The sequence below is a fragment of the Sarcophilus harrisii genome, chromosome 4 (genome assembly GCF_902635505.1).
Source record: "Sarcophilus harrisii chromosome 4, mSarHar1.11, whole genome shotgun sequence".
In the NCBI taxonomy this organism is placed as follows: domain Eukaryota; kingdom Metazoa; phylum Chordata; class Mammalia; order Dasyuromorphia; family Dasyuridae; genus Sarcophilus; species Sarcophilus harrisii.
The window spans coordinates 155608936-155681024 of NC_045429.1; positions in this window are offsets into that span (position 1 = coordinate 155608936).

Sequence of the window (72089 nt, forward strand, 5' to 3'; positions counted from 1 at the left end):
ACTTCTTTCAAGATTCTGTTCAAGAGATCTTTTTATATAATTTTTCTGGTTATACATGTATATAAATTTTAACACATATTTATAAATCATGTTAGGAGAGAAAAATCAGAACAAAAGGGAAAAACCATGAGAGAAAGAAAAAAAAAAAAAAACAAGAAAAAGGAAAAAAAGTGAACATAGTATATGTTGATTATATTTGGAAAAGACATCTTTTATAAAAAGCCTTTCCTGACCTTCACTTTAACTGTCTTTCCAGTTACTGGTGCCTTTCTTCCTTCTATTTAGTATCTATTCTATATGTGAACACAAACACACTCACACACACGTATTTGTCAGCTTCTTGACAGACTCTAAGTCCCTTGAGGACAGGGAATATTTAACTTCATCATTGTATCCTAAATACTTAGCACAGTGTCTGGCACATAGTATATACTTAATAAATGATTGTTTGTTTGATTACAGTCTTATTTCAATAATGGAGTCTTTGTTAACATAGCTTTTAGATAGTCCAAGTCTCATTCACTCAATCATTCATTCATTTGTTCAAAAACCACTAATTCCAAACTACAAAACACTACAAAAGGTTGTATAATTTGTATTTATTTTGTGTATATTCTGTTTCCTCAAATTGCAGAATGTTGGAATGTACTCAGATCACTTAACATGGAGGCACCTGCTACTGGGAAAAGACATTCTGTGTTCCTCTATCACATAAGTGGCAATAGCTTCTTTATATTGACTACCTAGCTGGAACAGGCTGTCTTTTAAAACTACCAGAAAAGGACACTGATGAGCAGAGAAAGGACTACCTTCCTGAGAAATGGACCTAGGACTTTTGTTGAGGATGAGTCCCCACTGGAACTAAAATCATCAAGCCAAGGTAACTTGGGAGCCAGGATTCCAAGCTGGATGTATTATTAAGCCAACTTGGCAGAGAAGCCCTGAGATGCCAGAGTGCCTGGGACTCAAGCCCAAGGCAGGCTTTAGACTTATGACTTGAGACTGTGATATATAGGAACTGAATCAAACTATGAACTTAATTCCCTTCTCAGATTATGTTTGCATATTTATTATTAAACCTTTGAAATATTTTCTTGTGGGTCAAAGCTTCATTCAACCAATTGAATGGAAGTGGGGTAAAGAGGACCTCCTACAATTGAAAGAACACAATTCCTAGGGATTGGAACCAATGGTAGAGAACCTAGACACCTCCAATTCCTTTAAAGATACTAGAGATTTCCAAAAGAGAGGTGAAATATAATATACCTAAACATCAGGCACTGAAGATCAGAGTAATCCCTGTCCTATTTATACATGTACACTCTGTCTCCATTAACAGGATATCAGTTGTTTGGGATTAAAAAAAAGAGAGAGAGAGAGAGAGGAGGGGTCATCTTTGTATCTCTGATTAATAAGTGCTTGTTGGTTAATTGTACACTTCAAATTGATGTAAAAGGATTATAGAGGGAGAAAATCAGCATTTATATGGCACTACTATTTGCCAAAGCAAAATATCTTTTATTTAGATAAGTGCTAAATACATTTTACAAATAATATCTTATTTGATCCTTACAACAACCCTATGAGGTAGATGTTATTATGATCCCTACTTTACAGTTGAAGAAGGTGACACAGCTAGTTAAGTGTTTGAGATCAGATTTGAATTTAGGTCTTCCTGATTCCAGGCCTAGCACTATATGTTCACTATGCTACTATGCTCTAAATAGAGCACACTCAGATTTCCCTTCCTGGCAGGTTACACAGAGCATGTACAGGTAATCCCTGCCGGGTTCCAGTTTATGGTATGGAACTTTGGTGGAAAATGGAAAGCGGAAGTGCATGCATCAGGAGTAGAGAAATACATGGAGTATATGGAGAAACCAAAGGATAGTGGCAACTTCCAGGAGTTTCAAGGAAGAGAAAAGTGTCTACTATTCTTTGCTCGGATCCTCAGAATCTAGCTCAGCAGCCTGTCCACTAGGGAAACAACACCAAGGATCTTTGGCCTGGAAAAAGTGAGTTATCCCTTCATCCTAAATATATACTTTATACTTTGAATTCTTTACTAGTGTCTAAATAAAATCATTATTAGAATAATTCATTTAGTTCCAATAATTGTTTACACAAAAGCAGGTTTCTATTTGGGGGAAAAATGTATTTTTCACCTCAATATAATCTTTATTTTCATTTCGAAGGCCCTTGAGAGACCTGACTAAACCCACATGAATACCTGAGAATCATCAGCTGCCCTCCAGGGATAATCCCAAACCAAGGGAGTTTGAGGTGGAGAATGCCCTTGGGTGGGAGTGGGAAGAGGAGAGATTGCTACATAGACTATGGATTAGCTTTGAGAGAAGGTAAGTGGACTGGATCACCTTTGGGGCATTTCAAAGTTCCTTTGAGGAGTTCTTGAAACAAAGATCCACCTTTTTAACAGGTATATTCTTCCAGAACCATTGCATTGCTGTCAACCATAGAACACTACAATGCCTAAAAAATGAAAATTGAAGATCACCCAAAGGAAAAAGGAAAGTCAGGTGGTGAATATGGGGGGCATGAACAGGTTACAACACATTATAAACAAAGAATTACATAAGAGAAGTAGTATAAAGGATATCATAAAGGAAATGTATAAGATGGGCTGGTCAAGTGCAGGGATGGTAATCCATGTGTTCCCCTGGTATCCTCAAAATGTTAAGGGAAAGTAATGAAGTTTCTCAGCATATTGGATGGACTCACAAAATGAATAGGCATGGATGAATTGCTACCAGCATTACTGGAGATCATAGATTTATTTGAGTACTAATTTAGAATATATGACTACCTTTATCTCATACACCTTTGGTTTGGGATCATCCCTGGAGGGCAGCTGACAACTCTCAAGTATCCATTCAGGCTTAATTCGTCTCTCTTAATGGTCCTCACATGTAAATAAAGGTTATGCTGTGGTGAAAAATGTATTTTAGCATTAAATAGAATCCTACTTTTTGGGTAAACTATTGGTGAAGCTGAATGAATTATTTCTAGTAATGATCACATTTAGATGTTAGTAAAGACTACAAACTAATATAATATTATATTATATATATATATATATCCAAAATAATATATATGCGGGTGAGCCCTCAAACTTTTAGGGGGGCTAAGCAATTGGAGTTAAAGGACTTGCCCCGGGTACACAGCTAGAATGTTTAGTGACTGAAACCAGATTTAAACCCAGGTCCTCATGTCTCCAGGGCTAGTGTTCTATCCACTGTACCACCTATCTGCCCTTGGAGCCCTTAAACTTGAAGACCTTCACCAATAATTCTCCCAACCCAGCGCAGCCAAGACCAATTGAAATATCATTTGAAAATGTTTAACAAAAAAATAACATAGATAATGTTAATTTGTGCAATTCTTAAGTCAATAAATCTCAGGAATGTATTTCTATTTGAGTTTGACACCACTGCTGTAGTTAACACAGAGATACAAAACACTGAAGTGATTTATTCAGAGTCATACAGAAATTAGTGAGTTAAGGAGGGATGGGTGGGGGAAATTATATACATATACATGTATATATGTATATATACAAATATATATACCCACATTTATATATATGTATATATAAATATATATTTATACACATATTTATGTATACATACAAATATCTATTTTATCACTAAGATTTCAGTATTGCTTTATAAAATTGCAAAGAAAATTTAGATTAATTTAAATTTTATTTTTTATATTTTTATTTATACAAGTAAAGAATTATTTAAAAATTGATTAGTTACTATAGATAACAATAGTATTGAGCTAATTGTATTATAAACAAGCTCCAGTTACTTACAATTTCTTTGATGTTATTTGTATTTGACTGTAAGCCCCTTCAGAACAGTCTGTGTCACATCTGTCTTCATATCCCCAGTGCTTTGCACAAAGCAGGTCTTAACAAATGTTTGTTAAATTAAAGTTTGCTAAATGAATCATCATAACTTTATAACAGAATATATATTAGAATGTGAAAAAGATGGAGGAGGGAAAAGAAAACTATAAATTTGTAAGTCTGAGGAATCAGGTACTGTTTCCTAAAAGGCAGTACCCAGGAAAAAATGATTGTAGAGAGAAGATGAATTTGAGAGGCAATATGTCACAGTTGATAGACTGCCAGGCTTGCCACTGAGAAGACCTGGTCTGAATACTGCCTCTGACATTTTCTAGCTATTTGTTTAGTATTCCTAAACAAATCACTTAACCTTTCTCAGCCTTAGATTTTTCATCTGTAAAAATGGGGGAGGTAATACCCACCTTATGGACTTGGATTGGGCCTTAAAAGAAATATTGTATATAAAGTATTGTGTAGCTGTGGGCAACTAAGTGGCACAGTGGAAAGAGCACTGTACTTGGAATCAGGAAGCAGCATCTTGATGAGTTCAAATCTGGCCTCAGACACTAGTAGTGTGTGACTCTGGGCAAGTTCTGTTTGCCTCAGTTCTTCCCTTGTAAAATGAGCTAGAGAAGAAAATGGCAAACTACTCTAAAATCTTTGTCAAGAAAACACCAAAATGGGTTCACAGAGTCAGATATGACTGAACAATGGATGTCAACTGGTATTATGACATTCAGATCAAAAATGTGCACGTTTCCCCTTAGAGTCTATTCTTGAGAAAAGACCTACTATTTAATGAAGCAAAATTCAGCAGATTATTCACATGACAACATGAGTTCTATAGAACATGTTACAACCGGGTTTCTAAAATCTCTCTATTCTCTTTAAAAACCATCTTACATGTTTTTTAATTTTAAAACTTTAATTTAATTTAAAATTTTTATTTTAAACTTGGTTAATACTTCTGTGTTGCTTTACAGTTTTTCAAGTTATCTTCCTTGAAACAACCCTGTGATGTATATGGTGCATATCTAATTATTCCTATTTTACAGATGAAGAAACTAAGGCTCAGAGAATTTTCGTGGCTTGTCTGAGATCAAACAGTAAATGGCATTATTGGGGTTAGAACTCAAATCTTCTGAAATATATATCTCTCCATATAATCTCACATCTAAGATGATTTCATGAAGTGTACAAAAGTTCAAGAAAAATAACTCAGAGTATCATCTAGAAAGACCACTTGTGTTTAAAATTTTCTTTCACGGATACAATGCTAGTGATTAATTCTAGGGTATGAAGTTAGGCTCATCTATCACTCAAGGATAGTAAAGATTGTCTTGTTTGGTTAAAGAAATTCTAATACATATCCTCTCAAAGGTTTAGGCAAGACATATTTACAAAAATTAAATTAACTAATTAAAGTATCATAGTTCAGATATGTAATTCTAGAGAGGTTTGTTCTAAGAGAAAGCAGAAAGAAATTTCTTCTTTGTTTTTTATTATCATTAAAATGCAGGTTCTATTAGATGCTTATCATAACACTCTTGTTCCTTGACCTAGTAAATATTATTTTTTTGTTTTACTTTTTGCTGAGGCAATTGAGGTTAAGTGACTTGCCCAGAGTCACACAACTAGGACATATTAAGTATCTGAGGACTAATTTGAACTCAGGTTCTCTTGACTTCAGGGCTGGCACTCTATCCACTGTGCCATCTACCTGCCCTGTAGTTATTATTTCTTAACTGGTGAAGCCTGAAACAATGCAAAGACAATGAATGATAACTTTCATTGGTAAAAGGAAATATGAAAATTCACCAAATTTCACCAAAATGTGAAAGACAAATCATTTTTTAAAAATGGATTATTAATATTACATGAGCAGTCAAAGCCTCTGCTAAATAATAGCTAACATTTATAGTTTAAAGATTGCAAATCATTTTATAAGTATTTTATCCTAAAATCTCTTAAAGATAACTCTTATCATCCCCACTTTGCTGATGAGGAAACTGAGGCAGACAGAGGTTAAATGACTTTTTTAGACAGAGCAATAAATGACAAGGGCAGCATTTGAACTCAAGTCTTCTTGATTCAAAGTCCAGCGCTATACTAGCTGCCCTTAAAAATTCAACCCAAGATGATACTATAAGTCCCCTTTTAAAAGAAACAGGAAAAGGGAGACACAGTGACCTAAGCAACTTCATAAATCTTTCATCAAAGGTAAATTTAACACCTTCTAAAGATTCTCAAAGAGAGAAGTGAAAAAGTCACTAAATGAAGCTGGGTGGGGCATAGAGCAGTCTTAGTGGGGATTAGAGCATTCTGTTGGCACTGAATAGCTGAGAACTGCGCAATAGTAGCCTTGAAAGAGTTAAAAGAGTTCACTGAGCAAAAGAAAAACTTAAAGGGTCATCACATAATGGGTGGGGAGCAAGCATCATCATTGTTACCAATGACAATTTATGGCCTAGATGTGGCAGATTATCATCTATGTATGATAAGAAAAAGAAATGGATTGGTCACATAATGAGAAAGATATATAATCTATGGGATTTATATAGTAATATATAGTCCAAGGGATGCATTAGAGACAGACATAGAGACATTCTTTTAAAAGAAGAAGGTCCCTTTAGTTTTAGCTCTATGGAACAATTCATAGAAAAGTATACAACAGCATGAGAGGGGTTCAAAGTAGCATGATGTCTATCTATAGAAGGAGTACCCATGACTATGGTCTATGAAACCCACAACCAACAGGATATTCCTAAAGGGTAAGATAAATTTGGACAGATTGTTTCAGTTTTCATTTCATGGTTTAGGGGAAAAAAAAAAAAAAAGACCCTAAGTTGGATAGAACTGAGGGTATCATTGCTTCTAGATTGTTACCACCAATATATCCTGAAGCCACATGACACAGTTTTCATTCCCCATCTCTTTTCCGCTCCTAACAATATAGTTAGCCTTGAGAGTGTCAGGAAGAACACAAATACCCAGGGGGCTAAACAAACCAGGTCCAAATTCAGAGTCATATTGAATTCCTATTGTGTCCCATGAGGCAGCCAGGTCTCCAGGGACTGAGACTGTGCTGTAAAAACATGGATGAAAAACTTTTCTCCAAAGCCATACTAAACACCATTACCCAGACTCCTCCAGCATCTTTCTCTTCTTTCTGCTTTCTTGATATTTTTGTATAAAAGCAAGTAAGTATTCTGATTTGCCATTACATATTAACGAATAAGAGAGTCCCTTGCACAACAGGCTTTTATAGTATGAACCATGTTTTTGTCATAGTGTGGGTTTACTTTCATGTCTAAATTTATTTTGAGCTTATTCTTGTTTAAAAATTACATCCCGAGGCTACCCACTTGGCATAGACAGAAGTGTGAAATTATAAACCTAAGGGGAGAGGGGCAGGAATCAAGCTTTCTACTTGCTTTGTACCACAAGCACAAGATTCTGAACATCAACCCAGAGCAATAAGAATGGGTACTACTTATTCTTTTCCATTCTCCCTTAAGCATTGAATATATCCCCTCCCCCTTACCTCTATCGCATAAAAGTCCTACCTATATTTGAGATTCTGCTCAGGTCTCACTTCCTACACAAGTTCTCTCTTTTCTTTCTTTTTTTTTTTGGGGGGGGGTCCAGAAGAGGGGTTGAGGTAATTGGGGTTAAGTGACTTGCCCAGGATCATAAGTGTATGAGGTCCAATTTGAATTCAGAGTCTTCTATTTCAGTGCCAGGACTCTAAATACTTTACCATCTAGCTTTTTCTATCAATCTCTAGCTGCCCTCTCAATCTCTTTAGTTGCTTGTGCCATCTCTTCATTCCTCCCCCCCCCCCCCCCGCCAAAGAGTATATATTTTATATTTCCTTATGTCTGTATGTTCTTTCTACCTAATAGAATGTAAGTTCCTTGAGGGTAGGAGCTGAACACTTAGAATTGTATGTGACACACAATAGGCATTTAATAAATACTTAGTAGAAATACTTTCTTAGAAGTGATAGCTTAGGAGGAAGGAAAGGAGGGGAGATGCAAAGAGAAATTTAGGTTATATAAAAAAAATTTCAATAAAATGAATGGTTAAAAATGAGTAATGAATTGGCCTGATTGACCATTCCTGATTGTGGTCACCCTAAATAAGGAGTGAGGAACAGTGTTATTTTATCCAAGAGAATTATTAAGGGGACAACTAGATGGTACAGTGGATAAAGCACCAATCCTAGAATCAAGAGAAACTGAATTCAAATCCAACTTCAGATATTTAATACTTACTAATTTAATACTTGGCAAGTCACTTGACTCCAATTGCCTAGGGGAAAAAAATTATTAAGCAAACTAGGAGGGAGGGAGGCTGAAGGGAGAGAGAAAAAAGGTTTTTGTTGTTGGCTTTTTGGGTAGTTTTTGTTTTGTTTTAATATTGCAATAGAAGACAATAAATTCACAGCAAGAAGAGCAGATTGGGGAGGCATTATTGAGAAAATACAAGCTTCTCATTAATAACAAAGAAAAGGGAGCTGAGCAAGGGGACAGGGGACAGAATCTTGGAAAGCATTATACTTGCTTTATCGAAATATGGTAAACTGTAAGATCTAAAAATGAGCAAGAGCCTCGCCTACAAACAGTTATCATTACTGCCCAATGGTAAGCTTCCTCAGCTACTGAGAAAGAACAGCCAAGTCACATTCCAAGCCCTAGTCAGCAACACATCTGTTTCATAATGTACCACTTTGTTATGAATTTTCTATTCTATTTCTAGTTCCTAAGAAGCTTTTATTATGAGGTTCTCTTTTCTACGGTTATTTATTTTACCAGTGCAAACTGAGGAAGAAATTGGGGGTTCAATTTGAGTCTACTTCCCTCCCACTAATTTCTGGTATCTATTACTCTTGGCAAATAGTGTGCTGTGGTAGACTAAATTCATAGGCATTTGTAAAGTGCCTACTATATCCTAGTTTGCCAGGCTCCCAAGATTCTTAACAAGGGGGTCTGTGAGATTTTTTTTTAAGTTGTGATGACTATATTTCAGTGCAATTGATATCCTTTGTAATCCTATGTATTTTATTTTTTGTATTAAAAAAAGCATTATTCTGAGACAAGGTCCAAAGGCCTCCTTCACACACACACACACACACACACACACACACACACACACACACACCTAAAAATCTAAGACACAAAAACAACAATAAGACAATGATATGATCCCTACTCTCAAAATAAAGTTTATATGCTCACTGAGAAATATAATACCAGACTTAAAATAGAGGATAACAGAAACATACCAAACCAAGTTTTCTAGGCAAATTTAAAGGAGAAAACATTTTTTCAAGAGATCAGGAACTTCAATAATACAGTCACCATTTTACTGGTGAGAATATTTAATAAGGACTAATATGAATGTAAAGTTTCAGGAAATGTTTTAGTTCAATATACCCATATAAATCCATTTAAAATAAATTGCACTAATTGAAATTCTAATTCTCAACAATAATAGACATGTAATAAAGAGGAGGCAATTAAGCATACCACTCTTACCATCATTTAACATGAGATAACCTATATTCCCTCCTCCATTCCAAATAAAAGACAAAAAGAAGTAAAGGAAAAAAGAAAGAAAAATTATGATGAGAAAATTATGAGAGAAAAAGAGACCTCAGAGGCCTTCAAGTCCAAATCCCTCATTTAGCCCATTATCCTTCAGGAAACTGAGGCTCAAGGAGCTAAGTGTCCAATCACACAGGTAATATTCTGTTATATTTTTATTTTGAAATGTTCACTCTTATTTGTGTTCCTCTTATCTTCTCAGATAGATCTTAATGTTCTTGAAGGCAGGAACCATGTTTATATCCCCTCTGCAATGCCTAACAAATGGCACTCAAAGAATTCTTGTTGATTGAATGCATTTCATGTGGGTGTGCTTTTTCTCCACACACCCATACTTCCCTCCCTACCCTAGAAATAGAGTAATGTTAAAAACACACAAAGTCCTATCCAGAGCTGACACCCCACCCTTCCCTGATGCAAGGAGGGATGGGGGAGGGAAGAAAGAGGAGAGGAATTGGCCTTTGCTCACTAAGAATAAGAAGAGTTCACTAATACCCTAAGGGCTAAAATCCCTTATTGCAATGCTCATTGGACTCTACCACTAAACTGGGTGTCATCAAATATTGCAGGGGAGAACTAGGAGCAGGACCTGGGAGGTGGGGGAGGTTTGGCAGGAAGGATTGTTCTTCAATGTTCTCTTTTAAAATGTAAATGTATTGAAAAGCTGAAGCCTCCACATATATTCTGTTAATAATTTACCATCTGAAACCATTAAAGATGTTGACAAAAGCTTTTCCATTTGTCGTCTATGGGTGATTTGAAACCACTCATTACCTTTATTAGCTACTGGATTATTTCAGTGGAGCTGCAGAAGCAGTCTGACTAAGTGTTGGACAGAGGCTTTGGCCTGAATGTGTAACTGAGCTGATTCCAACTCCATTCTGAAACCAATTCCCAGGATGATCTTTGGCCCCTGCACCTCTATAAAGTAGGAATGAATGATACTTGCCAACAGATAATGTTTATAAAATCAACCTGGGAGTCCTGTATGAGAAGGGGCATATTACAAATAAAATATTGTTCCTCAAAGACCCACACAGCAAGACGGTACAAGTGCCTGACCTACACCCACTGAAAATTACAAAGAAGCAGTCTCAAAAGCCACATACTCTTATACCTACAGATGATTCAAGACATGCTGCATCTGATATTGTTGCTAAGAAAGGAGCAAGCAGCTCACATGACCATGAAGCATGCGCACATTACCTCCTTGGTAAGTGTAAGGGCCCTCCTTGGGGCCATTATTGGCAGCAGTAATAATCCCTTACACTTAGAGGATGGTTTTAATTTTTAAAAGAGAAATTGGACTAGAAATTCAAAGATCTAGGTTCTAGACCTTACTTAGTTTCAAATTTGATATATAACCTCACACAGATTACATGGCCCACTTGGTACCTCAGTTTCCTCATTTAATTAGATAAAAGATCAGACTAGATGGCTTCAAAGGTCCCTTTCCAACTTTCAGTCTCTGTTGTTCTCAGAGGGGAATCATAATAGCCACCCTCCCTACATCACAGGGTTGTGGAGAGGATCAAATGGAATAAAGAAATTGTATCCAAATCCAGTAATGGTCAGGAGGAATTAATGCACTTCCATGAAGTAGAATACTCTCAGGATCAAGTCCTTCGTCTCATTAATTCTGACAACATTTCTGTGAGGTGGGCAAAGGCAGATGGGATTATCACTTTTCTGTCTTACAGAAAGATAAATGGAAGCAAAGGGCTTTAATGATGTACCTAAGGTCATAGAGCCAACCACTGGCACAGGCAGGACTAACTTTGGCCAGGAATTCATAAGCTCCATGCACTCAACCACACCTGCAATTTTCTTTCTTACTCAGTAGCCTAACAACAAACACCCTTAGATTCTCCAGGAGGCTCAGACTATTTTGATAGTTTCACTTCTCCCAACCAAACCATAGAGTGACAGGATACCAGTAAACCTATTATGAGAGGGAGATAAGAAAAGCAGAAATTTTATTGTGTCATTTTGAACATAGAGAAACTCAGCTAAAGATGGGATTAGAGACTTGTCCTGTTAGCTAAGTATCTGCCCCTCTTCCCGCCCCTCCCCTCAGGCCTGGAAATTACCTGTTCTCATTTTCTCCATATTTTGTACATAGAGTACTCATAGGTGTATATGTTTGCCATGATAGAATATGTGGCTTTCATTTTTGTTTTCATAATCCTCAGCTCTTAGCACTCTGCACAGCACATAGTAGGTGCTTCATAAATAGGTATTGATTGACTGACTAATTTAAGACTGAATCTTCCTGGCTCCAACCCTAGCCAAAACTGCCATCAGGTCAAAACACATATGTAGACACAACTATCTCAACGAGGCCATCGTAAGTCATGCTTTAATTCTCAAGACAGCAGTAGCTCTCAATTTTTCAAAGCTGATCCTTTAAGTAGGTCCTCTCATTTGTCAAATCAACAATCTTTTCATTGTCCTTTTTTCTTTCTCAACCTCAAAATTACCACCTCCTTATCACCCACCCCCACATATATACTCTCTACCTTTCCCCTAACACCAACCATCGAGAGAGAAAAGGCGAGGGGGGGGAGAGAGAGAAAGAGAGATGGAGGGAGGGAGAGAGGGAAGGAGGAAGAGAGAGAGAAAGGGAAGGAGGAGAGGGGGAGAAGAAGGGGGAGGGGGGAAGGAAGAGGGAGGGAAAGGAAGAAGGGAGGAGAGGGACAGGGAGGGGAAGGAAGGGAAGGGAAGGAGAGGAGAGGAAAGGGGAGGAGGGGAGGAGAGGAACAGGGAGAGGAGGGAAGGAAAGGGGAGAAGAAGGGAGGGGAGGGGAAAGATATGGGGGGTAGAGCATGAGAATTAAGAGAACTGAGTGAAGGGAAGTTTTGTGTCTGTATTTGTGTTTCTATCTCAGTGTCTCGCTGTCTCCATCTTGTTTTTTTCTGTGTCTCTGTGTCTGTCTCTTTTACTGTGTCTCTGTCTCTCTCTGTCTCTCTGTCTCTGTCTCTTCTCTCTGTCTCTATGTGTCTGTATGTCTCTAACAATCCTTATCTCCCTTCAGTTCATTTGTGGCTCCTGAGGTTGTATTGGGAGTGGCTCCTGAACACATGGAATGTAGCTTCCCCTGAACTAAGTTTAACAGCCTATCTCCTTTAGTACATTTAAGTGTGCCAGAATATATTGTCCAAGAAGTCCCTGAATTGCTTGGGGATCCAGGGTAAACTGGGGGGCTGAGGTGGTGATATGGGCCAAGAGGGAATCCTTTGCAAAATGTTGCTAATAGGCCCAGAATTTAATTTTAAACCACTGAATGTCCAGACAAACTTGAGAAAGTGTTCAAACCAAGCTTTAGGAAAGTAGTGACCTGCAGCTGAAATTCATTAAATGAGTCAGCATTTTTAAACCATATCCTAGGAGAAAAGGCTGTATTTTCTACCGAAGAGAAGGGGCTGGTGCCTTTTGTTCTCCTTCCCTCCTTCACTTTTTCTTTTATAAACTCTTTCCTTGTTATTCAGAAAGAGTTCTGGATTTGGACTCAAAAGACCTAAATTCAAATTAATTCTGACTGTCACAACCTATATGACCTTGGATATATTGCTGCTCCTCTCTGGGCCTGTATAATGAACAAGGAAGAGTTGGACTAAATGTCCTCTACTATACCTACCAGCTCTGGATCCATAATCCCACCTTCCCAGAATTCAGTTCAACAACAACACACTGAGCACCTTGCAGAGAGCACTCCCACTGGACATTTTGTCAGATTTCCTCCCCAGGCCAAGCCTGTATGCCATGTTAGCATAAAAGTGTTATTTTTTTTTTTTCTTGCTGTTTAAAAGGAAAAATAATCAGTTTACCACAATGTTCCTACAAGAACTGGGGAGAGACAGAAAGGGTTAGAGCTAGGGTTAAAATATTTTCTTTAGTCTGTCTCTCTCTCTCTCTCTCTCTCTCTCTCTCTCTTTGCAAAGAATACAAAATAAAAAACTAGATACTAGAAAGTCTCTTAGCACTTGCAGTTCTCACTCCCAAGCAGGTGAAAGAGTAATAAATATTGAGAAAAACAAGTTAATCTGTATCCAAAGCTTTTTCAAGGGAAGGTTATTAAAAAAAAAAAAAAAAAAAAAAAAAAAAAAAAAAAACACCTTCCTGTCAACTGTTGTTTTGTTGTCAAGTTAAGCAAGAAAAGCTGGAATTTGAACTTAAAATTGTACAAAAAATACCATTGGGAAAGACAGTGCCACTTTTCACTAGCTTCCTTGGGGAGAATCAGTAGACAGAAAACTACTAAAGCCACAGTGACTACTGTATTAAACATTAACAAATTTATCTGTGAATCCATAACAGACATTCAATTTAAGAAGTATTAAATATAAAAAGAAGAAAAGCTATCACATAACTTGGCTTGCAGATATTTCTTCCTGAAACATATGACCTATATCATTCATAAAAGTAAAGACTGTCAGAATCCCTGAACACAAGGCTTTCTTTCTTTCATTCTTTCTTTTTATTCATTTTCCCCTCTTCCACTGGTTAGTAAATCATGTGGATTCAGGAGATAGCCCCCCCAAAAAAAGACAAAAGGTGAAAAGAAGGATGATGGGAAGAGGATCTTAGCTATTTCTAATTAATCTGTGAAAAATATGAAGACATACTAGATATATGCATGTATGTTTTATATCACAAAGAGGTGATAATTGAATAATATAATGTAAATTTATACACATGTACATATTTATAAATATGCACAGCAGTACATATAAATTTAATGGAATTATGTTAGGTTCAATCATTGTTTTTTCCAAATATACTTTAATTTGTAATTGAAATTCTCTGTGATTTATTTACCTAATTGATTGTATATGTATATGTACATACACACACACACACACACACACACACAATCTAAAGCAAACATTTATGCTAACTGAATTTCAGTGATTCCAGTCCCAAGGACCATTGTTTGTAGGCCATGCAGAAGCATGGGCCAGTGGGAATTCTATATATGGTACAAGGGCTACTAGTTAGATACCATCAAAAAAGGTTTTAAAGATTAAACTAGAGTATGTTGTTTTCATTGACCTTTCATTCCTTTATTATGACTGTAGCCAGAAGATTGGAGGCAGAGGGGGAAAGGGGAGGAGGGGAGAAAGTATGATAAATGTGCTCCTAATTCTGAGTATTTTCCAAAACTACAGCTTTTAAGGTAAGATTTTTTAAAATAATAATAATAAATAAGAATATAAATAAATAAATAGAAAAAAGCCTCCTATTATAATCACCAATTTATTTCCTTTCTGATGTTTTGTAGGTTGTTTGCTAGTAAATAAGTGTAAAGGAAATAAAAACCCATAAATCATCAGCCCCATGGACCTTTTCTCTCTTGACTATTCTTTTCTTTTATGGCAACCTTTCTCCTGCCCTCTGCTATTGTCTGCTTGCCAAGCAGAACAAGGGGGGGAAGATTTAAGTGCTATTGGGCAGAAAAGTGAATGTTGTTGAAATTTGGGGATAAAAATTCCCTAAGTTATAACTCTCTTTGGTTGCTGCAACAGCCACTTTTCCCTGGGAATAGCTCTCAAGGTTTGACCACTGACCTTGTTTCAGCAAAATGTACGTCAGCGTCAAAACAAGGCCCTTGTGGTCAGGTCACCTGACATCTTTCATCGAAACAAACCCATAGGAGCTGTGATGTCACAGGCAAAATTTCAGCCAAAACAAAGGCATCCTATTTGTCTTTTATTAATCTTGTCATTTCCATTGGAAATGGCATTTTGGAGGCAGTGTATTATCATTATTTATTATTTGCAAAGGCCATAGTCCCTGACCTCAAGAAGTTTATAGTCAAAGAGATAAGAAATACCATACAGAGGGATACACATTCACAGGGGAAAGAATAAACACACAATCGCCTTCATTTTATTTTTCCACAAATGGAAAGATTTGATCATAAAGAAGCTACAGATCCATACAATGTGTCCCAAAGTTTTAATCTTTCATAGCTTCAATGCACTAGACTTTGGGGACATGCTGTGTTCTCTAGTTCTTGGGAAATTCAGCAGAGCTCAGGTGTGTGAAATCATGATCCATTTGTGCCCCATTAAAAACAAGATGTTTTTCTTTACTTTTTGAAGAGATCCATGAGCATGGGGACTTTTTTCCTGGATTATTGCCAGAGTTATCTAAAAAAAAGTCCATAAAGTCTCTTTCCACCCAATGCCCTGGAGGTTTTCTTCTAGCTCTTTAAGTATATTGGAAGTTCAGAGGGGAAGAGGAGGCAGTATGACTATACCATTTAGGTTATACATCTTTTTTGTCTTTTATTCATGCTATATGACCAGTCAACCTCCTTTTTTAGACTCATTTGGGCTAACAATCTTATCAACTTTTCTGGTCACTTAACATCTTTTATGCATTTTCCCATAAATCATTATTGGTGATATGTTACAATCTTATTATTCTTTCCATGAATCTTTCTATTGTCCTTTGACTTATCATTTTGATCCTACTGACAGTGTGCTGTGATTTGTAGTCATATGACAGAACTGGTGGAATATTGTTATTACAGAAATGGGCTTTTGTCAATGGTAAACAGTTTAGGGTCTTCAAAAGTACTAGATTTCCCTATATATTCTAGCTTAATGTGTTAGTCTTCAATTCTAGACCCAGATCATTGTTCACCTGTGATGCTTGTTCAAGATATAAACGTTAAAGAATTAATTTGACAGGTTGCATCATTTCATCATCCAGTCAACATGTAGTTTTCGTCCACCTTGTTTATCTAATTTGGATGGTTAGTCTAAGCTCTTTTTCATTGCTATGGATTTCTCCATAAATATTTTATAGTATTCCAGGCCCTGAAGCAATTAATGTCCTATATAAATAGGAGCCTTTTTGTAAAGCTTCAAGTGCCCATACAGGAAGTTTTGATTGATGCAGATGAATTTCTTTGGGAAACATGTTAAACACCTCAATTCAAGTCAGTGTTTGAATTGGTGAGGAAAAAAAAAATTATCTTGATAGTCATATCAACTACATAGTTTTGTATGATTTTGATGTGCACATGAAAGTCACTTTGTTTTACCTTCAGAGACTTCAAGAGTGTTTTCTTAAAACAACAAGCAATAGATAATGTAATATATTATATTCTCTATACTGTTAGTTGTATGAATGAAAAGACCTTGACAAGGCTTTTGAGGTGAAAGTAATTTATAAATTTTATAATACTTTATAAAAATAAGTTATTATTTTTAGGAATCTCATATTTCCATTCAGCAGGGTCTTCATTCATGCATTTGTTGTTTGGTCATTTTCAATTCTTTCTGACTCTTCATGATCCCATATGGAATTTTCTTGGCAAAAATACTGGAGTGCTACTTCCTTCTCCAATTCATTTTATGAGACAAACAGGGTTAAATGACTTGCCTGGAGTGACATAGCTAGTAAGTGACTGAGGCCAGATCTGAACTCAAGAAGATGAGTTTTCCTGATTCTGAGCCTAGCACTCTATCCACTACTTCACCTAGCTGCCCCTTATACATGTATAAGCAGCTGTTAAAATGTTTTTCAAAAAGATGATGAAGTAGACATATGAATCTATAGTTGCTAATGACTTCTCAGTTGTCTTGGTGAGGGAAGTGGAGGTCAGTGAACAGCGTGGAAGAAAGATTACGAACTTTTCCATTCCTTTGGATTACTCCAAGAGGAATGATAAGACGATTCAATTTAATGATTTCTGTTAAGTCCATACTAAATGAAGGGTACAATGCTCATTTATGGGGACACAAAGGTGAAAACAGATAACAGTCCCAGCCTAACAGAAGAAGAGTTAAGACATAGGAACAACAAAAGAAGATAATAATAAATAATAGTATAAGTAGAAAAGAAAGTTTTCAAAGAAAGTACTATGAAAAATTTGAGATGTAAAATACAACTTCCATCTGGAGGAATCAAGAATGGCTTTATAGAGAAAGTCCCAAGTGAAAAGAGTCTTGTTGAGGAAGGAAGATTTCACCAAGATACATATGAGATTAGACGGAGAATCAGTTCCATGGATAGGGAATGTCATGAGAAAGATGGGATAAGGAATGATGAGAACAGAAAGTGGATTATCTAATTTGTCTAGGATAGAGTATCCAAAGGGAAGTCATAGGAGATAAGGCAGAAAAGGAAAGTTGAAGCCAGATTATGTAAAATCTTAAATGTCAGGATACAGATTTTATTTTTATTATATTATTGAATAAACTCCAATGGTTTTCTTTTACCTGAAGATGTAATACAAAAGTTTCAGTTTCAAACTCAGTACCTTCTTATCTTCCAATCTTCTAATACCTTTCTCCCCTCCATATTTTCTGGGATCCTGTAATGATGGGTCTCCTTGCTGTCCTTACACTCAATAATGCACGTCTTGACTCCAAGCATTTTCATTGATTGTCTCCCATATCTAGAACTCTATCCCCCTCTTCCTCACCTGCTGAAATGCTTGGCTCCCTTCAAGTTTCAACTACAGTCCTGCTTTCTGTGAGAAGCCTTTCCCAGTCCTCCTGACTCTCTGTGTCTTCTCTCTGAAACCATTCATGATTTATCTTGTTTGTACTAAATGTTTGCATATTGTCTCCCAAGAGCTGGTGAGAGCTTTGAAATTAGAAGCTGTGTTTTGTTTTCCTTTTGTATCCCCAGTGTTTAGCACAGTTCCTGAAAATAATAAATATTTTATAAATGGCTTATTGACTATTATTTCTTGGATAGTTGGTAACTACTTAAGGCTTTTGATCAAGGGTTCAATGATAAGGAATATTAATCTAGAAGCAGCATGAAGAATGGACTGGATTGGTAAGAGATCAATTAGAAGACTATTCTGGTATTCCAGGTAGGGGAGGATTAAGCCTTTTACTAGGATGGTGGCTATGTAAGGGAGAAAGGAGATAGATTTGAGACATACTATAAAAATGAAATCAATAGGACATGCCAACTGATTAACTGCTAAAATAAAAAATGGGGAAATCTCAAAAATGAATTCAAAGTTTTGTAACTGGATAACTCAAATAAATGATGTAAAAAGAAATAAAGAAATTAAAGATAGATCAAATTTAGTGGACAAAGATGAAGAGTAAAATTTTTGATATATTTAGTTTGGGATGATGGTGAGACATTCAAGCAGAAATGTCCAGCAGGCAATTTGATTAGAGTAAGTAAAACTTAGGGAAAAGGCTAATGTTATACAGTTTAGAGCAGTGGTGCCAAACTCAAATAAGACTAGGGGCCAATAATCCATACATAGCCCATCAGGCAACACATCAACTTTATTTTAAAATATAATATTATTTATTTTTTTATTATATTTTATTTATTTTGTAAGATATTTTTCAATTATATTTTAATCTGGTTCAGGCAGCACCCAGGAGTGTTATGGCCTATATGTAGCCTATAGGCAATATTTTATAGCTCTGCTTTAAAGAGTCAGTGATCATCAAAGCCATGGAAGTAAATGAACACCAAGGGAGAGAATGTAAAAAAAAAAAAGAGAAAGAAAGCAGGAGCAAGTATTGGACACCCATATTTAGGGAGTGTGATCAAGAAGACGAGCCAGTGAAAGAAACAGATAATTGATTATCAATCAATAGGAAAACCATAGGAGCATCTAGAAGTGACTTTAAGATCCTTAGAGAAACATGTGAAACAAAGATACATATTCTCATTGGTTTAAGGATCTCAAAGCACTTTTCTAATATTAACATGAATATATATATGTATTTAGAGAGATAGAATAAATATTTATTTGTATATTTGCATATATATACATGTATATATATATATATATGTGTGTGTATTTACTCTAAGATATATAGATATCTATGCTTATAGCTACATCTATATATCCCAGAATAAATAAAGATCCTCCTAAGTTTCTAGCTAGAGGTACAAACTTTTAAGGCGCAAACTTTTAAAAGTGTCCATTTTAATGTGCTTGGATTAATTTGGAATTCTGAAGTATTGTCAAAAAAGCATGGTTAAATATTATCTTAGAAATATAGAAATCAATATACTAGATTATGCTTATGGTCCATCTGAAGCCTAGAATTTTTTTTTTCTAAAAGCTAATTTCTTTGTTATAAGGGAAGACAGTTTGGAAGAGATATAAAGGAATCTTAAGCAGCATAAAAATGAAAGATATTAATACAAAAAAATTTTAATATAAAGAAACTTAAGAGACATGCTAAAGGAAGGTAGAACTATCCTCATTGACATCTACCTTAAAGGTCCATTACTATATATTCCATCATTTATAAATTTGTTCTCATCCTTAATGTATCTACTTATATTATCTATCTTTAACCATCTCTTTGGATAAATATTCCTTAAGCTTTTGCACAGCTCTAATCACAGCACTTTCCTTCTCAAAAATCTTCAGTGGCTCCCCATTTTCTATAGGATAAAATATGAGTTCTTTAGTTTGGTATCTGAAACCCTCCCACAATCTACTGCTATCCATCATTTGATTTGTCCTAAATTTACCCCACTCCAGTATCATCCCAGGAATTATTTGAGGATTTGGTAAACAAACCTTTGTCCAACTTATCTATATCTTTTGGTAATAAGCCTTTCTATCTTGTCTTTCTCAGGCTTTGTCTTTCTGTAAGGAAGGTCCTTATCTTTTAAATCTTTCCTTGACAGTGCCCTATTCTACTGCTTATTTTAGTTGGTCTTCCTGACCCTTTTATAATTCTAATCAGTTATTTTCCAGTTTGAGTAATCAAAATTACACACAGTATTCCAAGTACATGCATCATAGTTTGATATGATAATTGAAATATATATTGTTTTATTCCCAGAGATAGAAGTCCAATATCCTAGTCAAACTCTGCAATGACACTAGGTTCTTTTCCTGAACCACAATTCAGATTAATTTAGATCTTTTCATCTGATAGGTAAGGTATATTTATCACTAATTGAATCATCTTGGAATTATCCACTATAACATTCATCATCACTTTTTTTTCCTGTTCATAAGGATTACATTTATAATCAATGCCCATTAACTTGGCAATTACTAAGTAATTGTTATCAACAAAATCTGGGAGTTTTTACTTTCACACTCTCTCCTCCAGATCATTTATAAAGCCTTTCAAAATGTAAATCCTTGAAGGCAGGAAATATGCCATATTTTACAAAAACATATAAAATATACTCTCAACAAACATTGCATGAGCTGCCTCAGTGTGTGGATTCAAGAGGTTATCACCTCTTGAGTCTCATCCTGGCTTGGTTTTGAACATAAGGATACCTTCAGATATCAGATCCTCAGAGAGAAGGTGAATAAGCAACAGGTGAAGTAGATAATGAAAGAGTTCACATTTCTATACCAAGGACTCTATGGCACTGACTGAACTGATGACTACGGAGGACTGATCAAAGCTGAGTTTCTATAGAATAAACTCCAACACCATGTCCCCACCCCACCCCCCAAAAATACACAGATCATTTCATATATTAAAAGGAGTTTTTTTAATTGATTTCTGAGAAATTCCATTCTTTATTCTCTTCTATATAGTAAAGTATCTTGTTTATCCAGATTTTTAAACCAGTTCCTATCAGGACTAAATGATTCTCCACTCCCATTGCTCTCTGATTATTTAAAAAGTGTGAATTCTTGTCAAAGATATTTGAAAGGTTTAATGCATTACTCTTGTTTGTCCCCCTTTACCCAAATACCTATTATGCTTCGAAGGAAATTAAGCAGCCAAGATTTTCCCTAGAATAACTAACTCACAGTTCCTTTCTTCCAAAGAATATTTTTGTCTAAACTTGTGTTAATCCTAGCCTTTATATATATAGACTCCAAAAGGCAATGTGGCATAATGAAAGGAGCACTGAACTTAGAACCAGAAGTCTTGAGTTTAAATTATAAAGGTTAGTGTTATTATCCATGTTATTTTGGACAACACATTTTATTTTCTTGAGCCTTATTTTCTTAATCTATAAATTGAGGGTAATAATTCTTGTCCTATCTCCAAGGATTGTCTAGAAACAAGCAGTATATGGTGATGAGCTATTCTTTCAGTTTCCTTGGAACAAAGCTGAGACTCAATGAACTACAATTATCTAAATCTGTCCAGGAGCCCTTATGGGGCTGTATTTATAATGTATAAATCTTCTGACATAATGGCCTTTGTAACAATTAAAGTAACACCCTTTGGTCAGTACTTATTTTTGTCAAGTTCCTGAGAATATCTCTAGTATTTGCATTTTTCTAGCTTAAAATTGCTTCTTCCTATACAAGGAAGGAATGCCAGCCTCAAAATGGATGAAGAAATTAAATTTGAAAGAAAAAGAGAAGAAAAAATAAAAGAGAATTCAAAGGGGAGCTGAAGCATATTTTTTTAGCATTCCCTAGCTTTTTTAACATTCCAATTCAAGATGAAAAGGAATGATATTCCTCCTTTTCTACTTTGTCTATATTTTACTAGTCATTATCTCTGAAGAATTTAATTATATTAAAAATTGCCTTTCCTTTCTTAAGTTATTTCCCATACAACAGAATGGGATTGACAGGTGATCACTTTGGGGGAACCATTTGTAACTGGAATGAGTTGGAGTCTCTCATTTAATGAGTCCTAAGCTGGGATAGTAGACAGATAGAAAGAAAAATGTCCAGAAATAATTGTGCCAAGAATTAAAAACATAGATGCCATTGGCTAAGAAACTATATGAAGGTAGATCAACTATACATATGATCTTGAGGCAGTAGCAGAGGTGGGGGAATGCTCTGCACCTGTGAATAATAATATTAATATATACTTAGATGTACTTTATACGTCCTTAGAGTAGAGATGCTCAAAGTATTAGCTCAAATTGAATATAATGCTGCTTTGAAATGCAGCCTACAGCTGTTCAAGATTTCTGATTTCTGGATGACAACATTATTTGGTGCTACACTACGTTCTCCTTCAATAGAATGTAAACTCTTGGCATTGGCACCATTGCTTCATTTTATTGTACTTGTATCACTAGTATCTAGTAGCACTGTACCTGGCACATAGTAGATGTTTTTAAAATGTTTGTTGAATAAATAAATTAATCTCAAAACTAGTTTCAGGGATGGGCAGAGAATGGAAAATGTTTTATACACCCACTTTTACTTGTTTGTTTATTTATCAATCCAAACTCATGATTTCATCTGTGTAAGGAATTTTTAAGGCATAGAAACTTTCATCATGAGGGAAGTCAGCAAGTCATATGTAATTTTTAGTTTTAGAGAGATGATTGGAGCACTGAGAGATTATAACTTAACCCATGGTCACACAATTACTATGGGTCAAATATAGAATTTGAATAAGATCTTCTCAGCACCGTCTCTCGGTGACCTAATTAGCTCCCATGATTTGAATCATCATTTCTATGTAGATAACTCACAGATCTATGAACCCAGCTTCATTTTTTCCCCTGAACTTCAATCCCACAATTTCAGCTATTTATTGTTATAGTCTGGAGACATCTCAAACTCAACATGTTCAACACTGAACTGTTTTTTAATACTGGGTCTCTCTTTCTCAAACTAAAAAGCACAGAAATCACTCACAGTCTTATCGAATTGCTGATCAATATGGAAAATTTAACCAACTGTGTTTTTCTAACCTGAGCCAGTTACTGAAGATTAGAGCTCTCAAACTTAACTGATCCACTAGCCTCAGCCTCTTCCAGTAGCAGGGATTACACCATACCATTATCTTCCACCCATTCCAGATTTACCCTCTTCCAAGTTTCCCAATTCAAGGCCAAGACTATTTTTCTTGTCTCCAGATTTTTTTAACCTTGATATTATCTTTGATTTCTCACTTTCCCTCAATTTATATATCTATTTCATTGCCAAATATTCCCAACATCTCTATATCCAATCTCTTCTCTATTAACATAGTCAGTGAGATCAGATCCTTTATTACCTATCATCTAGAGCAGTAATCTGCATCATTTGGATGTTGTATATCCCTAAAAATCCATATGCTTCATATATGTGTGTGTTTAGTTTATATAAACAGATATATCTATATACATATATATCTATATAAACATATATAGATATAAAAAACAGACATTTTTAAAAGGATGAGATAAAGATGAAGTAATATCTCATCTTAAAGTTAATAAGGAGTCCTTGGAGTTTATGCAGTAGAGAAGTGATCAGCTTGGGCTTTAAGGAAACTACTTTGATTAATGAATGAAGGATGTATTGGATTGGGTTCATACTTGAAGCAGAGAAATCAAACAGGACAATATCATCAGAAGTGATAAATACCTGAACTAATTTAATGATTATCTGAGTAAAGGGAAGAGAATGATGAGAAATAGTGTGGAGGTAGAAATAAAAAGATTTCTCAAACTAGCTACTATGTCAGATGAGGGTAAGTGAGAAATCATAAATGTTAAAATTGAGGACCTGGACAACTAGAAGGATGCTGGTATGCTCAAGAGAAAAACAGAAAATCAAAAGAGGGGATGCTTTGGGAGTAGTGATGATGGAAGTTAATGAGTTTTATTTTAGATATGCTGAATTTGAATTACCTGGAGGATATCCATTTTGAACTCCCAGATGGGCAATTTCATATGTAGGACTGGAGCTCAGGAGAGAGATCAGACCTGGATATATAGATATCATCTGGATGGAAATCATAATTAAACACATTGGAGATGAAATCACTGTCAGATAACGTAAAGAGAAAAGAGAAAATAGTTCTGAACAGAGCCCTGGGGGATATTAATTTTTTTGGGTTTTTTTTTTTTGTGGGTAACATAGATAATGATCCAGCAAAAAAGATTGAGAAGTTTTATCATTTGATAAACATTTGATAAGTAGGAGAATTAAGGGAGGAGTGTCAAGATAATCCAGAGGTAAGAGTGGTAAGAAAATAAATGATGACTGTCTCTAATGGTTTGGAAAGATTAAGAAGAATGAAGACAAAGAAAAAGTAATCAGATTTATAAATTAAGAGATCATTGACAGGTGTGAAGAGAGAAGTTTCAACGGAGTGAGGAGTAAAGGTTAAGGAAAATTTTGAGAACCTGAGACATTGATAGTAGTGCCCTTCTGGGAAATAAGAAGAGAAATGAATACTGGGGAAAAAGACAGTGAATTTATCTTTTCAATCCATTTATTCCTGTTCATTTTTGTGTTACTCACTTTACACCAAATAATGAAAAGTTAGATGGGTGTGGTGGAAAAAGGCAGTCTTTTTCACCAGTTACTATTTCAAAGTAGTTTCACTGCCATAGTGGTTGTTCAATCATTTCAGTCACATCCAACTCTTCATGACCCTATTTCAGGTTTCTTGACAAGGATGCAGGATCAGTTTGCCATGTCTTTCTCTAGCTCATTTTATAGATGAGGAAATTGAAGTGAACAAAGTAAAGTGATTTACCCAGGTCACACAGCTAATAAGTGTCTGAGGCTCTTTGAACTCACATCCTCCTGACTCTAGGCCTGGTGGCGCTCTGTCCATTGCACTACCTAGCTGCCCCTAAGATGTGTGCATATGCATATATACCTAAACAAATACCTGTGTCTATGTGTGCATACATACACATATGTATCCTTGGCACCTAATACAGTGTCTGGCACATGGTAGATGTCTGATAAATACCTATTAATTAATTTCTGATTTCAGGACCAGGTCTCTGCCAATTGTGACACATGGTCTGCTTTAGTAAAGATAGAGACAGACAGACAGACATAGATACACACACATACACACACACACACACACACATATACATAGGTAGATACACATATACATACAAATATAAAAACAAGAATAATTTATAAAGTGTATAAATAAAAACATAAACAAAAACATATAAAATAATTTTATATACATAATACATAAGCAAAATAAAATTTTAATTGTAAAGGAAGAATCTTATTTTCAAGAAAACTGTTTTTATGATGTAGCCAAGAGAAAGAATATTTGACAAAGCACTGAAATAAACAATTTCTAAATTGATTTCAATCCACCCAAAATCTCACCTTGAAAAACAGCCATGTTACAATATTTCTAATGACATATAAACAAAAAGTACAAACCAAGGCTTTCCCATCTACAGATTTTTTCCCCACAAAGTCCAAAAGAGTTTATTGTTGCAAAGAAAGATTCTAAAGTGAAACAAGAGAACATTGAGTTCTTTCTGAACAAAGATGAACACCTTAAACCCCCCAAAAAGTTCTTCTAAGTTTACATTCCTATCTCTCACCATGGTAATTTTCAGGCCCAATATCCACTCATGTGCAAGGGCAAGAAACAATGTTTTTATTAAAAAAAAAAAAAAAAAAAAAAAAAAAAAGCCATGGTTCATAGATAGTGGGAATGAAAACAAATGGGCAACAAAAATGAAACCGATGATGTTCTGATATGATCCTCCTCCCCTCCCCCCCCAAAAAAAAATTAAGGCATCACTATGCATTGTGGGAAAAAAGTTATGAACCTGAAGTCAGAATGCTTGGGTTTTAATACTGACTCTATGATTAACTACCTAGGCTTTTTAAGCCTCTAATCTTCAACTGTTCAAAAATAAACACACACACACATACATCTACACAGAGCTGAAAATAATTTGTATGTTGTAAACTAAACTAATTCAATTCACAAACATGAATTAAACACCAACAATGTATTAAACACTATATAAATAAATCAAAGGCATTTATCAGCTGACTTTTATAAGCAAAAACACAAAGGAAGGACTCTTCCAACAGAGCTAAGGCTCCCGAGAGTCATGTCAGGACCAGCCTCAGTCAGTGAAATGCCTCCTCTAGCAAGCTCCAAGGGGCAGCTCTAAATTAAGTACATCATCTTGGGGCAGCCCAGTCTCTGAATGTTAACCAAGAATTGTCTTATTCTCTTAACAAGGTGCCAATGGGCATATCTTTATTCTCTATGGGGTGGTATATGAACAATCAAAAGTTCCAAGCACATACCTCTAGGAAGCTCATCAAATTTATTAAGTAGCTCTCCTGATCAAGCTCCTTTAAGCTAATAAAAGCTATTTTTCTGATCCTAGCCTCCTGGCTGATAGTGAAGAAACTTTTTCATAGCCCCTTCTAGAAAGGTAATCATGCAAAATTCACAGTGAGTCTGAAAAAAAATTAAGCAAGGTATAAAAGAAATTAGCATATGATTAAGCAAGAATGTTAATATTTATTTCAATACTTTAAAGTGTCTGATTTCAGTGGAATGAAATGATTATATCTTCCATCAACCCGGATCACACCTCTTCTATGACTTAGTGGAAACTTTTCATTAAGTTTCTCTTTCCAGAAGGAAATGATTACCAAGGCCAGTCCTTGGACAGCAGGTGCACAATTCCTCATGAGGCCCATTTTTGAAGTTTTTTATAGCTTGATAGGACTTAGTGGAGCTTATACTCCATTACTGGCACAAATTCTAAGGTTACTTCAACTCAGAGATGAGTTATTGGAGAATTTAAATGAAAAGTAATATGAATAATAAATAAAAATACAGCATGCAACATCAGTCCAATATTACTGTGAGTTCCTTAAGAACAAGGAATTTTTTTTTCTCTTTGTATCCTTCAAGCTTAGCACAGTGCCTGGCACACAGAAAGCACGTATTCAGTGCTTGTTGACTATTGACTATTATTGACTACTATTTCATATTAATTTTGTTCACTGCAATAAGGAGGATAAAAATATAAATGTAGCTGCAAGAATGCAACACAAAGGTAATCATCTCTACTCTTTCCCTCCAGTGTTGCTAAATTAATCTCTAGGGAAATTAGCATGACCTTGGTGCTAGTTGCCAAGGGCATCATGAGAGCTGAGAGAAATTTATTCACCCTAAATTAAATAGCAAGCAGACCTGTAGGAGCTTTTACTGAAGAGAAATGAGGTGAAGGGAAGGAAGGGAAGGAAGGGAAGGAAGGGAAGGAAGGGAAGGAAGGGAAGGAAGGGAAGGAAGGGAAGGAAGGGAAGGAAGGGAAGGAAGGGAAGGAAGGGAAGGAAGGGAAGGAAGGGAAGGAAGGGAAGGAAGGGAAGGAAGGGAAGGAAGGGAAGGAAGGGAAGGAAGGGAAGGAAGGGAAGGAAGGGAAGGAAGGGAAGGAAGGGAAGGAAGGGAAGGAAGGGAAGGAAGGGAAGGAAGGGAAGGAAGGGAAGGAAGGGAAGGAAGGGAAGGAAGGGAAGGAAGGGAAGGAAGGGAAGGAAGGGAAGGAAGGGAAGGAAGGGAAGGAAGGGAAGGAAGGGAAGGAAGGGAAGGAAGGGAAGGAAGGGAAGGAAGGGAAGGAAGGGAAGGAAGGGAAGGAAAGGGAGGGAGAGAAGGAGGGAGGGAGGGAGAGAGGGAGGGAGAGAGGGAAGGAGGGAGGGAAGAGGAAGGAAAACAAAAATCTAAAATGGCCATAAGGTGGGAATTCTCCCAAAAGGGCAATAATACCCTCTTTTGTAAAAGAAGCCCTAATAGCTGAAGAAGTCTTACAGCAGAAGTGGTAGCAACAGAGAGCTTAGCAGAGAAGCTCCATTAGGAGTGGAAGAAAATAAATTATTTTGAAGTTTAATAAGGGAAGTCCACCCCATAGCAATAAATCACGATGGGTTGCTGAGAGATAACAGATTCTACAGTTGGGTGCTACATTTGAGATGTAATCCCAGAAATAAGAGTTGTCCAGGTAGTATCCCCTCTTTTGCTATGAAAACCTGGGAAGAATCAATGTAAATTTGTGGGAAATTATTCCTCTTTAGTGTCTATATGGAAAACTTTTTCTTTATATGTACCTTGCTATTCTGTCCTATTTTATTATTATCACTTGCTTTGAATATAATATGCCATCTTTTTATCATTTAGTGAGACTGAAAATGGGGGCTCAGAGCTATGAATTTAACTCAGAGCTATGAATTTGTGCTGACTCAAAGAACACCTTGAACCAGGGTGTAACTTTTAGGGACCTATGAAAGGGCTTCTGAGCTACATTGTAAAAGAAGCAGTGGGATACTAGACCATGTAGGAAGGAAAGACAAAAAGGTAACACACACACATATACACACACAAAGAATTTGGAACCTCTACATCTGTAAGACCTCTCTAATAATTCTGTTTTTCTTTTTTCCTTTTCCAATATGTTTTTTCCATAACTGAAACAGAAAGAAATCTTTTTTTAGACAGAATCTCACATAGTAAAGCACCAACAGAGTTTGTAAATGTGCCTTTTTAATAAATTGGGTTAGGGTATGTAGTTAATTTTTAAGTTGTATAATAAGGCTATACTGGCAACAATACAATTTTTTGAAACTTCTGTACTTAAAGAAAAAATAGAGAACAACTTCCATAAAAGCAAGTTAGCAAGAACTATGCTAATATATTTCACTGTTCATGACTCTTATTAGAGATTTTGATTTTGTTTTTAAATAAACGACTTGGCAACATTTTCCTAAAGGAAGTAAGAGCATTGCCTTCCATGGCTACAGGGAAATTATAATTGTTATGATACTATAATTGTTACTGTAAAACATAATCATCTTTGATATTAAGAGTTGTTGGACTACATATATTGTCAAAAAAGTCAAATTTAACAAGCATATTCAACATCTTTTATATGCCAAACACTCTGATAGATCTAGGAATATAAGGAAAGGCAAAAGTAGTCCCTATCTTCAGGGAGGCCACAATCTAATGGAAGCTAAATGGATACTATAACTGTCCTCAAAGTGTTTATAAGTAAAATTGAACAACATAGGAAATGATCCAGATTATTAGATTTATGATTTTTACTTTCAAATATTCATTCTGTGCAGGTCACTCGTATAATCCTGTGTCTTGTTCCATAATCTTGAAATCTACAGAATTTCTGAAGGAATGAGTTCTGTCCTTTTCATTTTTTTCCCCAAACCATTTCAGATGTATATTCTATGTGTGGTTTTCAGAGTAAACATTTATTTTCCCTTTCAAGCAGAGATCTTCCTTAGGTAAAACTTATGTTCTTTACTATCTGGATTAGCCATTTGCTGGGCCACCCCAGCCCAACCTCAGCAATATATACATGAAAAGCATGTCCTACTCTATCTGTTCTTCAAGAAGCTGATCCTAATATTCTTTGGTTCTTCATATTTTTCATGGTTCTTTTTTACCACTTTCAACTTAAAATAACAAGTAATCTTAGAAGCAATTAGAAATAAATAATATTTTAAAATATCCTCCTTTTCAGGAGTCAGTTTTACCCCCTTTCTTCTGTTCCAGAGGTAGAGTATAATGGGATTCCCAGTAGAAGTATAAAGGCTTTGGATGACTTACATTCAATTCTTTACCAATGTCTTGATTCATCTTGTATGATGCTTTATAGACTGCAACAATGACCCTGATTTTGCAGATACAATTCTCTGAGCCTCAAAACTTGTACCCATTTTTAGCTCTGGTTACTTCTTGACATTATGGATTTCAGAGGGAGGATACAACCAATCTTGGTGTTCTCTAACTGGTTCTGGCCCAGTAATTATTTGTTCTTTCATTTTTACTTTTAGCTTGTCTTTGGTCTTGTGAGTTGTCTTCAAGCCAATTATCAATGGAGACTACCTGTGATGCCCCAGATAAAAGAAATATTTTCTCCTCTATTAAGAGGAAAAACTAGTCATAGTTATTTGAGATAGTCACAAACTAGAATTTTTAAAGAAAGGTGTTAAATATATATTCAAATCTAATAGAGGCTCACTTCTGAATACAAAAAAAAAAGATAGAGTATTAAAAAGTGGATCTCTTAGAAGCAAATTCTTAGAGGATCACAGGATTTCGAGCAAGAGGATATTTTGAGGTCATCTAGTTCAATCTTTTCATTTTACAGATGAGGAAACTGAAGCCAAGGGAGGTTATAAGATTTGCCCAGATTCACAAAGCTAGGTAGTGCCAAAGCCAGAATTTTCCTCTGGAGCTAATCCCCCTTGATGCATAAATCCTTATTATAGGAACGTCTGAGGGCTTTGCATCTCTAGAGGGGATCCTTTTGCAAATAGGAAAGGTGTTCCTTATCAGTGAGAGTATACTGTACTTTTACAGAATCAACACAAAAGATTGAACCTAACAATAATTTATAATTATTCAGTCTAAGCAGAAAAGGGGGGAAAAAACTTGAGGATTGACTTCCCAATTTGGAAGCTTGCCCTAGATCTAATCTCTACACAGCCTTCTTCATAATTAGAGTATGAGCCATACCTCGCTCCTGCTTGGCAAAAGATCACTCTCTTATAACAGAAATTTAATTTCAATAGCAAACATTTATTAAGCACCTTTTGTGTATAGTAAATAGCATAAGGCTTGAAGAATACTTCAGTTTGGGGTTGTTTTTTATTTGACTGTTTTTCAGTCATGTGTTTTGTGATCCCCTTTGGGGTTTTCTTGGCAAAGATCCTACACTCTCATTTTCTTTTCCAGTTCATTTTACAGATGAAGGAACTGAAGCAAAAGGGATTAAGTGACTTGACCAAGATCACACAGCTAGGGTCTGAGGACAGATTTGAATTCAGCAAGTTGAGTCTTTTTGATTCTAGGTCCAGCACTCTATCCACTATGTTATCTATGTGCCCCAAACTATAGAAACAATGCTAGAAAACAGCACACTTCTTGCCTTTGAAAAGCATACAACTTAATGGAAGGATCAAACGTACCAATCAGACATGAGACAGATTCGAATATGATAAATACACAGGAAGAAAAGAAATTAACAGGGGAGTTGGAGAGATGGAGAGACAAATCATGAAGATTTTTTTTTTTTTTTTTGAAAATGAAAACAAAAACCTCTTACTTATTTTCTCAGTCTATGTTGTCTCAGGAGGAGATCTACTATTGCTACTGTCTGTTGTTGTGGTGGTTGTTTTTAATATTTCTCTTTTGATGATCCACAGTACTACTACTATACTCATATTATTTGATGATATTGAAGAAAACTCAATGTTATCTTTACTTTAGACATAATTTGGAACAACAGTTGATTCTATCTTGAATCCCACAGATTTCCCCACACACAAATCTAGTAGGACTTTTAGATTTACTGGTCACATTAGTATTATAAAATTTCCTTGAAGGGAAATGTACTCATCTTAGTTTTATCATGATTTTAATTTTGATTCATTAGACGAAAGAAAAGAAGAAAGGGATAAGAATTATCTAGTGCCTGCAATGTGCCAGGCACTGTGGCAAGCACTTTACAAATATCTCATTTGGTACTTACAACTATCCTGCAAAAAGAGATTAGGTACCATTATTATCCCTATTTTATAGTAGAGGAAACTGAGGTAAACAGAGGTCAAATGACTGAATCAGGGTCACACGGCCAGTACAATTCTAAAGGTGGATTTGAATTCACATCTCCCTGGCTAGAGACTCAATATTCTTCTATACATTGTGACACCTACCTGCTTCATTAGCACATATGCGACATTATTTGTAAATTTTATTTTTGGGTCAAAACTGTGATTTCATTGGTCTACAGAGCTCCTGGTGAGGAAACTATACCAAAGCAGATGAACTCTGTAATTCACTGCTTAGAAAATTGGGCTTCTTAAATTGTTTCCATTAAAGAGTCCTTTTCCCCAGAGAAAATTTTACATGACCCTGAATATATAGGTATATAAAATAGGTATACAAACAAACATTTACTGATAACACATCATAATTTCATGATCCATTCATTTGAGTTATGAGACACATTCAGGTCACAACCCACAGTTTAAGAAACTAAGAAGTTGGGCACTAAAAAGTAACAAGTGACTTGACTAAGATCATATAATCAGTATGTGTCAGAAACAAAACTTAAACTCAAGGCATCCTACTTCTGGGTCTCTATTACACCATAATTCCTGTATTAATAGTTCTAAAATTTCAGTTCAATAGAGCTACTACCTGAATCTCAAAGAAGAGAATGCAAGAAGGCATTTCATCATTTTCAGGCCATGAAACTTTGTATTTAGTTTGCTTAGACTCCATAAGAGCAACCAACTTGATACTATACTCAAATAACCTTATGGAGATAATCATTTACCTCAGTCAATAAAGGCTGGTTTGTATTAATTACATTGTAAGTGCAGAATTCTAGTGATTAATGTTTAAATCAAACTATTGTTTTCTTGTTGCCACCAAAATCTTACTAAAACTAATTTGTGCTTTCATTATTGCTTAAGCTGTCAAAAAACATTGTCCAGAAAAACATAATTGCTTTGTTGTTGTTATTTTTTTAGTCATGTCCAGCTCTTCGTGACCCTATTTTGAAGTTTTCTTTACAAAGATATTGAAGTGGTTTGCCGTTTCTTATTCCAGCTCATTTTGCAGCTGGGGGAACTGAGGAAAAAAGAGTTAAGTCACTTACCCAGGGATCACACAATTAGGAAGAGGTCAGATTTGAACTCAAGAAGATAATCTTCTAGCACTGTACCACTTAACCTAAATTATCAACATACTCCAAAGATCCATGCTTCAGAAAAAGGAAGATGAATCTGGATTTCAAATCCCACCCCTGACCCTTACAAATCTGTGAGACCACTCAGTCAGTCACAAATCCTCATTTTCTTTATCCATTAAAATACAGTGATTGAATGAGATGTTTTTAAAGATTTTCTCCTATTCTAAATATATATTTCTGAGAACCTATTATCTTTAGAAAAAAAATAAAAGAGAAGAAGATCCTGTTATAGTACTAGCAATGAAGAACAAGGCTCCCCTAATTTTTGTACTTCTCATGCACTTAATCTTGTATCATTGTTGTTTGTATGCTCGTTTCCCCCCTTTATTCAACTATAAGTTAGGTAAGGCAAATTGAAGAAAGAAATGAAGTGTTAGATGTCATCATAGATCCACTGGCACCCAGCATAGTGGGTATTCAGTAAATGTTTATTGAGTGGAATTGACTTGAAAGACTCAGAGGGAGGAATAAATTGGCCCGAGATGAAAATTCAACCACCTAAATCTATTATGATTTCAGGGAGAAAACTTAAGCATGAAAGAAGAATTTGAACCATTGGAGAAAGATTCCAAAGCAGGGACATAACATCCTGGTCTCAGAATCTTAAGATAATGAATTTAAAGCTGGAAGGGAGTACCCAGCTTTAGTTCTTCAAATCCAAATTCAACTTGCCCAAGGTAATGCAGGGAATAAGCAGAAGAGCCAAATGAATCCAACCATCCCCCCAACTCAGCTTTGTTTCGACTATGCTACAATAATAGTGACAATTGGGAACACTATTGCTCACCACCTAAATAGGAGGTGATATGCTCAAACTGAGGGCAGGAAAGTCAACTTTGTTACTTCTGAATTGACAGACAGAAGTAGTACATCCAGCATGATGCCCAACAAGAAGCTGAAAGAGGACCAGGTCCAAGTTTAAGGTTATAGCAGAAGAAAAGAAGAAAAGAAAGTGAATATGGGAGATCAATCTGAAGGAAGACATTTCTATGAGCAGCAGTTCTCTGTATACCTTTCAGAAGTAAATGACTCTCATTAGCTCTTACTCATTTGCTACATACACCATTCATGAGAAAGATATTTTAATAGAAACCTAGCAATTAGAAATATTTAAGAACTCCAGTGGTCTATTAGTTTCATGTTCCTTCAAATTGTGATACTTAAGAGCAACTGAGGGTCTATTTTTATTCCTTATGTTTACAAAGATATTGAGTCATGATCTCAAGCTGAAAGGACCCCAGAGGTCATCTAGTATCACTCTATCATTTTACAGATGAGGAAATGGAGGCCCAAAGAAGTTAAATGGTTTGCCAAGAAGTGCAAATGGTCACTTCTTACTCTTGAGCCAACATTCCATGGTATTACATAACCACCACTCCCTACACTGAAGTGTATAGATGAACTGATATCATGCCACTTTGCTAGATATCTGAGTAAGCTCTCCCACTGGCCTCAGCCACTAGTGGCTAGAATTCATCCTAAACTACCTCCACTTATAAGTGAATTAATTCTGAGAAAATCCCAATAATTTAAAACAACCTGAAAACTTCTATCAGAAGGTATACAAGAATGGAAGAGAAGGTAGGATGCAAATTAGTTAATAGACTTTGTCAGCCATTCTTAGAAGAAAAGAGACTAAAACTAAAGGAAAGATCAAATTTGGGGTTAACAGTAGGCTTCAACTGAGCCATCACATCTTTCTTTCATTATTAAGGGAATTTAACAATTCTAAGAGCAAGACTTGTTTGTAGACTTTAACACAGATTAAAAAAATACTGAAAATGAATTTACTCTTCTTTCCCCTACTGATCCAGATATACAGATTATTCATATTTAAATAGTCTATATTTCAGACAAAGAAATTAAAGCCATTTCTAGTCATATTGAAAAAATTCTCTAAATCACTATTGATTAAAGAAATGCAAATTAAGACAACTCTGAGGTATTACTACACCCCTCTCAGATTGGCAAAGATGACAGGAAAATATAATGATAAATGTTGGAGGGAATGTGGGAAAACTGGGACACTGATGCATTGTTGGTGAAGGTGTGAACTGATCTAACCATTCTGGAAAGCAATTTGAAACTATGCCAAAAGGGCTATCAAACTGAGCATACCCTTTGATCCAGCAATGTCTCTACTGGGTCTGTATCCCAAAGAGATCATAAAAAAAGGGAAAAGGACTCACATGTGTAAAAATGTTTCTAGCAGCTCTTTTTTTTTTTTTTTTTTTTTTTTTTTTTTTTTTTGTAGTGGCAAGGAACTGGAAATTGAGTGGATCCTCATTAGTTGGGGAATGGCTAAATAAGTTATGATATTTAAATATATAATAGAATATTTTTGTACTATCAGAAATGATCAGCAGGATGATTTCAGAAAGGCCTGGAGAGACTTACATAAACGGATGCTAAGTGAAATAAGCAGAACCAAAAAAACATTTACACAGCAACAAGATTATGTGATGATCAGCTATGATGGACTTGGCTCTTTGCAACAATGAGGTGATTCAGGCCAAATCCAATCTTGTGATGGAGAGAACTATCTGCATCCAGAAAGAGGACTATTGGAACCGAATGTGGATCACAACATAGTATTTTTACCTTTTTTGTTGATGTTTGGTTGCTTTTTTTTTCTCATTTTTTTCCCTTTTTGATCTGATTTTTCTTGTGTACTATAATAAATGTGGAAATATGTTTAGAAGAATTGCACATATTTAACCTATGTTGGATTTCTTGCTGTATAAGGAAAGAGGGTGGGGGAAGGAAGGGAGAAAAATTTGGGACACAGAGTTTTGCAGGGGTAAATGTTGAAAACTATCTTTGCATGTAATTTGAAATTGAAAAGCTATTATTAAAAAATAAACCTGCTGCAATAATTGCCTTCCTTAAAAAAAATACCTAGCTTTGTGCCTTGGCATTCAGTCTCTCAAATGATTGACAAAAAGAGTAAAGGAAAGTGATTCTATTCAATTCAATTTAAAGTATTTATTCTGTCTCTATTATTGGCTAGGCATTGCTGATATGAAGGTTAAAATTAAACAGCTTTCCTGACCTCAAGGATTTTCTATTCTACTGGGGGAAATCCCTACATTAAACAAATAAAGAGATACAATGTAAATTAAAAATACTAGACATGAAGAGGGGTAAAAAACACTTAAAAATGGGGAAAGATGAAAGTTTTCTAGACAGAAGACTCAACTTGTATCAAGCTTTGAAAAGAGCTAGGGACTCTTAAGTAGCACAGAAAAAAAAAAAAAAATGAGGATGCCAAAGGCATGGAATGGAATGTCTTGCCTGAGAAATATCAAGAAAGCCAGTTTGCCTGGAACATTGAGTTCATAATGGGGAGTACGGTGAAATCGGTCTGAAAAAGATAGACTAGAGCCAAATCATAATAGATTTTAAATGCCAGAAAGGGAAGTTTGCTTTTTATTCAGGAGGAAATACAGAGTTCCTGAAGCTTCTTGGGCAGAAGAATGAAAACATCAGATCTTTAGAAATACCAGTTCAATACCTATGTGAAGAATGGATTGTGATAGGGAGAGCTAGAGATATGGAGCTGTAAGATTACTGTACCCCCACGTTGTGTTATAATGTATACAGCACTAAGTGTAGCCAGTGAAGACACACACACCATGCACACACACACACACACACACAGGGAAAAAAAAGCTTCTTTTTCTCTATAATTTTAAAAGTCTGTGTATAAATCCATTCAGCTAGAGTTTATCAGGTTGGCACTTAATATAACAATGAGATATTCTCTCTCAACAACCACTCATGTCTGTGTGTAAACTTTCCACATGCATAAATCCCTACATGGAAAATTGCTGTGTGTGTGCTCATCACAAATACCAGAAAATGAATTATCTTTCATTGGGTATTAATATGGAGACAAACAATTAGAACTGTGATATCTAGTTTGGACCTAGACGAATCAGTGGAAGTATTTATTCAGATTTAGTTAAATTGAAAGAGTTAGTAGAAAACCCAGGTTTTCTGTCATAAACATCTTTATAGATAATACACTTCTTCTTTTAGGTAGTACTAAATAAATGTTTTCAGGGCAGGATTAAGAGGGCAGTGGTCCCAAGAACTCTTGTATTTACAGTGACATCTAAAACCTATGGAGCAATCCATAGTAATATCTTCTAGCATAAAGACATTAACATCAATTCCACTCAAAATCAGTGTAGTTCAATGAAAATACTAGGTTGAAAGTAGGAAAACATAACAAATGCTGCCTCTGTCACTAAGGTGTTTGTGAAATATATTTTTCCTTTTTAGACCTTATTTTCTTGATATCTCAGACCCCTTGAACTCTAACCATTATGATTCTATGATTCTTCTGACCTGATATTCTTTATTTCTTCCTCCTTCCTTCCACCAAATAGAAATACAGTTGTTCTGTTGCTTTAAGAGGTTCCATGATTAATATTATAGTAATGACTGGAGATCAACAATCAAGCACAGCTTATGAAGATACTGCTTTGGACTAGATGTTATATCAAATACATGGGGTACAACCATAAAGAAATGGACTTGGCTTTTATACTAACACGCTAGAATAGTGGTCCTCAAACTTTATGGTCTTAAGCCTCTTTCAAAAGTTATTAAGACCTCTATAAAGTTTTTGTTTATGTGAATTATATCATCTTATATGCATTGTTTTAAAATTTAAAATCTTACAATAATTATTATGAAAATAAGTTTAACCTTGCAGACCTCTGAAAAAGTCTTGGGAATCCTCAGAGGTCCCAGGGCCACACTTTAAGAACACCCATGCTAGAGCATATCTAACAAAAAAAAAGTCTGTTTTAGTGTTCCTTTAACAAAAATTACCTTGAAAGGCTAAACATTTTTCTCATATAGTCAAGGCTGGAAGGAGCCTTTGAAATCATCTAGTCAAACCCTCTAATTTCATGAAAGAAAATAATGAGGCCTAAAGAGGTCAAGTAAAACATGCCCAAGATTACACAGTTGAAGGACAAGTGCTTAAAAATGCTTGTTGGCTTGTTAAATTGTTGATAAAGAAGGGAAGTGACAGCATTAGGAATTGTCTAACTCCCAAATCAGTACTGTTTCCCTTGAATTTCAACAAGTCTGCTAGTGCTCAAAACACTTATAGAACTTTTTGGGGAGAGGTCTTTAGCACCTATGACACAATATGTGTGTGTGTGTGTGTGTGTGTGTATTTATATATTAAACATGGCAAACCTTCACCTTTTGTAAATGGAATGGAAATTAAGAAATGGACAAAAATCGACAAGAGAAAAGCATGAAGAATGAGATGGGTGTTCTAGGTGACTTGGTCAAAACCAGGGATTAACCAGGAAATAATGATACTGATTTTCTTGTTTAACACCTGAGCTGACTCTCAAGGTAAATAAAAGAGAACTTTCAGTAATATTATAAGTAATGGCTGCATCATTGAAATAATGTTGTAGCTATGGTGACTATCCATCCCAGATTTTTCAGGATAGGACCAATTTTAACAAAAGAAATTTTACTTTTAACAAGGCTTTCCAAAATGAATATCCTTCACCAGATTATGTGCCCTGTTTCAGAAATTAAGGTCACAGTACATGTAGTTTCCCAAGATGACTGGCTACATTGAGGGAAATGTATTCATTGAAATGTATTAACTTTTGGCAGAGTAGATTATGTGTATACATGTACCTTGTTTTGTTCTTTTAAACAGTAACTTCTTTATAAATAGTATCATGGTGCTTGTATCAATGATGCTATGGACCCATCAATATTTTGAAGCCTAAGTACAGAGAACACTGACCTAACAGTCAGAAAACCTGGATTTTAATCCTACTGTTGCCATTAAATACACTATACCAATTTATGCAAGTCAGTTGCTCTGGAATTTAATTTCTTCTTTCATAAAATAATGACATCTGGCATTTATATAGTATTTGAAAGAAGAATTTCAGCATATCAATTATTAAAAATGGTACAAATTAGTGATAAGAGAAATACACCAAAAGACTCACCTCGCACCTTGAAAATTGGCAAAGATAATTTTTAATGGAAATAGTTAATGTTGGAAGAGTTGTGGACAGCAAAGCACACTGATATGTTGTTGTTAGAGCTATGGTATAACCACTTTGGAAAGCAATTTGTAATTTTGCTAATAAAGTGACTAAATGTCCATATCCTTTGACCCAGAGATTATATTACTAGGCTTATATTTCAGTGAAGCCATCAATAAGAAGAAAGTCCCCATATGAACCAAAATGTCTATAGCAGAACTTTTTGCAATAGTTTAAAAAAAAAAAAAAAAGGAAACATAGTAGAAACACATCAATTGGAGAAATGCTAAATAAATTGTGCTACATTAATGTAATAGAATGTTATTATGCTATAAAAATATTGAATGTGATAAACATAAAGATGCATGAAACTACATGAACTGATAAAGACTTAAGTAAGCAGTTAAGAAAACAACATGCATGTCTACAAGAATGTAAATGGAAAGAACAAAAATACTGAAGAAGAGTTGTTCAAAAATATTGAAAGTAAATATATTTTTTCAGACTTTTTCAAGGTATTGTTCAGCTTATGCTGATTTTTTTTCTCCTTTTTCTTGTTTTGTCTTTAAAAACTACTGGCTCTCAGAAGGGGAAGGAGGACATATACTGGGGAAATCTATACTAATATAAAAAAAAGATCAATAAAAATGTTTTTAAAATATATTAAATTTTTTCAATCTGCCCTTCCTTTTCTCTCTCATCTTTTAATTTCCCACAGCATCTAACTAGTACAGTAGATAGAGGAGCAGATATGGCTTCTGAACTCATCTTCCCAAGTCAAATTTGGCCTCAGACATGTAACCATGTGATTCTGGATAAGTCATTTAATCCTGCTTGTCTCAGCTTCCTCATGAGCTGAAAAAGGCAAACTACTTCAGTGTCTTTGATAAGGAAACCCCAAATGGAGTCACAAAGAATCAGACAGGACTGAAATGAATGAACAACAAAGATGAACTTCACCTTCCCCATGTATTCATTAGCCTATCTGGATTATTCCTTATATATAATGCTCCATCTTTCCTTTGTATGCTTTTTGCCCCATATGCCTGTACTCCTTTCCCTCTCCACCTCTGCCTTTTTGAATCCATGATTCCTTTCAAGAATTATCTCTAAAGCCCCTCCATGAGGCTTTTCCTGTTTTTCCAACTCCCCCACTGCTAGTGCCTCCCTATTCAAGGTTACCTGAGTCTGTTCTGTAAGTGGCCCATGCAAACCTTTATGTGTAAAGATTTTCTCCTAATTTGAAAATAAAGCTCCTGGAAGACACAGACTGCTTTGCTCTAGCATTTAGCACAGTAGCTGGCCATTGTGAACCACTTGCTTATTGATTGATCAATTGGTTGATTAGATCCTGAAATCTCAGTTAAGATCTCCTATCTTGAGTCTAAAGAACAGTATGTTATCATTTCAGTAAAGAATAAAGCCCATAAAGTTATGGACTACAGAATCTGGTTCCATTCTTCATCAACAAATATTTATCCTGTGTCTGAGGGATGATGCGTTACAATGCCATGTGCTGGATTCCACAGACTTGGGTTCAAAGTCTAGCTCTGCCTACTAGAACTTTGTAAACTTAGATAAATCACTCAACCTCTCTATGTCTGTTTTTTCTTCCTCTGTAAAATGAGATTAGACTACATGACCCCTAAGTTACCTTCCAGCTCTTCATTTATGACCTGATGAACCCTGCCTTTGATGAGTTCATATGCTTAAATTTTTTTTCATATTTTCACTTTTCGAAAGATGAAAATGTTTCTATAACATTTATTTTAATATACTTTATATTATCTAGAAATGGAAAGGATCTTAGAGGTCATCCAGAGCAACCTCCTCACTTTACAGTTGGGAAAAATTGAAGGGCACAAACTGAGATCTCATTTTGAACCTCATAACAACCTTTCAAGGTAGATACTAGAGTCCTTATTATCATCATTTTAAGAATGAAGAAACTGAGACTAAAATTGCTTAAAGTGATTTTCCCATAGTCACATATCTAATCAGAAGATGGATTTCAACCCAGATCCTCCTGACAACAACCAGATCTAATGGATCCAACATGCTTTCCATTTTATAGTTATCCCTTCCACATAATCATTTTCCCCATTGTGGGTTTCAATGTATCACAAGTCATCATAAGAAATAAGAAAGTACAAGTCCCAAAGAAATTGGAAATTTGGGGGGAATTTTGCAGAAGTCACAGGTGACACCTGAAGGTCAGCCAACAAAAGAAAGTTTTTAGAAATTCAGGATTGTTATTTTTTAAAAGGGTGGGAGGGGGTGGGGAGTGGGGAGAGAGGCAGGTATTCCAGTGGAATCTGGCATCATAATGGAAAAGGTTAAAGCTTTTGATTTCCTAAAGGAAAATTAAGGTAAAGGGTCTACTTTTATGGATTTTCCAGAGCCCCTGGCTTTTGCAATACAGAAGGGATAACTGTACTATTGTTTCTCTGATCTTTAACCATATTCAAGTTACTTACTGTGATAGATTTAACTGGTTAATGGATCATACACTTAGAGCTGGAAAAAACTTTAGAGATTATCTAGTCCAAATGCCTCATTTGGCATTGCTTAAGTAATTCAGGATCAAAGAAAATACGATTTGCCTGAGGTTATATAGCTAGTTAAGTGGTAAAGCCAAGTGATCCATAGACAGTCAAGGAGCACCCACCCACCTGCTTAGAATATTATATGACTAATAAATAATCAGACTTCCTATACTTGCATTATGATAATAGGGGAAAAGTTATATGAATGTATTATAAACCTACTATAGACTCTTATTTTAGTTTATAAATAGCAAATATTCAACCAGCCCTTCCTTAACAACTTTGTAACCTAAATGAAGATACAAAGTGTGTGTGTGTGTGTGTGTGTTAGGAGGTAGTAGAATACAAGTCAGAAATTCCCATTTAAAGTTTAAAATTACAATTGAGGACTTTTAAAAATAAATGACTTTGTCTAAACAAACAAGCATTTCCCTAGTTTAGTTTTGTTTTGAGATTGGGTCTCCCTATCTAATTCAGACTGAAATGCAGTGACCAGTCACCAGAACTTGAATCTATAGCTGATTAACATGGAAAATTTAATCTGCTCCATTTCTGACCTGGCCAGTCCCCTTGTAGACAACTTGATGCACCATCCATCCCAATTCTAGGGAATCAACATGATACCAGATTTAATGTGGACACTTACCCTAATCCTACTATAGCTCATAATTCCTGAACTCAAAAGATCAACCAACTTCAGGAGCAGAGATTATAGATATGTACTACTACTACTACTACTATTATTATTATTATTATTTTGCAGAGGCAATTGGGGTTAAATGACTTGCCCAGGGTCACATAGTAAGCAGTGTTGAGTGTCTGAGGTCACGTTTGAACTCAGTTCCTCCTGACTTCAGGGCTGGTGCTTTATCCATGCTATTTTATTTTTTAACAATATATTTGAACCTTCCTTTGTATCAAAGAAAAACAGGCAAGCAAAACAGCTTGTTAGTGATCAAATCTGACAATGCATAAATCATCTACCCTAATGATCTTCTTCCTTCCTGAAGTGAGCAGGAAGCTATGTTACAAAGTTTATTCCTTGCATCTATCATTAATCTTTCAGTTATTCAGATTTGATTCCCTTTAAACTATCAAAGGTTATAGGTGAGCACCACCAAACCAGGAATGAAAGATTTGGAACATTTTTTTAAATGAAGGAAGCTAACCAATTAACAGCTAAGGAAGCTTTCAAACATGTGGAAACAATGCCATACTTCATTATATAGCATGTGTACTCTGGCACTCTCTCTTTCACAGTCAGGCATTGGGTACCCTGAGGGGTTGTAGGTATCTCTCTTCTCTACTCTCATTGGCTCAAGCCCTTACAAGCAATACTGTGCCTCATGATCTCATTTAGGTTTTTCTTGGCAGAGATACTGGGATGGTTAGCCATTTCCTTCTCTAGCTCATTTTACATATGAGGAAACTGAGGCAAACAGAGTTAAGTGAGTTGCCCAAGGTCACACAGCTATGGAGTGTCTGAGGCAGGGTTGGAACTCATCTTCCTGAATTCAGGCCCAGTATATTGTCTTCTATGCCACCTAGCTCCATTTAACTGCTTAAAATCAATTATCTTTTATAAAGGGATATTCATTTCAATTATATTTCACAGATAGCTAAAACATTCTTTTTCCCATAATCTCTCCTATATGACCTATATCTCTGGGAAAAAGAGGCTCAAAATTTAGGTCAATTACTCCATAATATTTATTCCGACAATTTTATGGCCATTTCTAGCATGATTGCCAAATAAGTTCTTTTTCTCATGAGTTCATCTGATGCAATACCAGCTACAAAATCTGCCCTCTGTTCGAACTCTTAGATTCTTGGGGACTCAAACTCCTATCTTTTAAAATTCACAGGGTCAAAAATTCCACTCCCTTAATCTAAAAGGAAAAAGAATAAACAAGGAGACCAAGGACCATAACCTGTTTCTTGGAGCAATAGGGTCTCAGAAGGGAAAAACCACAGAGCCTCTCTCTCTTTTTTTATTTATGAGATAATACAAGCATTTCAATAACATAATAGAATTTCTTAAAAGATGATTGTACAAGAAACTGTAAACCTATTGTGTACAACTTGCTATTCACTTTAAATATATATTAAAGGGTTCTAAATGGTTCTCCTGAGTTCAAATTTGACCTCAGACATTTAATACTTCATAGCTGTGTGATCCTGGGCAAGTCATTTAACCCGACTGCTTCACCAAAATAAATAAATAAATGATCTTTTAAATATATTCTAAAATTAAAGCCTCTCCCTTTAAGCATTATCCTCTGCCAGATGATGTGAATGGAGTCCAACATAACCACCAAGAGAACTTCAAAAAAGCAAGTTGCTGGAGCTAACAGACCTTGTTGAAGGCCTCCATAGCCAATCAAAGGGCCTCTTCTTCACCACTTATTTAGCTGAATTGAACCAATCATAGAACATCTATGTTTACTGCATAGTCTCTTCAAGGCACTTCCTTTACATATCATCATGACTCTTCCAGAAGGCTCACTGATGTCTCCACGTGTTGAGACATGATACAGAGCATTCTGTAGATGTGCCAGATTCCATCCAGATTCCAAGGGCATAAATCATTACATCTTAGATTTAAAGTAGGAAAGGATCTTAGAGACTATCTTATCCAATTCCCTCATTTACAAACAAGGAAACTGAAATGCTTCCAAAGATTCAGATCATCATCCATTCATATTTATAATGTAGAAGTCATGTCCATGTCTTCCCATAAATCCACCATAAGCATCCAACATGCTGGAGGTCTGCCTTTTGATATTATGCAGATACTAGTTATCTTTTGCTCTTGATTTTTGATGTGCCATCTTTTTTTTTCTTGGCAATACATGTCTCTGATGCCAAGCTTAACAATGAAGAATTGCTCTCGTTCCATTACAATACACAATTCAGACATACTATATTGTTGAAAATATAATACAATTCCAATCAGCTCAGCTAAAATTCTTCTTGAAAAAAAGAAAATGCATACACATAAACTGAAAAGTAACACCAATTATCAACCACAATCAGCCTTTATGCAAGTCAAATTTGGGGGGAGAAAAGATCAGCTGAAATTCAGATTAACATGGTAGCATAGCCCAACTTCTCCCTCCCCTCCTTGATCCCCACTTCTAAACTGACTTTTCTTTCTACAAAGCATTTAAATCAGAGATGGTTTCTTTCTTTTTAAAATATCTGACCAGGAAAAAAAAATTGTATTGATATGCATAAATGAATGAAATGCTGACTCTTATTCATTTTGTCTTTTAAAACAGGTACAAGCTCGCATAAAAGGTGTAGCTTCAGAGAGGTGTGTTTTAAGCATTAATGAGCCTGATTTGTGAGGATGGCTTCACAAGGTGTACAATGCATGAGTGGTAAAGTAGGTCAAACAGTGGAAGCTTGCCCATCTTTTAAATCTTTATGAATACAATAGTATCACCTCTTGCTACCATTTCTCTTGCATAAGATTTCTCAAGCAAAGACTCTGGAGGAATGGAGGGGGGAAGGTAATGAAATTCCCATTGTTCTGCTATGAGGAATTTGAAGGCTACTGAAGTTTGAGAATCAGCTCTTGCTGGAATACAGATATACTTTTATAAGCAATGTAGTTCCTCCTTTCCCTTTTTTTTTTTTACTGTCGACCCTGTAGAAAAATTTTTAGAGCTAAACAACCTCAAAATCTCCTTCTGGCTTTAAATTCCATAGCCTGATGACAGCTTGACCTTTCCTTCCTCATCTCTGCCTTCTTGCTTTCCCAGGTTTCTTCTAGTCCTAGGAAAAGCGCTACCTTCTAACAGAAGCCCTTCCTAGGCTCTCTTAGGCATAGATTTTTCTCTAATTTCCTGTTTATATCTTGTTTATATATGACTATTTTCCTGTTGTCTTCCCATAAGTCTGTGAGCTCTTAGAGAACAGGAACTTTTTTTTTTTTTTTATCTTTCTTTGTATTCCCAATACTGGACAAATAATAGATTCTGAATGGTATGTGCTTCTTTAGCTTTAAATAATCGAGGATCTATGGTTGGGGAGCATTATGAGGACTTAGATATTTCTGGATTCATTCTTGGGAGTAAACATTCATCTCTACAAGTTCTTAATAGATATGGCGGCGGCAGCTGTGTGGTTAAGAGTCAGCATGGTCTAGTGGAAAAAATATCATCCTTGAAATCTGATGACCTGTGTTCAAATACCCCCTTTGCTGCTTATGTCTCAGTATCTGTGCCCTCACGCAAAACAACATTTAAAAAATTGTAGCATTTTCAAGTTCCAGCCAACTATGATTAATAATAGTAACCCTAGGACTACACCAGCTCTATGTGATCTTATATTGTAAACACAGCACTTAACCTCCCTCCATCAGTGCAAGCCTCAGCTTCTACATAAATGCATCAGGCACATTGCTAACAAATGACTTGATCATTAACAAAATGAAGGTTTGGACTAGTTAGTTTCTGAGGTCCCTTCCAGCCCCAGCCCCAGCCCCAGCCCCATGATTCTTTTTTCCTGTAGCTCACGTCTCTATTTTCTGCAAATAAAGTGATTCCTAGAGTTGTTTTGGTGGCAGATGTTCCCTTTGAGCTTTCTCATTCATTATGCTAACATTACACTTTAGAAAACAATCTGTAGGCCCTTGCTCCTATCAACACAATCTACTATCTCCAGCAGACAGCAAGGGACCTCTTCACTGCTCTAGTCAACAACTCCCTTTGGGCAAATTATTTGACCTCTTTTATTTCTCCACATTTAAACTGGGATTAACAAAAAAAAAATAGTAATAATACATATTTGAAGTCTTTGAGTGAAAGGTGAATTCTTTTATTTACTGATTTCTCCTCTTATTCCTGCAATGTTGTCATCTATTGACCTTGGGATCCATATTTGTAATGATATACAAACTGATATTCCCTTAGCGTAAGGAATATATGATGAGCTCTGCTTTTTAAAATATGTTTTTGGGCTAATGATGCTCTGTTAATTGGATTTTGCTTTGTGTTTCTTGGATTTTTTTGGATTAAGCCAGAGATTCAATTGTATAGAAACTTCCAGTGAGGAAAAAGAAAGGCATATGTTCCCAGATATATAGTCTTAGAGAATTGTCTGAGAGTACTAAAGGATTAGAGAGCTAAGTAACTCAGTGAACAGAGTGCAGAACCGAGAGTCAGAGAGATCTAAGTTCAAATGTAACTTGACTCTTACTAGCTATGTTACCCTGGAGAAGTCAATTAATGCCATTTATCTCAATTTCCTCATCTATAAAATGAGCTGGAGAAGGAAATGCAAATCACTGTAGAATCCAAGAAAACTCTAAAAGGTGTCACAAAGAGGCAGATACAAAGTTAAGTGACTTTCTCAGGATCACAGACACAGTAAGTTTGAGAATCAAAACTTAAATCCAGGTCTTCATGGCTCCATGGCTGGATCTTTTCAACTGGATCTATACTACCTCTCCTTTAGATCTTTTCTACCATAATATACTGAATATAGTGTGGGTCTAAAAAATGGTTGACAAGTTTAATTTAATTAATACTAGTTGACATTCATATTATAAGTCTGGCAAAACCCTTTATAAATAATCTCACTTTATCCTTAAAAAATGATGTGAGGTATTATGGGTATTATTAACCTCTTTTACAAATGAAGAAACTAAGGCTCAGAGAATATAATGATTGCCAATGGTCATACAAAGTGGGATTGAACGCATATTTCTCCTGATTCTAAATCCATATGAGGTAGCTTAGTTGTACTAAGTCTTGTTGTACTAAGTACAACTAAGACAGTTGTACTGGTCTGCAATGGGGAGACCTGAGTTCAAATAAAATAACTTAACTAGCTATATGACTTCTCTGAGGCAAGTCACTTAAGCTCTGTATGTCCTACCTCCCAGGGTTGGTGTGGAGATCAAAAGAGAAAATATTTGAAAGAATTTTATATGGTCCCTAGCATATAGTAGGTATTTAACAAGTGCTTGTTTCCTTCTTTCTACTAAGCTTTCTATTATTTCATGCTGCTTCTCATCCTCCAATGTTATTAAATATTTTGCTTGTTCTATATATTTATTAATCTTTGGCTTTATTTCATCCTGATTCAAATGGATTACAAAGGACACAATTTTGGAAACAGTGCATTCAGCATACAGTAAAAGCTCAATGTGTACTCACATATGTATTTATGTATTCAAATATGTATTTATATATGTATTTAAATCAACATAAATAAGTACATGCATAAGTGTGTATCAAGAAGTATCTAGCCTGGCAAAATAACGGATTATACTTCATTTTTTTTGTTGTTGTTCCAAGGCCAGTTTGTTTTCAGAAATACTTTAAACAAACATTTATATGCTAAAAGGATTGTTTATTTGCAACAGAAAAAAACTCTGGGTAAAAACTACCTCTAGCAATGCAGATCTCAATATTCAATGACAAGTAAGGAATTACTGGAAGCACATGGACAAGTAGGTGATATAGTCGATGAAGCACAAGGCCTGGGATCAGGAAGATCTGAATTCAAATGTGACAGCAGACACTTATTAGTTGTGTGACCCTGGGCAAGTCTTGTATCAGTTACCTTATCTGTAAAATAAGTTGGAGAAAGTGCTTTGGCAAAGCACTCCAGTAATTTTGCCACAAAAACCCCAAATTAGGTCACAAAGAATTAGATGTGACAATGAATAAACAACAACCTGAAGCACATAACAGTAAAGCTATTTGTCCAAGAACATAGTAAGTGTCTAAAGCAGGATTTGAACTTGTCTTCTTGATTTCAAATTCAACTCTATGACCTAATATATTATTCTGTCTCATCAATTTTAAGATGTTGTGATATAGTTTGTTATTTTATCATTAGTTAATTACAAGAACCTATAAAAATACTACATTAAGAATAAAAGTATCATAGATATAACAGGAATTTGCCATTCTGGATAGAGCTTATTAATGGACTTTAATTGTGACTCTATCTATCTTTCTGCCTATCATCTATCTATTCATCTTCTCTCTTTGAACCAAGAGCTACAGTTACCATTAGAGGATCTAATACTAATCACCTTTCTATACTCCTGCAAGTTAACATTTCTTTTAAAATCCAGTTGTGTCATCTCTGATTCTCATATTTCAGTGAAAGTATTATGTTTTTCTTTTTTATTTTTTTTTTAATTGCAAAGAAGGGATATTGCTTTATAAGTGAAATGCTTCGGCTACAGTTGTAATAATAAATTAAGAGGCCAAAGTATATAAAATTTTATTGTTATAAAAACACTTTTTGTTAAAACTGGATTATCTATATGAAGATTAAAACTGCAGTAGGACATCTCTTATCACTATGGTCAGCCTTCTTTTGTCGTTTATGGTGAAAATTTTCATCAAATCAACATAGATTTATTGCATTCTTAATGCTAAGCATATTCAGCAGCATTCTGAAGACAGGAAATGCTATATAAATGCTAGTTACAGGTCTTTCAGATTTATTCTGTGTTCAAGACTAAGCATTCTATATAAGAGCTACTCTATACAAGGTTAGATGCTATATACATATTCTCCAGGATGCCCTTTTTCAACAGCTGTGAGTACTAAATAATAATTATAATAATAAATGGTTAAATGATGCAGTTAAATGATAAATTATCTGGATTTCATTGGTTCTAAATAATCTACATGGATTTTTTTTAAGATACTAAGACCTGAATTACCCAAGCCATCAGGGAAGTTATCCTTTAAAAATTTTTAAAGGAAAAAGAATGCCTGCTTGTGCCTACACTTAAGTCTTCCTTTATTACTTGGTAGTGATCAGTGAGTTACCAAGATCTATGTTAACAAAGCATAAGCTTAGCAGAAATCCTTGCTATGGGAGTTGTAAATAAATCATAGGACTTGGGAGTCAGGAAAGCCTGAGTTCATGTTCCCCTTCAGAAATTTTCTTGCTGTAAGACTTAGGGCAAGTCATTTTGTCTCTCCCAGCCTCAGTTTCCTCATTTACAAAACTGGGATAATAATAGCACTTACCTCTCAGGGTTTCGATGAAGCTAAAATGAGATAATATTTGTAAAGCAATTCACAGATCTTAAAGCAATTTATAAATATTTGTTATAATGTTGATGGTGATCAGTCAAGGACTGTGTGTCTGTTGCTTAGGTATGCCTGAACCATACCTGAGTTCAGGGATAGGGAGACCATCACCAGAGCTCATCACCACATAATCAACTTTTTCAACCACAACAACTCATGAAACTATTTAGTAAGGCATGAATCATAGAATCATCAGTTTAGAACTGGAAGCCATTTAATCCAACATCTTTTTGCATGCACATGAGGAAAGTAAGATTTAAAAAGAAGATGACTTGTCTAAGATCACACAGATAACAAGTAACTGGGGCAAGATTTTAAAGCAGATCTTCCTACTCCAGAACCAGTGCTCTTTGCTTTCCATGTACAAAGGGGTTAAGGGAAAGATAGAAAAAGGGGCATTGAAGGAATTTATCCACATCAATGAAATCACAATCTTTTAAAGTATCACAGAATCTATCCATGACTATCTTAGATGATCAAAACCAAACATTTCTATTTTTTCTTTACTTTCTATAAGTTTTTGGAAGATATTCACTTTTTTTGCATGAATGTCCTTTTAAGAAAATCATATGTACAGGCTTCCAAAGCTGGTAAATTAGACACTGATAATTCAAAGTACCAAAGGCTTATTCTCTTTAACAAAATGATTCATCTCAGAATTCCTTTAAAAGTGAACACCCATGGTACTGAAACTGTGATTCAATTTGCCAAAACAATTGATATCCACACTAATTTTCAGCTCCATAGCACTCCAACATCTGTCTAGCAGAGCATCCCCATGGTGCCATGTGTAATCTACAAAGGACAAACTCTGACACTCACCAAGGACTGAGTATCAGGGATGCTAGCACCATTTCCGTCATATCTGACCAATTTGAAACTCTTTCTTTAATCTAATCCTCATGGTTTTCATACACTCTGCTACAATTATAAAGTCTGACTCTAGTCATTTCTTTATCACTTCTATCAGTGAAGCATTCAGGTAAAATGCCTCATACCCTCAGAGATTTAACCAATAAAAGCATAATGTAAGGGCATTCAATGATTTCAGGATCCTTCACTTTTATCCCTATTCATCTTTCTTTTTCATGTCTTCAACTAAAGAATGTTGTAGAGAAAAGGGCAATTGAGTGAGGCTTTAAAAGATAGATGAGGGGCAGCTAGATGGCATAATAGATAGAATACCAGCCCTGGTCAGGAGGATTGAATTCAAATTCAGCCTCAGACATTATTGCTGTATGACTCTGGACAAGTCATAACCCCTATTGCTTCTCCCTCAAAAAAGAAAAAAAAAAGGTTTTTTAAAAAGGTAGTGAGAAACCCTAGTTATAAATATTATTATCTTGGACTATAATGAAATGAAGGCCTTTAAAGTCCACTGAGGTACACAAACTGCCCTACACTAAATGATCCCAGAATGCCATGCTCAGGAGCCAAAAAAATCAAAGCATTACTTTATTTCTGAGAGTCCTCTGTGTCCACCCTCTGCTGTTAGTTGTTGCTTCTTCCTTATTTAGTTGATCTTTTTGTTAGTCTGTTTCATTTTGTACATAATTGTCTGGGTGGCCATCTGGTTTGAGGATGGTTCTATTCTCCCCTAGAAAAAGATATATGACATGACATGGCTAGAGCGACAGCTATTTGAGACTCAGGGGCCTTTTTCACTAACATCTGGATCCATGGATTCATTCCAAATGTTTGGAGGTGATAGTATCTCTGACCTCCAATAAGTGGAGTGTTTCTTCAATAGTAATTGCTAAGAATCATTCCAAGATATGTTTCAGTAGAAGTGAAATGAAAGCCAAAGAAATCTGGGGACCATGAAAGATAGCAATACATCTAAATAAGACATAACTGAGATACTGTCTAAGTAGCAGCTGTTTGATAGCCTATCAAATCCCTCACAACCTCTGCAAAAGCAGAAAAGGAAAAGAAAAGATAGAATGTGATTTAATGAAATGAAATTAGAACATGAACACACTGTATTTTCAACACTGACACCAGAACCCTGGGAAACAGTGAACTCTCTAGGTGCTCTTTCCAGATAGGCCACTGACTAGTGAATAGACAGCTGAATGTCTCTGTTTTCCAACTTTTCCATTAGTTAAAATGGGGACAATAATGCTATTCACTTCCCAAGGATAGTGGCAGGATTCATGAGGTAATGTTTATGAAGCACTCAAAGTTCTTTCAATGAAAGATTTTGTGTAAACACAACTTCAACTGTACTATCCAATCATAACTAGGCTATGCTTACTGAGAAATGCCCCCACCACTCCTTTGCCCAGAAAAGAAAAGCAGTGATATCAAATCATCCTCTGTTATCTGTAATTGGTTTACACAGAGAAAGATGATAGAATAGATAGGTAGATGGGATGAAAATACGTCACAATGCCTTACTATTCAATGACATCTATTCTTCAAGAGATTGCTCACATAAACATGATTTTTTTATTTTGATTATTGGGATAACCAGGGAGATTTTTTAAAATTAATATTCTTGTTTATTCGTGTATCTTTTAATTGAGCCTTACAGGGAAATAGTAATTATCTGTAGTTTCCTAAGAAATAATATTTTTTTAAAATTATTTGTCCAGAGATGAGATGTGTAAGACTATTAAGCAAGGCAGAGATGAATGGATAAATAATAACAGCATCTTTCCTTGGTTGGAATTAGCTGTGCTAAACATCAGACCCATGATCCAAGTCACTTCAAATGAATGGTAGAAACAGAATAGACCAGAGAATAACAGTGGCCAACACCTGGCTTCTGAAATGGATTACACATTCCATGTCACAACCCTAGATTATATGGTCCCAAAACTCTTCTTGGCCTCAAGAATGAGTCCCTGTCATGTCACTATTTGGCTCATAGGAGGTTTTCATTATTTTCCTGGTCGGTTTCTGGCCCTTTTCTTACATTTTAAACCTCTTTTAGCTGTCTTCAAGGTTGAGTTGAGTTGAGACTTCTATTCAAATCAAAAATAAACTCAAAGACCATAAAATATGTCTGAATTTATCAGAGTTAGTTGTCCATATTTCTCCATCAGAATCTCTTTCCTTCATATCTGAAAAATTAAAAAGCTAAAGATTCATTTATGTAAGTATCATTCCATTTAGTAGACCAAGATTACAGTATGAATCTCCTTTAATAGAAATAACTTCAGTTTTGGCCAACTTGGAAAAATCATTCATATCTCTAGGATTGTTTTGATTTCAATTTTTTTACCAACAATGGAAGGGATGAGGGCTAAGGTCCCTACCAGCTGTGGTTGTGGGATAGTGAGAAATAAAGCACTTGCATATTCTAAGAAATAAAAAAATTACATCAGTGAAAAGAATAACCACCTTAATCAGAGATTAATGTTTTGCAATGGTAACTTACTTTGTCTCATAAATAGCTACTATCTAGAATGACCAAAAAGTTTTTCTTAAAAATGTTAACAGAACCTTATGCATATTTAAAGCACCATTCAGTAATATATGTATATGAGAAGTTGGGGAAATAGGATGGAGAATGTTAATTCAGTTCTATTTCTAGTCTTGCTCACAATCAGAGGCTTTAGAATTACTTTTGCCCTGTAATTTGGTTAAAGCATGAGGAGTATTCTACAAAAGCCTTTCCACAAAAGGCATTTAGTTAACCATCCTTAACTATCTCAGTTCAGAATGGATAATGATAGCAGACAGAATCGAACATAATAAAGGACAACAAGGCAAATGTCCATGCAGTTCTTTTGATGGAAGATGAAACTGCTGATGGAATGATGATCAAAATTAATGTGCATCAGTTCCAGCTAAGAATGTCCTACTCTATTAGGACAAGGTGGGCTTAAAAAGCTGACTCCTCCTCATAATCCTTTCACAAACAATAATTTTCTCTGTCGCTGTGGCTTCATAGACTTCTCTCCAAATTTATTGGGGTTTTCTTTCATATAATTCTTTTTATTTTAAAATGTTTTACTGATATTTTTGTCATCAAATTACATTTATTTCAGGGATGGGTCAAAAAAAAGTAGTCCTCTACCTCTTCCAGATTGAATTTTCCTTTATAACAAAAATAAATAATCCCATCATAAAATGTAGCTAAAAAGTGTGGACATCTGACAATATATAAAACATTCTGTCCTAATAGCACCTCTCCTTCCCATCTATCTATAATAAGAAGGTATGTTTCACTGTTTGTTCTCTAGGACCTTCAGTGGTTTTTCAGTTCCTCAGAGGTAACTCCCTGTTAGTAAGCTTTTTATTTACATTATGGCAGTTATTATCCATATTACTATCCACATATCTTTTAGATTTCTTATCTCACTCTACATTAATTCATAAAATCTTTTTCTACTTCTCTGAATTCCTCATATTTTAATTTAATACTCTATTATAATATTGCATTATATTAATATACTAATGAATTTTGTCCACCCCTCAGACAATGGTCTCTCACTTTGTTTACAGTTTTTCACTATCATTAAGTAGACTGCTATCAATATTTTGGTAAAGATTGGCTATTTGTTCATCTCTTTGATTTCCTTGAGGCAAAGACCTAATAATTTTTTTTTCCATACTTTATGGGTCAAACTTTAGCAATCGGTAAATAATCTTTGTCTGAACTCCTGGGAATGTCACGCCCTTGTTTGTCTATAGTAATACAGACTAAATATTGGCAAAATTCCCTGGGTTGGACTTGATAACACCTCAACTGCGATTCTTTCTTGAGATAGGAGAAGGACATTCACATTTCCTTTCCCATCACCCTTGAGGGCAAATCTCATGGCTAGACTTTGGATCAAGATTTAGATACCACTCCCTGAATCCAAGAACTCATAAGAGAAAGGGCAAAGAATGTGTCATATAGCCCTGTATTCAGAAAATGTATAATCAGTGTCATTGGCATTATCCACATAAACCAAGTACAAAGGAAAGAAGGAGATCATAGAATCCCTAAACTTGAAAGAGTCTCAGAAGTTATCCAGTCCAATACATAACTGAACAAAAATCCCCCATATATCATCCTAATAAGTAGTAAACCTTTCTTCTGTAGAGTTTTTCTTTTTCAGGCTAAACATCTCCAGTTTCTTCAATGGAAACTTACATGACATGCTCTTTAGACCCTTTACCAAGCTTCTCGTTCTCCTGATGATCACCAGTTTATCTTCAGGAGGGAAGAACATTCTGAACAGGGGGCTCACAAGCCACAGTGATGGCTTCAGAAAGGTTATTAAATCTGAAAACAGCTTAATATATTAACAATTAGCTACTGAACAAGATCCAAGGGAGGACCTTGAAGAGTCTAATCTCATCCCTACTTCAATGAACTTCTCACCAATGACTAACACTCTGCTTAGATTCATTCCCCAGTAGTTAACATATTCCTATGCCCTTATATACTTTTTATACCAATAATAGTGAACTCCTGTCAATATTAAAACTCTATTCCTAAAGTTCTCTACTGTCCCACTGAAGATTTGCTTTTCCCTTCCATTTTGTCTTCTGAAATGCATTCTGATTGGTCTCCCTGCCTCAAGTCTCTCCCTACTGCAATACAACCTCAACACAGCTACCAGAATTCTTTTCTGAAAAGGTAGATCTGATCTGTTAGTCCCAGTGCCACCTTAGTACATACAAGATCAAATATAAAACATTTGTTTGGAATTAAATTCCTTCAGAACTCCGTCCCCTCCTACTTTTCCAGTCTTCTTATTTTTCCATGACATCTATTTATGATCCAGCCACACTGGTTCTTAGATTCTTGTTCTCATACCACACAGATGTCTTCATGTATCTTAGTGTCTTTTATATAGATTGGGGATTGGACTTGTTTGCTCTTAGTTCTATAAAGCAGATCTAGGAGAGACACTTGAAAGCTTCAGAAAGGCAAATTTGATATAAGGAGGGGAAAAACTTTTTTAAAAATAAAGCTCTGTCCTGAAGTGAAATTGGCTCTAAAAGTGAATTCTAGTTCAATTATGGGTTGGACCAGATGGATTCTGAGGTCCTATCCAACTCAGATGTTCTATGAATTTCTGAATGCAAATCAAGTTCATTTGTTTTTATGCATTTATAGAGCCAGGTTGAACCTTAAAAGATCATCTAATACAATCTATTCCCTTCAGAGAGATTGTCGACTGTACCATTCAGGAAAAATGTTTATCTATTCTCTTCTTAAGATCATCAGGGATGGAAACTCCTCCTGCTAAAAATATATCAGCATAAATGAGGTATTATTTAAACTGAAAATAAACTAGATCATGTTAGAAAAGGAGACTGTGTTATTAGATTCAATACCACTACTCACACTGATGTTCTAGAATTTTAAAAAAGAAGGGAAAAAAGGAGAAGAAAAAAGTTTAACATGTACAAATTATCCAATTCACAATCAACTGAAAATGCTAAATGATTGGAGTTAGGGGATATTCTTGAATTTGGCTATTTTCAGGCTCCTAAATTTCACCAGCTGGAATTCTTTTTAAAGCACTATCCTTTTCAACCTTTTAAAATGAAAGATTTGTTTTTTAATGGGAAATCTGCAGTTTGTTATAGAGACACAAGCACATGGTTATTTGTTAAAGGACTAAATTCTAATTCTACATTTTGTCTAACATAATAAAAAGCATAGAATAAAGAATATTACTATCCAGAAAGAATTAAATTTGAAGATCCTCTAAGAGCAACGGTAAGAGTGAGTAGTTTGCAATATATTACCAATGTTACTAATGATAAATTGAGCCCCATAGGCAGTAGAGTAAGCAAATTATCAGAGAAGTATAACCAGAAAAAAAGATGGATCTTCATCATCTTGTGAGAGTGATATATAATCAATGGATGGCTTGTAGACAGTATCAATGTCTACTCAATGTCATGTTAAGAGATCTAAGAGAATTTCCCAGGATGTTTGGTGGCTTTCATTTGTTACATTTCCTTCACTGTCAGATTCCACTTTCCTGAGTCAAATTCATTACCCATTATTTCCCTTTGTAACTTCTAACCAAATTGACCTACTTGATTTTCTCTATATAGGACATCTCAACTCCTAGTTCTCTGCCTTTGCACAGGCTGCCTTCCATGCTTAAAATGCTCTCACTTCACCACTGTCTCTTAGTATCTCTAGCTTCCTTTAGGTCTCAGATCAAGTACTACCTTCTACATGAATCCCAATTCTGCTGGCCACATCTGTATAACAAACACTGGGCAAATCATTTGACTTTTCTTGGCCTCAACATTCTTATTTGTAAAATGAAGGACTGCATTAAATGAATTTGAAGGTCCTTTTCCAGTTCTGAATACCATGATGATCCCCTGAAATTCATCTTGATACTTAGAGTTCCCAATACCTTTCACCAACAAATGATTTTGTATTCACAAATTTTACATGTATACTTACGTTGTACATGTATATAACATATACAATATATGCATATAAAATTTGTAAATTTATATAGTTCATATTTTGTATATCTATATCTATATATATATATATATATGTATACAATATAGTTTATATTCATTTATCTTTGTGTGTGCTGTTCCATCTCACCTCAATAGAATATAAGCTCCTGAAGACAACCAATATTTCATTTTGGTCTTTCTATCTTTGCCATCTAGCATAATGTCTGGTACATAGTAGGTACTTAGCAAATGTTTATTGATTGACTCATTACTGATACCAATACTCTCATCAACTCTCTAGCTACTAAACTATAACATTTGCCTCTGTGTGTGTCTCTGTCTCTCTCTGTCTGTGTCTCCCTCTATGTGTCTCTATCTGTCTGTCTGTCTGTCTCTTTCTGTCTCTCACATTCTCCTCTCTCACACACATTCTCTCTCTCTCTCTCTCTCTCTCACACACACACACACGCGCGCACACACACACACACACACACCTAGACTCTAGGTAAGCTAATTAATGTGCCTTCTGTAAAATGAGGACGTCAGTTTAGATTGACCCCTACAGGGTCCTAAGGGTCTAAAATTATAATCCTATTGTAGGCACCATTTAGGATAACTCTTCTAACCTCTACTACCCCTGATAAACTGGATATTTGAAAGATATATTATTACTTTTTTCCTTCAGGATTCTAGGAATAAACTTAAGGGATTACAATTTACAATCATAAATAAGTCCCCTGATTCAATATACTCTTAATAATGATTACTCAATTGAACTCAATAAGTTTTTATAAAGAGACATTTACTGAGAAGATATAATAAGAATAAGTATTACAAAACTATCCCCCAAATCATAGGTGCACAGGCCTTGAGGAGAAATAACTCAAGTTTAAAGCATAGATATTAGGGTATACATTTAGGGAATATATGTGAGTGAGAGGTACTTCATGTTTTTTGATCTTGACAGTCCTTTCTTTGAGAAGTTATTTGCCTCCGCTGCCCCATTCATTTTTGTACAAGGCACTGTGTGATGTACGAGTTGCTCCCTTGCAGATAAGGTATCTCAGTTGAAAAATAAATTCAGTCTTTGGTTGGGTCAAGCATGTCACTTGTCAGGCTTGACTCCTAACCAGACTCAATGACATCCACTACTAACTCCAATGATCTTTGCAACCAACTAATGGCTCTTCTATCTTTTTAAAGCTCAAAGGGTCATTACCTGGCCCATTTCATCTCTAAATACTCATTTACCAAAGATCAGGAAATAATAAATATAACAATGTACTTAGGGACATTTAGCAGCCAAGTGAAAAGATATGGCTGCTATCCCACCTTCCATCTGGAGATTCACAACAATTTTTTTCTTCCTCTAAAACCATCAGAAAAGAGATAATGAAACTGAATAGACCAGGTTATAACCCTTTGAGTTTCAAAAGATCAGAGAAGTCATTAGAGATCACCTCAGCAATCATAGTTATAGCATCTTGGTTTTAATAATAGCAAAAAAGTCAGAATAAATAAACCCAGTAATAGAGACAGAGATATTTATAAAATTCTAACTTTCATGAACAAAAAAATTATTTTACAACTAGTGTATCAGGAGATTAATTAATGTATCTGTGAGAATATGAAAAACAAACTACATTATTTTAACAGAATCATAAAATCAGAGCATTTCTAGTGGAAAGAACCTCAGGGGCTATCTAATCTATGCATGAACAAGGGCTTTCTCAATAAAAGAATCTATCCTCTTCTAGGAGCTTCTCAGTGAGGTGGTATCTAGTATCTCTGAAAGAACTGCTTCCACTTTAGAATAGCTCTAATTATTCAGAAATCTTCATATCAAGTTGAAATCTGCTTCTCTGCAATGTCCAATCATTTTTTCTAATTCTGTACTCTACTAGAAAAAATCTTATCTCATTTACACATCTATAACTGACACATTTGAAGATACCCATCAAGTTCTCCAAAGTTTTCAAGTCTTTCCATTTCAAATATACCCAATTTGGACAGAGGAATATGTGTAATTACCCAATAATAATAAAGCATGGTACCTATAATAGATACTTGACATTTATTAGAGATTAAAGCTAAATAGTGATAAGCTACAAATGTCATTTGACTTAAAATACAAAAGGATGACATCATAAACAAGTTAGAAGAACAAAGCACATGATAAACAAGTCACAAAGAAGGAAATACCCTTTGCAATTATGGATAAAGAATTCATGACCAAGCAAAGAATACAAATGATCACAACCATTTAAAAACGTTTCAAATAATTAACAAAGAATTGCAAATTAAAGACATTATGAGGTTCTACTTCATGTCCATTATATTGACAAAAATGATCAAAACAACCTGACAAATGTTAAAGGAATTGCAGGAAAACTTGCACATTAATGTTCTATTGGTGGAGCTATGAATTAGTTCAGTCATTCTGGAAAACAATTTAGAACTATATCCAGAAGGTCACTAAACTATGAGGTCAAAGAGATCAAAGAAAAAAGAAAAGGGTCCATATACATAAAAAATAACTATATTAGTTCTTTTTGTTATAATCAAGAAGTAGAAACTAGGGGAGTACCTATCAACTGGATAGCAACTGAACAAATTATGGCATGTGAATAGAATAGAATTGTACCATAATAAATAACAAAAAAAAAAATGGTTGCAGATATACCTGGAAAAACTTTTACAAATTAATAGAGAAGAAAGTAAAACCAGGTTTAATTATACAATAACAACATTATGGAGAAAAAGAACTTCAAAAGAATTAAGATTTCTGAGCAATATAATGACCAATCTCAATTCCAAATGACCAATAATTAAGCCTTATACTCACCTCCAGACAGAGAGGGAATGAACTCAAAATGCACGATTGTATATACATTTTGGACATTTGGAAGAATGCTTGACCACACATATTTCTAATATAGATCTGTTTCCTTCTCTTCTTTTTCTTCAATACAAGATAGGGAAGAAGAGAGGCTTCAGAAAGGGAAATAGAAATAGAAATAGGATTGCCAGAAGAAAAGAAAAGAAAAAAGCTTCATTAATCATTTTTAAATATAACAAAGAAAGGAAACAAATATGTATTAAAGTACCTATCATGTGCTAGACACTTTAAAACTATAATCTTATTTGATCCTCACAACAATCCAGAGAGGTAGATGTTCTTAATATCTCCATTTTGAATTAAGGAAACTGATGTAGACAAGGATTAAATGACTTTATGAGATTATACACCTAGTAAATATGGAAACGTGGTTTTGAATTCAGATCCTCTTGATTCTAAACCCAATATTCTATATATCCTCCACTAGGCTTCCTCAAGAAAGCTGAAGGGAAACAAAGATAAACAGGACATTTTCAAAAGCTACTTGTTGAATTTAGTATTTACTCAAAGAAAACTAAGTAGTAAATAATATTTACTTTCATGTGCTAAGTACACAGCTTCTGTCCTACTTTGCACATGGAAATACTTATTTGATTTGATGTTTGTTAAATCAGAATAAAAAAAAAATAAAGTTTAAAGAAAAAAATCAAATGTGGAAGGCAACGTAGAAAAGTTTGGAAAAGTGGAGAACAAGGAGACTTGTGAGGCTTATGAGACTGGTTCTGCCACGAATTTAGTGTGTAATATTGGACCAGTCAATTAATTCCTCTGGTTCTCTGTAATCTTTATCTGTCATTAATTATTTGAATTTTTGTATTCCTAAATCCTAACATTGCATTGCATAGAGTGGCTTACAAATTGCTTGGTTGATTGAATGAATTTATGATATTATTAATGTGAGAAATTCCTTTAGTGGTATAATAAATGCATCAAATATATTTTAATGACATGCTATGTGCCAGGTACTATACTTATTGCTAGAGATAAGATGAAAATGAAGAATTCTCTATCCTCAAAGAACTTAAATTTTATCAAGGAAAACTTGTATATGTACAATATATTCAAAATAAATAGTCCTTCCTGCCTTCTGATACAGTGTTATTCTTGTACATTTTCTTATAAATCTTCATTAATAGTAATAGCATTTATACAGAGATATATATGTAGATATTTATTTGCATATACACATAGCTACATAGATAGATATATGGATATTATCTCATTTAATCTTCAAAATAATGCTATAAGCTTGTTATTTTCTACGAATAAAAGAACTTAAGAGAATCTTGCATAGCATAACAAGCTAAGTAGGTTTCAAAGGTAGGATGTGCTAGAGGCTTTCATTGATTCTTAATAGTCTTGTTGTGAGCATCCAAATGATATCTGTCATAATTGTAACCATCAGAGACAATTCTTCCATACTGTTTAACTTATTAGGGATTCTAATATTAGAAATTTCAAGTTACATACTATGGAATAACAATTGTGGGACAGGACAGGATGAGTGTGTGTTTGTAGAGAGAGAGGAAGAAAGATTATTTGAGTCAGTCAGGGCCTCAAATCGTATCTTCTAAGAGACTCTCTCTCCTCTATCCACAAGGAGAATGGCCTTCTCTAGAAACAGAAAATGTTAGACTACAGATAATCACTATTGCTTCAACTTTACATTTTAGATAATAGAATAGGTCATCCCAGATTCATTCTGTTTTATTGATTCCTCATCATGTTAGTATTATAAAAATCTTCATCTACAAATTCTTTCTAGGGAAATGTTAGAAAATAGTTTAAGTTTCTAAAAGCTAGAGCATATTACCAATACTTATGCTATGGGGACATCCAATCCATCTTCTCATCCCACTAAGGGAGATGGGTTCTTTTTTCTCATGGGTTTTGCTCCATCTTTATTTGGATAATTCAAGAAACAAAAGTCATTATTATATCATTTTGTATGAATTTCTTTACATAGGCAAGATAATATAGTGACAAGAACCAAAGCCACGTAATCTTGAATAAGGTTCTTCATTCTCACTAGGATATTTTTCTCATCTAATATGCACATGAATATCTTCTCTATGCTAATCAGAGATATTTTGAGGAACAAATGAGATCATGAAAATGAAGTCTTTGTAAACTGGAAGATGTTATAGAAATGGTAGGCACATTCATTTTCTTTTTGTAAATTATATACTACCAGATGCTTATATTCTACAATTCATTTCATTATGTCTCACTTAATCCCTGGTCTATTATAACCTGACATCTCCAGATTAGTGTAGGAACAAAGCATTGATCCAGATGATACAGATCACTATCTCAGGGTCTTTCTTTTTCGTGGTAAAAGGGTTGGAAATTATGGATGGTTTGGATAGTCATCTGGTTGGGGAGAATGTTGTCCTGAAAATTATCTTTATAATGGTCTTAGTCACAATTATATGATTTTTGAAGTCACATCTGCATCCACCATTAACCAAAATAGTCACATGGCTTTGGTGTGGAGGGCAAATAAGAAATACACTATCTATTCCTGAAATTAAATGCCTTAAAGAATAGGGCCAGAGGCTGCTTGTGAAAAAGTCATATAACACTTAAGAAAAATAGTAAAGCATTACTGGTCTGAATAAATGACAACAAATTGCATTTTTTTTAAAAGAAGATCCTGACTTAGAGTTAAGAGATCTGGTTTCAAGTCTGGTTTCAAGATACAGTTGTTTGACTCTAGGTCTCAGTCAAAAACAAACATTTATTAAGTATCTACTATATATCAGGCATGTGATAAGAAAAAAAAAAAAAAAAAACAGTCCTTATTGTCAAGAAACTAAGAAACTCACAATCTAATGGAGAAACAATGTAGAAGCAACTATGTCCAAATAGATTATATGCAGGAAAATTGGGGATGATGATGTCAGAGAGAAGTCACGAATATGAAGAGCAACTGAAATAAGCTTCTCCCAGAAGGTGGGAGTTTATCTAAGATTTGAAGAAAGTCAAGAAGCCAGACATAAAGAGGGGGAAAGTTCTAGGCATAAGGGACAGGAATAAGGGAAGAGAATAAGTAATTATATAAAATCTACTATGTTCCAAGCTCCATGTCCCTTTTTTTCTATTTTGAAAAACATCATTTTATTTGATCCTCAACAACCTTAGAAGATAGATATTATTATTATCATTCCCATTTTACAGCTAGGGAAACAAAGGCAAACAGAAGTTAAATGATTTGCGTAGGATTATACAGCTAATAAGTATCTGAGGTCATATTTGAATTTATCTTCCTGATTCCAGGTCCAATGGTCTATTCACTGCACCCCCCCAATTGCTTCAGTCAGTGAAATTGCTGAAAGTCAAGTTGAAATGTCAAATTTTAGAAAAAATAAGGCAGGCAGCCAGTGTCTCTGAATCACAGAATGCATGAAGGAGAATATGGTATAAAAAGACAGGAAAGGTAAGACAGGGCCAATTTATAAAAGATTTTAAAAGTCAAACACAAGCTTTTGGTTTTGATCCTGGAGCTGCTAGAGTTCAGTGAATAGGGCAGGGACAAGGTCAAACCTATGTATTAGGAAGATCCCAGCTTCCTCATCTGTCAAATGAGAATACAGCATTTATATTATTTCAGATAATGGTTGTGAGGCTTGAATAAAATGGAACAGCATATGTAGTATGTCTTGTAAATTTAAGCTGCCACATAGATATAAACTACTATTGTTTTCCAGGAGGAAAAACAATACTTTATTCCCTCAAGTAAGTTATTATTTCTAAAACTCTGCCATTGCCACTTTCAATTTTTATTGATCTTTTGCCATAAAAGCTTATATTGATACCTTAAGGGGGAAATGGCATTTTTAGTCAAAGTAGAAGAAATCACTGGCCCAGGTAATATTATGTTAGGTCTACAGCTAATCCAGTTGAATTTTAGGTAAAGCTGTGGGATCTTTCTTTTTAGCCTTTCCTTATCTACTTTTTTCTCCCCTCCCCACCCCACCCCCAAATTCAAAACCAGATTAGTAGATTACCAGCATTATCACTGAGTTGGACCAGAGCAATGCTCTTGACAAGTCCTTAGTGCTCCAGCCTTATTTCATGTGCCCACAGGGAGGGAAAGAAATGTAATATTATAAAACTTGGCCTTAACCATTTGTGAGGCAAATAAAATGTGGATGAAGGAATTTCCTGAAGGAATCAGCAGTGCTCGGGAAAACAAATACATTTTAGAAGCTCGGAATTAACTTTATCTAATGAGCTGATGGCATTTTTTTTTTCTATGACTGTTGGCCTGAGGGATTTAGCCTTTGTTATTAGGACATAAGAATTCTAGACTTAGAAAAAGGCTATTTGGCTCAACATGACTGCTCCTTTCCAAACTTCTCCAAGTTTCTTGATTTATTTTTTCAACAATTTCTTCTTGAAAAAGAGAGACAGAGACAGAGACAGAGAGACAGAAAGAAAGAGACAGAGACAGAGGCAGAGACAGAAAGACATACAGAGAGAGAGAGAGACAGAGACAGAGAGTGACAGGGAGACAGAGACTAACAGGGAGACAGAGACAGAGACGGAAAGAGACAGAGTCAGAGAGATGCAGAGAGTGACACACAGAGAGAGAGAGAGACAGACAGAGAGAGGAAAGGATGACTGGATTAAAGGATGCTTCTGATTTCCGTAGACCTGTTTGGCAGCAATGAATTTATAATATTTATTTTCCAGGTGAGACCATTTTGGCATGGTACACCTGTTCTCATTGTCCTTTTTTTATGAGGTCAAGTCAGTTTCTACACTGTGAGCATAAGGAACTCCACTAGACCAGTATTATTATTAACTCCTTCCCAAATGACAAAAATACACTTGGCCCCCGTGAATTGTCATTTTCTTCAGCAAGAAAAAGCTGATTCCTAATTAAATATCTAGGAAAGGCAGAAATAATGTCTCTGAAGCCTCTGGCACCTGGCAAGGCATTCTGATGTGTTGGGCTAGAACCAAGGTACAAAATACATGTAATAGGCCTAAAATTTTACTTTCAAACTAAACCATGAAAAGAAATGAAAAAAAAAATGAAACACACACTGGGCATGTCTTTAGATAGATATGTCCCCAAGAAGCATTAAAAACAAAGGAGAGCAGAATTAGGTTAAATGTTAAGGTCTTGCCATGTCTGAATCTAGAACCTGTGAAGGACTATCTGCATGACAGATCTTGTTGGTATGTAGATGGTAGAGCATTATTTTGGTCTTTGACAACTATCCTCTCATCACACTCAATTTCTGGGTGAGATTCATTTGGCTTCAATTATCATTTGGGGTACTAGTTCTAGCTGGTACCTTTCTCTTCTCCTTTTCCACTTCTCAGAATATGAACCAGAACACATATAACTGAACTAATAAACTTACCAGATTCTTAGGATCTAATTGATCTGTTCCTCAGCTACTTCAAAAATCTCTTACTACTTGTCCTACTGAAATCCCATTCTAATTCCTCTTTTCTCCCTCTGTAACTCAGTCTTCCACTTGCTACTACTTGTATATCCAGTAATTTTAGGAGAGTCACAGAATCTTTGCAGTAGAAATATCCTTGGTGATCAAATGGCCTGGCATCCTAAGCCATAGAGAACTGCCATTACAAAAATCCCTTTATGATGATCATCCATCTAAGATTGAATTCTTCTACCAACAAGGAATTCACTGTCATAAAGCAGCTTAATTCACATTTGGATAACTGTAGTTACAGGCAAGTCCTTCCTTGAACTCAGATGAATCTATGATCTCATTTATGTAGATGTTCCATCTAATGATGCAGGTTGCAACTCATGCCTATGCTTCCCGTGCAACTCTTGTCTGTGTTCTTGGAGAAGTATCCTATGAGGGTCTTTCAGATGTCCCAGGAGCCTTTTCTAACATTGCAAAACTTCCAGTGGAGCCCTTAGGCTACCTAACCATTATCCCTCTGTCTTGTCATTTAATTAATCTATATTTTTTGCTTAGGTTTTGCCCTGATGTCAAAACATAGCAGAGTGTCTGCCACATAGTACGTGCTTAATAAATATTTGCTAAATGATTGATATCCTTTACTAGACTTTGAAGTTTCTTATTTGTTACATGTGGCAGCCTACTCACAGACACGATTTTTCTTATCCATTGACTTCTGTCAATAGATATTAATTTTTAATTTTTTTCATATTTTTAATTTTTCCATTTTTAATTTTCCATAGATTAGTATTTCACAAATCAGTCATACAAGAATAGCAGCAGAAAAAGATGAGCCTTTGTTTCTGAGAAAGGTGGGTTTCATTAAAGGACTTTTATAATTTCCTGATAATTCTAAAATTCTAGGCTCAGTTGATTATTCATTATTCATTTGTATTACATATGTATATATATATATGTACATGTGTGAGTGTATACACACACACATATACACAAAAAAGTCCCAAAAGTTTTAGAATAATTTAAACTTCAAAAACTTCAGAAGTATAAATGCTATAAATTTACCAGAAAAAAGTTTGAAAAGTTAATTTTTAAAAAATATTTATAAGCTTTTTGTACAATTTAAACATAGTCATTTCCTTGTACTATATATCACTCTAGTCAATTTTCAGATTTCATAAAAACTTTCATCAGTGAATAGTGGAATTTGATTTGTAGTCTTAACCATAAAATCATCTAAAGAATTAAGTTTATTACACACCTGACAATTTTATTAAGACCTACACACATACACAAGTTTAATGGAGATGGATCAAATGATCAAGTTGGCCAAACAAAAAGAACTCTTTGGCTTATCTATAGGACTGAGAGAGTATCATCAAGAACCTGTTGCACATGCATTGTGTAATGATGGGTTGCCCCATCTTAGTAAAATTTAAATGAAAATGTATTATCAAAAATTCACAGAACTAAATAAAAATAAAGGACCACAAGATAGCACAGTGGATGAAGTACCAGGCCTGGTGTCAGGAAGACTCATCTTCCTATGTTTAAATCTGTACTCAGCTACCAGCTATGTGACCCTATGCAAGTCACTTCACCCTGTTTGCCTCAGTTTCCTCATCTGTAAAAAGAGCTGGAACAGGAAAAGGAAACCACTCCAGTATCCTTGCCAAGAAAACCCTAAATGGGGTCACAAAGAGTCAGAAATGACAAAAAGCAACTGATCGACTGAAAATAAAAATAAAGGGATTTAAATAAACTTCTAAATAGAGTTTTTGGTTTTTTAAGTTTGTAGCACTTATATTACTGAAGTTATTAAAGCTTAAAACTTCATTAAGATTTTTGGAGGGATGCCTTTTATATGTACAGACAGAGAGAGAGAAATAGATATAAATATAGATAAAACAGATATTTATACATTTGTATGTATGTGTGTGTACATAGTAATAGATAAACTCTACAAATTATTCTTTTATGCATATCAATATCTGAATAAAAGATTTTTTTTATCCATTCAGTTTTTCCTGGGTAGCTGGTCTGAACAAACATTTTGAGTGTCTATAGATCTCTTCCAGGAGATTCAGCAATGTTCTGCAGTTTAAAGCAAACGGCATGATACTCTCTGGAAAAAAGAAGAGGATAGAGATCCTCAACATATATGAAAAATCACTCTCTAACTTGAACCTTTGTGCTGGACTCCTTCACGGCAGTGGCAAGGCAAGCATGTTGCCATGTTTTATGGCTCACCTAATGTTTATTCAACAAGCATTTGAATGTTTATGATCAGAAGGTCATTGAACAAAGGTTTTCTGTTGTTATATCTTTCAAGGAATATTGGATGTTTTTTACGCATGGCTAGGAGACACCTTGATGCAAGAGAGCTTTTAAGATGGCATTTTGTTCTACCAAATCAAATGCTTTTTTATAATCATCAGACCATAAGCACAATGAGATCTTCTATTCCCTGTGTCTTCTTTATGTTGCACTAAAATGAGAATCCATTTAACTTCCACCTGTTGGAAATCCTGCCCTCTGGAATTGGCTCTGAAGAGATAATGTGATAAGTGATAGACATGGAGTCAACAAAACTTGAACTTGAAGCCCACCTCTACCATTTACTAGCTGTGTGACAATGAATATGGCACTTAATCTCTCTAAGTCTCTGTTTCTTCATCTGTGTAATAGGACTATAATAGCCAGCAGTATTTACCTCATAGATCATGAAGTTGTAAGACTCAAATGAGATAATGTTCATAAAGCCCTATGAAATTTTAAGGTGCTATATAAACATGAGCTATTTTATTGTTATTATTATAACCCTAATATCTCTCCTATATGACAACCCTTCAAATACCTGAAGAAAGCTATCATGTATCAACTAATTATTCTCATCACTAAATCAAATACCCCCAGTTTCCTCAACTGTTCCACATGTCAGAATTTCAAGATTCTCACCTTTATGAACATACTCTAGTTTGCCAATATGTCATTTAATATATAGTTCCCAGAACTCTACATGGTACTTCAAATTTGGTCTAAACAAAGCATAAAACATCTGGACAATAGGCTAACATAAAACAACCCAAGATTAAATTAGTTGTTTTAGAAATAACATTATTTCCAAAATGTCATACTTAAAATGATAGAACATTTAAAGTAAAAAAAGGTAGCATGATAATACAGTAGAAAGAGTACTGTGGGGCCTGAAGTCAAGAAGACTCCTCTTCCTGAGTTCAAATCAGGACTCAGATACTTACTAGCTGTATGACCCTGGGCAAGTCCTTTTACCTATTTGTCTCACTCTCCTCATCTGAAAAATGAACTAGAGAAGGAAATGGCAAACCATCCCAATATCTTTGTCAAGAAAACTCTAAATGGAGTCACAAAAAGTAAAACAAAATTGAAAAATGACTTAACAATGACAAAAACTTGAAGGAAACTTAGAATTTAGTGCAAATGCTATATTTTGCATATGAGAAAATAATTCCAGAAAAAATAAGTATTTTCCCTAAGGTTCCAAGCCATGAAAGTTTCAGAGGTAGGAGGAGAACCCAGTTCTGCTGACTCCAAGTCCATTGTTCCTTCTAGCACAAATGTATTTGTGTGCTACTCTATTCAGGCAGCATTACTCTAGAGGTCTATGGTTACCAATCCCCTAATAAAAATTGAAGAAGAAGAGGAGATGAAGGAGAAGAAAGAAGAGGAGGAGAAAGAGAAGGAAAAGAAGAAGAAAAAGGAAGAAGAAGGAGGAGGAGGAGGAGGAGGAACAGAAGGAGGAAGAGCAGGAGCAGGAGCAGGAGGAGAAGAACAAGAACAAGAACAAGAACAAGAACAAGAACAAGAACAAGAAGCATCTTTGGGACTCCAGGCCAGCACTCTATCCACTGTGCCACCTAGCTACCCTATTCATTCCCTCAAAATGGCATGAACTGAATCTTTTGGGCAAGGTGTATATGCTAGAGGTAAGATAGTCCCAAATTTTGAGATTCTAGTAGTCTAAGTGCCCATAGGACACACAGGAAAGAAAAAAAAAAACATTTGGAAAACAGAAAGGACAATAGTTCATAAAAATCCAAAGTCTTGTTTCACATAATTTACTGTTCAGTCCTTTCTCTCCTACTGTGTACATAGTTATGCAATTGATTTTTTGAACCTACTTGCTGGGTTTCATTTAAATTGTTCCCTATTAAAAGTCATCTTCTTGGTTTAGTTTTTGTACTCTATTCAGACCATAGATTCATAGGATCATAAACTCTATAGTTGGAAAGGAGGTTGCTAAGTGGTATAGAGACAGCGTGCTGGGTTTGGACTCAGGAAAACTGAGTTTAAATGCAGCCTCACACACTTGGTAGCTGTGTGACTCTGGGCTAGTCATTTAACCTGTTTCTACTTCAGTTTCCTCTTCTCTATAATAGGAATAATAATAGCACTTATATCACTAGGAGATGATAATCAAATGAGATAATATTGAAAAAGTGTTTAACATAGTGTCTGGTCCATAGTAGGGGCTTAATAAATGATTCTTTCCTTCCTTCATCTAGTCTAACCCCTTCTTTTTACAGATGAGGAAACTGAGACCTAGAAAGAATAGACAATATATAGGAGAAAGCTCTTGATTGCATTTGGGGGATTTCCCAGTGCTTTCAATGATGCCAAATTTCTTGCTGTTACAAAAGTCAATATTTATACCAGTAATCTCCTGGTAATATTATTTGAATCCATGAATCAGTGAAATACCACATTCTCAAATTACAAACAATGCAAAAAATGTACAGTAGCTTGTACTCTATTGCCAAGGATAAACTCATGAGGAAAAAGTGTCATCAAGATATTATCAAGGAAGTGATCTTTCAGAATCTTGACTCTATTGTCTCACATAATCATTTATTTCTCTTCCAGGTTTGGATCATCACAGAATCCCAGGATTTTAGAGCTAGAAGGAACTTCAATGACTGTCTATTCCAATCATCTCAAGATAGTGTAGTCCACTTTTAGAAGCTGTAATTATCAAGACGACATAAAGCCTAAATTTACCACTGGACAACTCCTACATTTGTTCCTGGTTCTGCTCTCTGAATTCCAAAGGAACAATGCTCTTTCGTTTGACAATCCTTCAAATTCTTGAGAAGTGATCATGTCCTTTTTCTTTCACCCCCACCCCTTGGTCTTTTCTTCTTCCAAATAAATACTTCCACTTCCTTTAAGTTATCCACAGAATGTTCATTTACAAAGGACTCATCATCTTGCCTTCCAAGTGAGTTCCTCTCTGCAATATCCTTACTTCTGTCAGGTTTTTTTTAATCTCCTAGGCATAAGAGCTATGATTATTTATTTCCTTTTTCTTTCACTGTTCCTATATGTAAAGTTAAAGTGACCTTTGGCCAAGGTAGAAGTCAGTGGAGTAATCAAAGAATAAAACTAACACAGAAGCAGGGCTTCTTTTTTTCTGTAATCTTAGTTGAGATCAGTCTTTGGGAGTTGGGACTCTAAAATCCTGTCTCTGTCTCTCTGTCTCTTTATCTCTTTCTATCTCACTCTCTCTCTCTCTCTATTTGTCTCTCTTCCCCCTCCCCCAACCTCATTCATAGCTAAAGTCTTTTTCCTGAGCAGAATTTTCTTTTCTCTCTTTTTATGGGCCTCTTAGTTAACTTGGGATCTTGAAAGTTCTCTAAATTTCTAGACTCAGCATTTCACTGAGAAGTAAAATCAAATTATATTTCATTTCATACATATGTTTGTATGAATAAATTTTGAGAATTTTGGTATGAGAGTTGAATTCCCCTGCAAGAAAAGTTATTTCCTCAGTTAGTATTTGTCTTTGACCTAACCTTTCATCAAGGTAATCAATGTGTATTTTAGTTCAGTGTATTCAATAAATACACACCCTTGTTTCCACGGAGGAATCTATGTTTATGTGTGGCTCATTGGTGACACAATCTACAAAGTCATGCTATTGTCAATTATCCAAAGATTCCTATATTTATCAGATTAGTTTTGCCAGAAAATTTGGGGAATAGCCTCATTAATAGTTCTGATTGAGAATGAGGAGACCCCTAGTATGAAAAGATTACTTAATAAAAACAATTAGTCATGAACTCCTGTCAGGTCTTACTTCACACTGCTTCTCATATTTTGCCATTCTTTTATGTTGCCACAGAGACAGCCCTGGGCTTTAGACCATCACATGCCTATGTTACTGCAATAACATACTAGCTTGTCTTCCTGCCTTCACTCTCTCCTTATTTTAGCCTGTCCCCTATACCACTGTCATTAGTTTTTCCAAGATGATGTTTTTATACATTTATTGCTTTTCTACATTCTTAAACCCCCAACTTTCTTAAACCAACTTAAGAATTGACAATGACTCCCCATGTTTAATCTTGTACATCTCAACTTGGATCTGTCATTCAAGGGCTTACCTTACCTCTTCAAGAATACCACTCACTATTCTCCTATATGGTTCTACTCTGATTTCTTTGCAGTGTCCTCTCTTCACATATCCTTCTCAATTCAAATTCTCTGCTACTATTCATATTATTTCATCTGCTGAATCTGGAGTCAAGATAATTGGGTTTAAATTTGACCTCCAAAACTTCTATTCTATTTCTGTGATCTAGATAATTTCCTTAACTTCTCTAAGATTCAGTTTCTTCATTTTAAAATGGGCATACAATTATCTCACAGAGATATTGTGAGGTTCAAGTGGGAAAATATATATAAATCTCTTTGTAAATCTCAAAGTTTTTTATAGCTGCTAACTATTTATGTTATTATTCTAACTGCTGCTTATCCAACATTTTTTAAGGACAGAGGTCAAAAACTCAACTCCAATTTAAAGATTT